Source organism: Varanus komodoensis, unplaced genomic scaffold (genome assembly GCF_004798865.1).
Source record: "Varanus komodoensis strain SLA01 unplaced genomic scaffold, ASM479886v1 scaffold71, whole genome shotgun sequence".
Lineage (NCBI taxonomy): Eukaryota > Metazoa > Chordata > Lepidosauria > Squamata > Varanidae > Varanus > Varanus komodoensis.
Window position 1 is genome coordinate 1948075 of NW_025336360.1, and position 62943 is coordinate 2011017.

The following is a 62943-nucleotide window of genomic DNA, read 5'->3' on the forward strand; positions in this document are numbered from 1 at the left end:
AATAACAACAGCACCAGGCGGACCTCTCTGGGGAGTGCATTCCATAGATGGGGCACCACCGTAGAGAAAGCCCTCCTCCGGGTACTTACCCTCCTAATATCATTCACAGAGGGTTCCCAGAGAAGGGCATCTGTTGCTGATCTCAAGGGGCGGGAGGGCATATATGGGTGCAAGCGTTCCTTTAGATATCCAGGTCCCAAGCCGTTTAGGGCTTTATAGGTGATAACCAACACCTTGAATTGGGCCCGGACTTCAATCGGGAGCCAGTGGAGCTGAGGGAGAACTGGGGTTATATGAGAATGACGCCCAGTCCCCGTCAGCATCCTGGCAGCTCTATTCTGCACCAACTGAAGTATCTGGACCGTCTTCAAGGGTAGCCCCACGTAGAGCACATTACAGAAATCTAATCGGGAAGTTACCAGCGCATGTGTCACTGTCGCCAGGCAGTCGTTCTCCAGGAAGGGACGCAACTGATGTATCAGCCGAAGCTGAAAGAAGGCGCTCCTTGCCTCCGCCGTCACCTGAGCTTCTAGAGACAGCTCAGGGTCGAGGAGCACTCCTAAGCTGCAAACCCTGTCCCTCAGAGGGAGTGCAACCCCATTTAGGACAAGGCCCAAGTCCCCCACCAACAGGACCTCCATCTTGTCTGGATTGCGTTTCAGTTTATTGGCCCTCATCCAGCCCATTACCTCGGCCAGGCACCAGTTCAGTACAGCCACTGCCTCACCTGGATTGGTGGAGAACGAGAGGTAGAGCTGGGTATCATCAGCGTACTGATGATTCTGCAGCCCACTCCTCCGGCTGACCTCTCCCAGTGGTTTCATGTAGACGTTAAACAGCAAAGGGGACAAAACGGACCCTTGCGGTACTCCATGGCATAACTGCCATGGCGCAGAGCCATAGTCCCCCAGCACCTCCTTCTGAAATCGGCCGTTGAGATAGGAGCGGAACCACCGCCACGCGGTGCCTCCAACTCCCAATCCCGCTAGCCTATTCAGAAGGACACCATGGTCGATGGTATCAAAAGCTGCTGAGAGATCCAGGAGAACTAACAGGGACGCACTCCCCCTGTCTCTCTCCCTGCACAGGTCATCGTACAGGGCGACCAAGGCAGATTCAGTGCCATACCCGGGTCTGAAGCCGGACTGAAATGGGTTCAGATAATCAGTTTCATCTAAGAGTGCTTGGAGTTGTCCCTCCACCACCCGCTCTAGCACCTTGCCCAGGAACGGTATGTTGGTCACCGGTCTATAATTGGTGGCCTCCTCTGGATCCAGGGATGCCTTCTTTAGGACTGGCCGGACTACCGCCTCCTTTAAAGGGGCAGGTACCCGGCCGTCTCTTAAAGAGGCGTTGACCACCTCCAGGATCCAGATCACAATCCCGTCCTTGGCTTTCTTAAGTAGCCAAGATGGGCATGGGTCTAGTAAGCAAGTGGCAGGACGTACTTGTCCAAGCACCTTGTCCACATCATCAGGCCGCAACAACTGAAATTCATCCATTAATTGTGGACTCGACAGCGTCGATGGCGTCTCCCCAGTAGAATCTGATTCAATAGAAGAGTCAAGCTCGTGGAGAATCTGAGCGATTTTCTCCCTGAAATGCTTGGCAAAGTCGTCACAGCGGGCCTTCGAGGGTGGCACAAGATCTTTCTTGTTAACACTATCAGTGGGGAAATACCTGTGTTCCCATCAGCTGCAGAGAGCTGAGACAAAGGGGGCCATTCATTTGTTTCTGAATGGACCCATTTAAGCATCTAGCTCAACAGAGGCAAGTGCCTGCCCAGCGTAGTTGTCAAACAGTTTCCCTGAATGGTTCCTCAATCAGACACCTTTGCATGTTTAAGAAGGCACAGAGGCTGATCCAAACGGCAAGGAATCTACTGAATTGACAGGTCAATAAAGCAATCAGTAATATTTTCTATACTATTGTTACCAGTATTTCTGATCAGTTTAGAACATTATGTCATGCCGAAAGACGTCAAGATGCCATGGTAATGACATTATCTGGAAACCTAATACTCTGAGCATGATTAGAAGGTTATAAAATGTCCGTACACAAGCTGTGATTTTGCAGTTGGCAGTGAGAACCACGACCCGGGCGCATGTTGGCTTAAGGAGCTGCAGGGGGCCTGAGTGATCTTTCAATAAACTGCTGAGGCTCATGGCGAAAGGGTCTTTCCTGACTGATCCAGGTTATGCTGCCTCGCGGCTGCTATTAAGGCACCCCGACACGGGCAAACGCTGTCGTGACACATAAAGAGAGACTTGGTCAGAACCCCATCCAGCCCCCCAAACAGCCGCTCCCCCTTTCCCACAACCGCCAGTTCTTGCTGGCTTCCCGGCTTTTGTGCAGCCCCTGGCAGTGGGAGCTTTAAGCTAAAATGACAGAGTGTCTCTGCAGTTTATTTTTTGCCTTTGCCTCTGGCTGTGCCCAGTGCTGGAATGCGGCCTCCGAGTGCTTCTCCAAGATGGGATTCGGCCCTATATAGTGCCCTTGTTGTAAAGCCAGCTATTCATATGGAATAAGGCTTGGGGGGCTGACTGAAGGTGTGGCAGAAATTCTGGATCTGGAGGAAAGGGAAGGGAAGGGAAGGGAAGGGACGGGACGGGACGGGACGGGACGGGACGGAAATCTAGTGCAGAATGAAAAGAAAATCTATTGTGCTTCTTGGTCTTGTCCAGACAGCCCACAGAGCTCAGGGAGACAAATCATCCAGACAGTGTGTTAAGAACTCTACCCAGACATGTGTGACGGCACATTTCTGCAATGAATGCAGCACACGGTGTGTGAACACGGCCAGGTTCCCTGACCGCTCCATAGAGCAGCGGTCCCTGTACTCGCCCCCTGCGGCTGAGTGGGACATTTCGATGGAGGCTCTGGGGCTGTGGCGTGGCGTGGCGCGGAAGCTCTTTCAGCCATTGTTCTCCTGACCTGCTCCGACAGGGAAGCGACGGGGCCTCTGCTTTCTTCCCTCTGGGAAGGGGCCGGGTGACTCAAGGTCTGGAATGCGCGACAGTTCGGCTCAGTCCTTGTGAGGCCCTCCAGGCCTTCCTGGTCCGGCCGGCATTTGCAGGGGAACGGTGCCCCATCCGGTCACCAGGAGCCATTCTGCTTCCTGAGGCAGCTTTCCTCACCTGCCTCACGCCACTTTCCCACTTCCCACAGGTGCTGCCAGCGACACGACTGCTGCTACGGCCAGCTGGACGACCAGGGCTGTGAAACCAAAATCGAGGAATATACCTATACGTACCGCTCTGGGAAAGTCACCTGCTGTAAGTCCGCTGGTGGCGCTGGGTTCGCCTGGCCCGGTCCTCCCCAGGGCAGGCCAGCAGAGGGGCTTCGGCCGATCCCTGCCCTGGAGCCCCTGGGCAGCCCAACCAGCATGGCGGCCGTGTCCCAGACATGGAGTGCAGAGGCCCTGCCAGTGGGACGCCGTGGGTCAGGGTGCCGGTGTCCCGGAACCCCTCCCTGAGCAAAATGGACAGGCGCTTAGACGGAGCTGCCCAGCCCATGGGACCTCCATGACCTGAGATGCTCACCAGGCACGGCAGATGGACAGAGAGGTCCCCTCGACCGTGCTGGAGGCTCCCAAGTCCAGGGCTGGGCTTGGGGGCCAGGCAGATACTGGGAGAGGGCACTGGGGGGCGAAAGTGATGCGTGTGCCAGGCAGCCTGCCTTCTGTCCCCAGAGAGAGCCTTTGGGGACCCTCGGGGACACTGTGATGGCACCGATGAACATTTCGGCTCCCAGTTTGCTTGGCTGTGGAGCACAGAATGGGGCACCATCTTGCACACTCCCCGTCCAACTCCACCCCCCCCCCCCCCCATCTCCTCCATTGCTCTTCTGTTGTTTTGGTGGCAGGCGATTCACCGTCGCAGTGGGAATCGATGATGAAAACTGGAGCCTGGTGTCAGCGGCAGACCTGTGAATGTGACAAGAAATTTGTGCAGTGCCTGAAGAAGCACTTAAAGACCTACCAACATGCATACAACTTCTATTTAAAAGATTCCTGTTCTGGCTTAAACCCTCAGTGCCAGTCCTGAGCCCAAATAGGAACACAGAAACATAGAAACAGAGCGAGTTAGAAGGGGTCTCCCGGGCCATCTAGTCTGACCCCCAGCTCCAGCCAGCTTCGCTCATGACATGCCCACCATGTGCACATCCAGCCTATCTTTGAACACCCTCACCGATGGGGCCTCAACCACCTCCCGTGAAGGCCCATTCCACACCCTCAGAGTCCTAACTGTCAGGAAGTACTTCCTGGCATCCAAATTGAACCTTGGCTCCCTGAGCTTGGCTCCAATGGAACGTGTCCTACCCTCTTCCTCAGGGGAAAACAGGTCTGTACCCATGGAGAGGGGAAGGCAGAGACATTATGCAAAACCCCTCTCTTTTGTGTGGGGTGTACACGCAGGAAAAGAACCGCTTGCCTCTTTTTAAAATAGCAACAGTCTGTTTAAAGGAAGTGGCACTGCAGAAGGATAGGAACCCTTCCCCACACCAGCAGGAATTTTGCATGGAAGGGGTGGGACATACATCTCAAGGTGGGCATTGGCTCCTTGAAGGCAACAATGGCCTGGACAGCGGTTTTCCCAAAGATGGGTGTCCACAGTACCCCAAAAGTAGCCACCGCTTTGATTTTTGCCAAAGCACCCCAGAGTCAATGAGGCAGAGTATCTGTGCCACGTTGCAGTCTGAGCTTTTAAAGGGTGGCCCACGCACAGAGCCTCCTTTGGAGCCAGGATTCAGCACCACCGAGAGCTTCTTGAAAGGTCAGACTCTCACCCGGAGTGGATACACACCCCACTGCCATTGGAGAGGGCAGTCTGAGCCAGGCTTAAGGACCAGCCATCGCAACCCGCAACCCTTTTTATTCTCTCTCCCTCTGCTTCCCACCCCTCTGCGAGGCACAAAAGGAATCCGGTCTGCTGTGGAGCAGGAATGGCATTTGGAGTGCCAACGGTCCCTATTTCCCTGGGGCTTCCCTGCTTACCTGGGATGCATCACCAGTTCACCCATATTTTGTCGCCATTTTGCTTTTCGGAGTGAGGAGACGCTGCCCCGTAACACCATCGCTTCTCCCAATTGCTGCATCACCGTTCGCTGGGCTTCATTATGCCTATTTGAACAAACATTGAGTTGAGATCCAACAAGGCCTATCTTTATCCCAAATGTTTTTATAAGAACTGCATAACTTTAAGACAAGTGCCTGAATATGCTTGTTTTCATTTACCCTCCTCCATCCCGTTTCCTTTTCTTCAGACTGTAGGCCCAGGAACAAGGGCTCCTTTCTGTATTTCTTAATCTCTTCCCTGTTTGGAGAGCCTTTGTGGCTGAAACATGGAAATGTTCAGACCGACAAATAAATAGAGGAACAAACCGCTGTCTCTAGCACACAACCATAAAGGTGCGAGCACAAGATACTGGGCAGTATGAACAGACAAAGTGGATCGCGATTTTAGGTGTGTAGACTTATTTGCGAGTGAGTCTCACGAACGGGAATGAGGCTAGTGAGGAACGTAAGCTGAGCTCACCAGCTGGAAGCCCCTTGGGTTGGGCTCAGCTCACTGCGACCACCTACATCAGCCTTCCTCAGTATGAAACCCTTTAAATGCAACGGGATACGTCTCCCAGTGTGGGTGGGTGGGTGGGAGGTTGGGTGGGGATGCTGGGAACTGCAGTCCAGTACTTCCAGAGAACATCGGGTTAGGAAATAGCTGGATTCCCCTGCATAGATATTCCCCAAATCCTGGGTGGCATCAGGGTGGGCTCCCAGGGTCCATGACGACGCGTTGCCCCAGTCTCTGCTCCAGCCACAGGGAGACTTAACACCAGAGCACAGCTTCTTGCTCTAGTATCGCTGGAAGACAAACCCAGCCAGAGTGCAAGTTCGCCCCATTTTACTGTGAGTTTCAAACTCAAAACTAAAACTGAACCCCGAATAAACAAACAAGCAAAACAAGAAAGAAGGAATTCCATTTTTTCTGAAATGTAATCTGAGTGAACCTATTCCAGTGAATACATACGTATTATGTACCCCTATATAGTTTAGCTATTGCAAAATATACTTCAAGATATTTATGCACAAACATAGAAACAGAGTGAGTCAGAAGGGGCCTCCCGAGCCATCTAGTCTGACCCCCGGCTCCAGCCGGCTCCGCTCACAACATGCCCACCATGTGCATGTCCAGCTGTTGTGTGCACCGACTCGGAGGAGTCTTTGGCGCATGTAGGAGAGAAGGAGGCCTCCCGTGGGAACCAGGATTTGGTGCAGGAAGATGTGTGCCTGGTGCCAATTGTACAAACACCCCCCCCAACCACACTCCCTGACGAAGTGTTTCAAAGAGACGACGCAGGGGAGAGCAGGACTCAAGCAGAAGTTGATAGTGAAGCGTGGGGGGAGGGCGGCCGGGCGGTTGCCAGGGAAATGGCTGGGCCGCTTGCAGATGACGACCATGGGTACGCTAGAAGTGGCGTTGTCCCAGGACAGAGGGGGATTGAAGATGCCCGCTCTCGCAGACACACGCGCAGGCTCGGGCGATCGCAGCGAGGGGATTAGAAAGGAGAAGGGAGAGCAGTTTGTCAGATCTGCCCAAGGAGGGACGGCCCAGGCGAGTCAGAAGCATTTTGTAATCTGAGCCCTCTCCGAAAGAGAGGACAACTTCCCCATTATCATCATCATTAAAATAATCTCCGTCATTTCTTGTCAATGCATCTGCAACGTTTCGCAGAATAAAGGACTCTAGCTTCAACGGTTTGCTTTGTTGGCTTCAGTGGGAAGGAGCACCTCAGCCTCACCACACGAGCCTATCTTTGACCACCCTCACTGAGGGAGCCTCAACCACGACTCCGGTAACTCCAGTCAAGGCAGCCCAGAGCTCCTTGTTATTGTTCTTTTGCAAATTGTGTCCTGGAGAAGAGCCTAATGCTGGGAACAACTGACGGCAAGAGAAGGAGGGGACGGCAGAGGATGAGGTGGCTGGATGGGGTCACTGGGGCAGTCGGCGTGAGCTTAGCTGGACTCCGGGGGATGGAGGAGGACAGGAAGGCCTGGAGGAGAGTTGTCCATGGGGACAAGATGGGTCAGACGCAACTTCACGTCTAACAAGAACAAATGGTGTCCAAAAATCACACACTCCAAAAAGCTTTACCAAGTCCTCCAGCCAAGATGCGATTCCAGGTGGCGGTTTGCCTTCCGGTGTTGTAGTAATTAGGGCTTTCGCTGTTGAAAGGGGATCCATTCAACCCCCAAGACTCAGGTAGATCATTAAGAAGAATGCTGGTATCTGTAAATAGTAAGCAACTTTCCATCACAACGTTTTGACACAGTGGTCAGCTCTGAGGAAGAGCCCCATCCCTTCACCCCACCCTGAAAGGGAGACCAAAAATGCAGGTGTTGATCTCTATCAACAAAACGCCTTTAGCCCTTTACCAGGAGAAGGTCTCCTGTACAGCTCCTGGCGCTTGCTGCCCGTTCCAGCATGCTCCGCTTTACGATAAGGACAGTTCCCTGTTGCTGAGAAAATGTTGCTGTGGGGATTGCATTTCAGGGGGAACGGAGACATCCAAGGGGGTTGACAGGGCCTGTCAGCATCCCTGCTTATCAAAAATCCCAGTGTGGTGTCCCTGCGGATCCCGGTTCCCCTACACCATGGCACTAGGCAGAAAGTTTCTGCGTGGAGTCAGAAGCATGAGTACTTGCGACACTGGAGCCTTCTGGGAGAAGGAGCTCCTACGGCCCCAGAGATGAAGGGCAGGTTCCTCATTCGATGGGGAAAGAACTGCCTGGGGAGTTTTTGACATGGCAGACCAGCTGAGGAGAAAACTCGCTATTCCAGATGGTTAGAGGAACAGGAAACGGGGCTCCCCCTTCCTCTCTATAAAACTTTCCAGGCAGCTTTAGGTAGCTGTGGTCACATCCTGAAGTGTGGAGAGGAGAGCTGTAAAGTGCCCGGACTGTCTGTCAAAAGGACGGTTGTACTTTCAACTTCGAAGAAGATTTATGAGCCTGAAAGAAGTAAGTGCTACCCCAAGAAAGAGGGAGCGTGCGCGAGAAAAGGATTCCCTGTTTATCGTTAAGTCAAAAAGCCTTTTTGTTTGGTTGCAAGAGGCTACTTACATCAAAATGAGTTTTTAAAATCAAGCAGTGGAATTCTTTAGCCTGTACAGCAATGCAAGGTATTTTATTTCTTCTTCCTCCTCCTCCTCCTCCTCCTCCTCCGCCTCCTCCTCTTGAAGAAAGACAGAAAAAAGGAACCTCTTAGAGTGCATGTTTTTCCTAAGCTTCCCATGGGTTTGTACCTGGAACTGATGTACCTGTGTGAGAGAAGGAAAATTACTGTCACTAAGCAGAAGAACGATGGATTGCTAAAGACCAGAGGAAAAGACCCTTATAAGGCCAAAGGCCAGAGTAAGGAGCCGTATAAAGAGATTTGTAAATAGGAAGTAGAAGAAAATAGGCAGGTTTAAATTGGGTACTGATGTAAACAAACAAAGGTGGGCGAATAGCATATGGTGTGGCTGAGTTTGAACACAAGAGAAATGGCAGAATAGTGCTTCTCTCGTACATCGAAGTCCTGAAGAGCACAAGAGAGGCGAGGCTGGGGGCATTGGCTGAACGATGACATTTGCAGAAGACGGTGGGTAATCGGTTGCCTTGAACAGCTGGCCAGCCTGTATAAGGGAGAAGGAGATAATGAGCTTGGAAGAAGGGTTGGTCTTCCTATCACATCCTCCCAGAAGTTTTAGGAGATAAGTGGTCACCAGGCAAGACTGTTACAAGGGCAAGACGACCTATTGAACTCTTAGGAAGTAGTGCGCACGCTTAATAGGTTCATGACTAATAACTGACACGCCCCTCATAGGCAATGGGCTCATTAGCATGAACACGGGATGCGTGAGCGGGAGGGGGAACATACCGAGGAGCAGCATGATGGAGGCGGACGGGGAAGATTGCGACCCCCAGTAACCCAGCCGGTGGGAGAAGAGAGGCAGGGTCTGTGAGCCGGGAAAAGGGAGGACAGGGCAAGGCCTTTTGTGGACACGGCGCGCTGCCTGTGTGGTGGGCACCCGCTCTTGCAAGAACGTATGAAACTATTGCTGCTTGTCACTTTGCCTCCCGTATCGTCTCTGCTTGGGATTTAATTTCATCCCTAACACCTGCAAATCTTTCAATTTCCATTGCATTCAGTTTCTCATTTTTTCAGCTTAAGTTTAATTCAGCCACTTCTCCACCCATGTACACATTTTGTTTGTTAACTTCTTCGTAGAAGATCACGTGCCTTTTCATGCACAATTCTTCTAGCAAATGCCGTTTGTGTGGCTGCTTCCTTTTGGCTAATGCACAGTTTTTGCAAGCCGGCTCCGCATGATAATGCGCTTCCTTGCATCATGTTCATTCCTGTGAGTGTTTTGCTGGTCATTTTTCTGTAGCGTATGGATTTTTCCGTTCCCTCCATGCATGCACTTTCGTCTGCATTATTTTAAATGGTGTGCTGCAGCGCAGGGACTCAGGCGATCTGGGTTCTAGTCCCCGCTCAGCCATGGAGCCCACTGGGTGACTTTGGGCCAGTCACAGACTCTCAGCCCAACCTACTTCACAGGGTTGTTGTTGTGAGGATACGACTGAGCAGAGGAGAATTAGGTAAGCTGCCTTGAGTTCCTTGGTGGGATATAAATTGAAGGAATGGATGAATGAATAATTGACTTTAAAAGGAGGTGTGCTTCATGCCTTTGTTTAAATTTGTCCTTTCCCGGAATCACTTGTGCCAATTATTCTTATATTGCATTTATATCCCAACTTCTTTCCTCTCGCAAGGAGCCCAGAGAGGCACACACAGCCCTGCCCCACTCCATTTTATCCTCACAACAACCCTGTGAGGTGGGTTTGGATGAGAATGACTGGCTGGCCAAAAGCTTTCCGCTGAGTCTCATGGCTGAGTGGGGACTAGAACCTGGATCTCCCAAGTCTTCGATCCAATACCATCCTGGCCTCCGGAACGCCAACAAGGAGAAGAATGAACAGTGTTATCTCCAACGTGCGACCGGAATAACAGCAGGCATCCCCTGGCGTGCCGCAGAGGGTCACTGGATGCTGCTCAGTGCGGTAGATTGCCTTGCAGGAAGAGGTGAGGGGGCTCAGACTCCTCCACCCCGTTTCCAGGGGACCCTCCAGCAGCCTTCTTTGCTGCCTTTTCCTGGGTTCAAAGGCATGGTCGGCATGGGGCAAGACACTTGCTCCCACCAGCTCCACTGTTCGGAGCTCTAACTGGGCACCACCTGCTGTGTCCTGCCGACAGTTCTCTGCACTGGAATGTTTTGCCACTGAAAGGAATCAGTGCGTCATCACAAATGAAGGAACGGGGTTGAAATCCCCAGATAATTCACAATGCCTTCTCACTGTCCTCTTCTTTCACTCCACTTCCCCCATTCTTCGCTAGGTAGGGGCCAGGAGGAGAAAGGTGCTCACAACGGGTGGCCTCTCCCCAGTCTGCCTCTTCTCCTCCTTTTAAGAGCGAGCCAGCAAGCCAGCTGTGTTTCTCTTAGCCGAACCTGCACAGGTAAGCAACTGCGCTCTTTTCCTTTTGAAATAACTTCATATGCTTGGCTCGTCCTGGGTTCACACCATTCCCTCACACCCGCATTATCCAATTGACAATGAATTTTCAACATGCTCTTCACGTCGGAGTCCCGGGAAATTAACATATTTCAGCAGCAGAAATATTTCCTCCAGGAGACCAGAAACCTAAAGTCGCCATGTGCCCAGCCTAGTCTTTCCCACCCTCCTGCATTCCTGATGTGCTGGATTCCAGGTCCCACATCCCAGTTGGCTGGGGATGAATGGACTCCCAGGCACCATGTTGCCAATCCCTGCATATCCTTTCCTCTGTGTGGACCTTTTGCATTTCCCATGCCTGATCATGAGAGCTTTTTCACGTGATCCAGTCCACTGGGCAGCCCAATGGCCAGAATTTAGTCCAAACAGAAAGTTTGCCCAGGTGGAAAGTTTGCCCGAGATTTGACTTCCTGCACAAAGGCAGGGCTTGCAGAGCCAGGTTCTTCCATCGCAATGCCTGCATTCTTCCGGGTATTAGAGCTAAAGCTTGTTTTCTCCATATCCACATTTGCAACAATTCTTTTTCCTCCTCTGGAGCGTCATAAAAAGTACCCGTGTCCCCCTGTTCATGCTCCCCAGAAGCAATTTCTGGATGCTGTGACAGCATTGAAACCCACAGCATCCGGGATTCTCCCCGTCTGGAATGGCTGCATCTTTAATGCCACGGTACTCATAGGTTCTGGGATTCTACCCTGGTCTGCTTGCCTACCGTGCATTAAGTGCATTTCTGACATTTTGCCCATCTGACTCCTTCATGCCAGATCGGCTAGGGCTAGCAGGCCAAGAGTACATTTGCCGAAAATTATCCCGTTTGCATTTGGATCCAAATGCATGGCATTCGGCAGTTTTGAACTACCCTGTTTCCCCAAAAATAAGACCTAACCGGAAAATATAAGCCCTGGCATGATTTTTCAGGATGCTGGTAATATAAGCCCTGCCCCCAAAATAAGCCCCAGTTCAGATCGTCAGCCAGACAGGTGCATTTAGTCCATCCATTGCAACACAATTCGGGGCTTGGAGTGTCATGACGATGTCCCAGAAGATGAGATGACTGCATTTGAATAAAGGTAGATTTTTGTACGTGAATAAACGAATACAGTGGTACCTTGGCTCATGAACTTAATCCATTCCAGGACTCTGGTCATGACCCAAATTGGTCATGAGCCAAGTTAAATTTCCCCATAAGGTTCAATGTAAATAAAATTAATCCGTTCTGCAGCTATTTTTTTTAACCTGAAAAATGTGAAGCAAAGTGACAAAGAACAACAAAGATCGCGCCATCTCCCCCCCACACCCTACAGCATGACCACGATCGCGCCCGACATCCCAGCGTGCGGGGGGGGGCAGAGATGGGCACGATTGCAGGCGCACCGGGGGCGGGAGAGGGAGACGGGCGCAATCGCGGGCACACTGGGGTGGGGGGGACGGGCACGATCATGCTGGCGGGGGATGGCCAAGCTCGCGCTTGCACTCGTGCAGGAAAGCCGGTTGTGATCTCAGCCCTCCAGCACGATCACGACCATCTCCCCACTTGGAGCTGTGGAGATGGCCACAATCGTGGTCGTCACCCAGTGCGGAGTTTGCAACCGGAGTCAAAATTTTTATGAAATTTTTGTTTGCAACCTGCTTTGGTCGTGACCTGAGGCATTTGTGAGCTGAGGGACCACTGCAAATGTAGATCGTTGTGCATGAAAAAACAAGACAGCCCTTGAAAATGAACCCTAGTGAGTCTTTTGGAGCAAAAACTGACACAAGACCTGGCCTTATTTTCGGGGAAACACAGAAGTATCACACCAGCTACTCGGGGCATGGGAGGGCGGTTGCATCTCCGAGCCCCGTCCAAGCACTTGCCGTATCTCTGAACTTGGAAGGCGGACCTGTTTGCTTACCTTGTTTTCTTGGCAGCTGTTCTCTGGGTGTGCTTTTCAAAAGCCGTAACATCTTCTGCTTTTATTGCGTGGACTTTAACACTTGATTTTGACAACGTGGGACCCAAAGGGGGGGTATCCATCATGGGAGCCACGCATATGTGCTCATTCTCTTCTCCAGGTGCTTAGCAGCGGAAGATGAAGCTCCTTCGTGGCCTGATTGTCCTCCTGGCTTGTGGTGAGTAAAATCAAGAAACACAAGACCCAGCCTGCAGTTGGTCGACAGTTAATTTAGGAATCTCACCCTTGCAAAATGTAGTGATGGCCGCAGGCCTAGGAAGGAATGGACACATTTATGGAAAAGGAAATTACTGTCCATCAGTAATTGCCAGAAAAGAGCCAAGTGGCCAGATAGTCTGCAGGAAACAGTCCTCTACTGGAAGGAACCTTCTATCCAAAGGGCTTCTAGTCAACCCTTAAAGAACCCTAAGAAAGAGAAGGAAGCAGCCCTGAAGTTGCGCTTCAGTGATCATTGTCATTGCTATTAAATGGCATTTAGTCCTGCCGTTTTTCCTCTTGAGAGGGATGAAAGGTGGCTGTTGGGGAGGAAGGAGGGAGTTACTCTTGGTGCTTATTTCAGGCCAGGGAGGCATGGACTTGGCAGATGGGGAGCATGGGCCCCAGGAAACGGGCCCCGCGACGGGAGAGGAGGAGAAGCTTGTCTCAAGGCTGCCCTCTCCAGGTGCTCAGGCAGACCTGGGGAATGGCCAGGTCCTGCAACTCACGGCTGTGGGGCAGGAACGCAGGGGCCAGAAGGGTTTGGGTAATCCTTGAGCCCGAGGCGCATCGGGGGCAGAGGGACAAGCCCACTCGAGGGGCAGCCTGTGGCCAAGGGACCGGTCCACCCCCAGAAGGGCCCTTCCAGAGCAGTTGCTCAAAAAGAGGCTTCTCAGATAGCGCTCTAGCTTGGGTCCAGGGAACTGCTCTGCACATGCTCAGGGGCTCTTTCTTTGCTGGGTATGCTTTACTGGATATAAATCGGAGCATAAAGAGCTTTTGCCAGCTCTGCCATTTTGAAAGTGCAAAGGGAAAGCCCAGCTCCTGACACTGGATCACCTAGTACGCCTCCACTCCATTTATTTGTTTAACGCAGTTATACCCCATCCTATAAATAAAAGCCTCAGAACGGCCCAACAACCAAGGCACAGCATAATATCTATGAAAAAAAACCCCACTAAAATAAAAATTAAGTCTAAAAATAATGGGAAAATTAAAGGGGTTTGGTCTGGTGCCGAAAAGAATAAAGTCTCCTCACGGCAACAACCCTGTGAGGTAGGCTGGGCCGAGCGGGAGGAAAGTCACCCATGGCCAGGTCGAGACCAGAACTCGGCTCTCCCAGGTGCCCGGCTCAGCATTCAACCACCGCACCACGCTGGACGGCGGAGGGAACAGTCATCGGGGGCCCCAGGCTCCTCCCCTTCTGGCCCCCTCCAGGCCCCCTTTACCCCCCTCTCAAGGTCCACTTTCTGGCCTCTGCGAAGTGGCTGCTGTGGGGGACGGAACTGGAGCACAGACCCTCAACTCCAGGCTTGGGGCTCGGTTTCCAGGCTTGTATTTGGGGATCCCAGAGGTGTCTGCAGCCCTTCCACACTTGGGCGAGATTTCGCTTTCTTTTAACAGTAATTATTTCGAACACTATACCTGAGCATATCCAAACCGGATGCAAATCTCCTTCTTCTTTTTTGACAAAGCATCTCCCCCCTTTTTGGGGTAATGGATCAGTACCTTGGCCTTGCTCCAGTTGTGCAAGAATCTGACTTGCTGGAAAGGCTGCAAGGATCTCTTCTCCGTCATCCTGGAGTACAGGACACAGAATAATGGGCTCAAGGTACAACCAAGCCAGATTCCTGCTAGATATCAGGGGAAAATTCCTGACTGTTAGAGCAGTAAAACGATGGAGTCAATGAGCAAGGGAGGCCACGGGCTGTCCCACCCTGGAGCCGTTCAAGATGCGACAGAACAGCCATCTGAGAAGGATGGTTTAACTTGGTGTCCTGCAAAGAGCAGGACTTTGGACCTGATGGTCTTCTTGCTCCTTCCCACTCTATTATCCCTTGATTCTATTGTTCTTTTCTGGGTAAACACTGGCACAGATTTGTTTATTTGAAAGACTCTTATGCAGCTTTTTGTGCCAAAGGTGTTCAAGCAAGATTACATAAAACATCCGGACATATAAATGCAACTCCAGAGATAAAAGACAGACGTGTTATGACAGGCTAAAATAAAATAGCAAAGACACCCAACAACCCTACGTTTGCCTTTAGCCAACACCTGAGAACTAACAAGGTAGGTGCCCCGGAAGAAAGCTGCTCCGCTGCAGCACCATGGAGAGAGTGCCCTAAATTTGCTGGCCTTCACCACCCACTTAACCTCGAAGGTAGAAGAGCGGCAGATTCACATGGAAGGAGACAAGCTTGTAGAGATTTGGGAGAATGACCCTAAGGGTGGACGAGAGACAAGATCATAGCTCCTCTTCCATCAAAGATGTCCAGGCTCTGCTGTCTTGCTCCAGAGTAAACATGCATGCAATTGCTCTGCAAGGGATTCATGCTGTTGAATCTTATGTTTTATGGCTGGTCTATGAACAAACCCAGCTCAGAAGCCATCCAGCCCACTTGGCCTGTGGGAAATGGAGAAAAGCTTCCACGGCACCCATGGTGATGAGGTTCTTCACCCAGAGAGAATGAGGCTGCCCCGGTAGCTTGTTGTTAGTCGCAAAGTCGTGCCCAACCCAACACAACCCCATGGACAACCTTCCTCCAGGCTGTCCTGTCCTCCACCATCCCAAAGAGTCCACCCAAGCCCACACCCACTGCCCCAGTGACCCCATCCAGCCACCTCATCCTCTGCGTCCCCTTCTCCTTTTGCCTTCCATCGTTCCCAGCATCAGGGTCTCCTCCAGCGAGTCCTTCCTGCTGATTTGGTGGCCAAAGTATTTGAGTTTCATCTTCAGCATCTGACCTTCTAAAGAGCAGTCGGGGTTGATTTCCTTTAAGATTGACTGGTTTGATCTCTTTGCAGCCCCGGTATCTAATACGTGGTAATTTTTTCCTAGGTGTTTTGGGAGCACAAGGCAGCCTCCTAGAATTTAGAAAGATGATCAAAAAACTCACCGGCAAAAGTGCCTTCCCACACTACACCATGTATGGGTGCTACTGTGGATTGGGTGGCCACGGACAGCCACGGGACGCCACGGACAGGTAAAGGGCTTTGAACTTCATTGCAGAGCAGTTCCGTTCTGGGAAGGCGCTGGTTTTGTGGGCTCATCTGGTCCAGGGGTGGCATTACCGAGTTGTCGAGTTATGGGTATGTTGAGGATGTCCCAGAATGCCCCCGGTCCTCCTTAGGAACGTCACAGGATGGCTGTGGGGTTTGAGATTGCAAGTTCGGAAGCAGGAAGCCAACGGCTCTCCAAACCAAAGTGAATACGTGCTCCGGGTCATTATTACTGTCGCAAAGGAGTGGATTTCCCCTGCTCCATTCCTTCACTGTGTACAAGCGAGCGAGCGAGCGAGCATGGCTCTGCACACATTTTTAATGCACTAGCGCCGGCATGCAGCCTGACAGGGCAAGTGCCCGTGTCTCTGAGGGCCCACTGTGTGGCAGTATTTTTTAACCACTTGGCGAGGCCCAGAACTGTGCCTGGACGCCCCTCCAAAGCAGCTGCCCTGCGTCCCCACAGGCCCAGAGGCACCGGCGGAAGCGCTGCAGTGGCCTGGCGCAGTGCCTCTCCATTCCGCACGGGGGGAGGAAAACGTGACCGCGGCCCCAGCGGCTGAGCCCCATGCCAGGGACGCTCCGGCATGCAGGTGCCGAACTGCGGGGAGGCTGCTCTTTCCCGCTTTGCACCTGGCCCAGCCCCGCAAGGGAAACATGAGGCCGGTGAGCCCGGAAGTGGCTGACTGCTTTCCTCAAACGTCCCGCTGTGTCATGCGGAGGGACGCTGCCCTTCCAGCAAGGCTCAGGTGGGGCCAGGGAAAAGGGGTGGGGCCAGGGAAAGGGGCGTGGCCATCGGGGAAGGTGCAGGACTGGGCTGGGACCCCACAAAGAGCAGGTGCGGCCCTCGGCGCTGAGGTTCTCTCTAAAAACCCAGCCCACCCAAGCCTGGTACCCTCCAGATAGGCTGGGCTATGATGCTCGTGCTGCCTGGGGATGATGGGAATTACAGTCCAACACACCCGGGGCACACCAGCTCATGAGGAGTAAGCCTGAGAGAGCACCTGAGGAGAGCGGGGACCCACATGGAGTGAAGTTTCTTTAAACGAAATCGCTGCAGGGAACCGTTTGACGCAATTCCCCGAGCTGCAGAGCGAGGCTGTCCTGCGGAACCGCCCCTGGGGTGAGCGCGTGTCTCCGGCTACTGGGAAAGGGCTGTTTGCACCAGCAGCCACCTGCGTTGCTCCGGTATTTGGTCAGACAGCTCTTGGAGCAGCACAGCATCCTGCAGGGCAGGTCGGGTGCCTGGCTGGAGGCAGTCCCGGTTCCAAACAGCCTTTAGGACCTTTAGTGCTGGAGTGGGGCGGGGCAGTCATTCGTGGGGTCAAGATCCTAAATGGGGCTCACCCGTCTCATGCCTCAGAGGACATATTTGCTCTGAGGCACGATCCCCGGCATGGGGCCACGTGCTGAAGCAGAGTTCTCCTGCGCCCCACAGCTGCTGCTTCGCCCACGACTGCTGCTACGAGAAGCTGCGCAAATGCAGAACCAAGACGGACAGGTACAGATTCAGCATCACGGACGGAGTCGTCACGTGCGGTGAGTCCCCCTGGGTGGCCCGAAAGAGCTGGCAGACTCCCGCGGAGGCCGCATTTGGGTGACGTTCGCCCGCGCTAAATGACTCGCGTTTCTATTGCATTGATTCCGAATCTGTCCAATCAAACTGTCCCCTGGTTAAATTACCGTCAGTTAAAAAACTGAAATTCCTTAGAATGGTTGTAGATATGAAATGCAACCAAAATGCAGTATAATGCCTGGGAGCAAAACCATAGAAACACAGAAGCAGAGCGCGTCAGGCGGGGTCTCCCAGGTCATCTAGTCTGACCCCGGACTCCAGCCGGCTCTGCTCACGACATGCCCTCCACATGTCTGTCTAGCAGGTCTTTGCCTGGTGCCAAGGAGTTAACCATGTACGTGCCAAGTGAAATGTGTGTGTGCGGGGGGGGGGGAGGGTTATTCCACAAGTGGGGTGCCAGGAAGGCCTTGTCCCAGCCGCCCTAGCAGCCTTCAGCAGGGGCACCCAGAGCAGCGTGCCTGAGGATGGTCTAAGGTCCCAGCAGGGACATGCGGCAGGAGGAAGGCCTGTAGATGAAGACAGAAGCAAACGGACACGCGATGCCATACGGTGCCACAGCAGGGAAGCCGGAGGCCAGCTGAGGGGCGTGTGCCTCAGTCCCGGCCTTGCTGCCCCAGGTGGGCTCCCAGCAGCTTCCGGTCCCCCATTCTGATGTCTCTTGTTATGCTCCTGTGTCCTTATGCCAGACTTGGATCGGATAGCCCTTTCAATAGAGGACCGTCCTCAGTAAAGTAGGGCACATGGCCACCCTAGACGCTGCCTGGGAGACCAGAGTTTGACTCAAAGGTCAGCCCAGCCTACCTGGCAAGGTGGTGGCGAAGAGGCGGGGAAGAACCGCAGGTGCCTTTGAGGAAGGGCGGGGAAAGTGTGATCCGCTTCCCTCTTCTTTCCGCAGGCGGAGGGACCTGGTGCGAGCAGCAGATCTGCGCCTGTGACAAGGCAGCGGCGGCCTGTCTCCGAGGCAGCCTGAGCTCCTACAATGCCAAGTACCGCTTTTACTCCGACAAACTATGCGCAGAACCATCGCGGAAGTGCTGAGCCGAGCGCCGGCGTGTCCAAGGGGGCAGGAAGACTCCTGCTCCAGAATGAAATAAAGCCCCCTTTTCCTTTCCTTTCCACTGAAATGCACTAAATTCGCCATTATGTTTATGTTATGATAGAGAAGAAAAACTGACGATCCACACGGTCATCGAAGAGGAAAGTTAGAAGGGGACAAGGAGGCCATCCAGCCCAGCCCCTGCTTGGTGCAGGATCCAGAATGCACGTGACATAAACACAGGCTCATATTTTGCCTTCGACCTCATATTCATTGCAACTGCCCAATAATTTCTTTGATAACCATCCAGTCAACTTTATTCTCCTCAGCTGCACCTTTGAGTGACCCACTGATTAGTTTCAGCTGATCTCTGTTCCCATCACTTTCCCCCATAAACCATGGCATCCTGTTTCCACCTTAATCTGCTCAAGTGGTCTCATGAAATACATATTTTGATGCATTTTGGTTAAAATACTCATTTCTAGGAAAAATAATTTGACAGAGTATGCAGTGATGACAAAATTAACTAATTATGTAAACAGAAGACCGATGGAAGAATTTAATGACAAATGGAAATTCTATTATACCCAGTAAAATTAATATGATTTTTTAAAGCTCTTTTAAAAGTTGTTGATTTATAATTGATTTGAAGTGAATGGAAAATTTGTTGGCATACAGAACAATAATCCCCCCTTTTCTAAGCTTCCATGGAGTATTGAATGACAGAAAGATAGACATTTCTGGTCTCTTTGAAATTTGTAGGCTTGAATGTATTGGTTATAGTTGTTCAAAATTCCTTAGCAATTTTATTTTCCTTTTTTTCCTGTATTCTATTTATGTTAAAAACAATATATATATTAAAAATACTCATTTCTAAATACGTTGTGATCCATATATTTTGGAGGTGAGAAGTATGTTGGAACATTATGGAATCCATGTTGCAAACTGCCTGTCAGTTTCTGAAGTGTGGATCAGATCCATTTGGACCAGACTCCACAAAGAAAAAACTTTGCACATGCTCAGAAGAACCCTCACTGAGTCATCAAAGGATCGGGCAGGGCTTTTGCTGTTCTCACTGTTACCCTTGGATGGGGGTGGAGAAAGAGCAGCAACAGCAGAAAGTGGGAAACGGAGTTTTGACAGATCCCATCAACATTCTGGTTCCCTTTCAAGGGAGGGTTTGACAGGGCGTAGCCACCACTTTCTTGAGAGATGCTAAGCTCAGGTGTGGCTCTGGCTGCAGCCCTCCTGTTCCTTCATGGTGGGAAGTTCCAGGTTGCCCATCAAAGGAGGGCTGCAAGCCAGATATTCTTCTCTTGTGTCCTGGCCTCAAGCTTTTTTCGCTCCTCCTTCCCACCCTTCTTCCCCACCTGCCTTCCCCCAGCTACCTCCCAGAACTTCACAGCCTCCTCTGGAGGAAACCCAATTGCCGCTGCAGAGGATTCACTCCCCCCCCCACACCCCCCACCCCAGCGGTGCCAGACTCGACCCAGCGAGTCCCGGCAGCCTGTGACAACTACAGAGCAAAATAATTCATTTCAGATCTCATGCCAGCATAAACAGCCCAATTATTCCAGGGAAGTGAATGGCAATCAAGAAACCGGCTGACTTCGAAGGGAAGGACAGCTTGTCCTAGACCCTATGGGAGAGCGTGGGACTGGGACTCAGGTGATCTAGGATCCAAGTCCCCGCTCGACCACGGAGCCAGCTGGGTGGCTTTGGGCCAGTCACAGACTCTCAGCCCAGCCGGCCTCGCAGGGTGGTTGTTGTCAGATAAGACTGAGAACAGGAGGAGGAAAATGATATAAGCCATTTTGAGTTTGGCAGAAAAAAGCAGGATATAAATTTAATAAATACATGCATGCATTTCAAGAAGAAGAGATGCCTCCAGCACTGGCCACCCTGTCCATGCAAGACGCTGTGTTCTTCCAAAGGAGGGAGGGGGGCACAGGCAGCTCTTTGCCTGAACCCAAACAGAAATGGGAAGTCCCTTCTGCTGCCGGGAAAAGCTCCATTTGGGATCCAGACAGTCAGTACAATGAGCTGAGGGGCCAAGCGACACCGCGGCCGGGTTCAGAGCGCACAACAAGCTGTGGTGCGGTTTTTCACCATGGTTGGTCTTGCATGGTCTTTGAATCCACTTGTGGTATTTTGCCATGGCAGGTTTGGTCTTCTGAAGCCACAGTAAGAGACCCGGGTTGCTCTGTGGCTTCTTTGTGCTGCCATGGCTTGTTGCGTTTTCTGAACCCAGGATCATGGTTCCCGAGGCCCGGTATGCAACTGCGCAATGGCAGGAAGCATCCGCATGCAGAACGGTGAGCAAGGAGCAGGCGAAGGAGGCAGGAGAGACACACCCCAAGGCTGCATTTCAGGTGGGGCTGCTGCTGCGACGCACGCCGACGGGGGGCTTGCAGGTGTCCCAGCCACCAGGACGCTGGAGAGTCTCTGAGTCCCAAGTTCCAGTGTAAACCGGTCGCCCTTTTCCCAAACCGTGAGTTCGACATGACTTGAAGGCCTGGCCACTTTTTGCAAATAGAAAAGAAGGGACAGGGCGATGCGGCAGAGTCCCGCTCTGCAGGAAGAAGGTCCCGAGCCAGTTCCTGGCACCCCCGGGTGGCATGAGGGGGGAACCCGGGAGACCCCTTGCTGCCAGCCCGTGTTCTCAGTGCTGGGCTGGAAGGACCAAGGAAAAGCTGCTCATGTTCCCAAGGATGCTTGAAAGTTGCCTCTTTGAGCCCCTCCAGTCTTCACGCTGGAATCTCATCTCTTCCCACCACCAAGCAGCCACCCCCACCCCCAGGTCTTTCAGTGCCTATGGACGCCAGTGCAAAGGGTCATTCCTTCTCCAACCATATACAGTTAAGCCTGAAAGAAAAGCTTCCGCTAATGCCAGTGGAAGCCACTTCTGCCCAACAGAAAGGCCAGGCAGGCAGCGCTGGAGCGTGAACTGCAGTGCCGGCTCAGCGAAGGAGGAGGACCCTCCCGTGGCGCCGGAGGTGCACAAAATGCTGCCTGGTCCGGGGAAGGCGGGCTGTTCTCGCCCTCACCCATCAGACCAGCACCCAGAGTGGTCACCCCGTGAAGCGGCCGCAGGAGGTCCAGGACGGGCCAAAGGAAGGCCGTCTTCTTCACACAGCTCAGAGTCCAACTCTGGACGCTGCTTCCACACGGTGCTGCGAAGGCCGCCACCTTGGGGGACTTAAAAGAGGTCTGCCAGATCCTTGGAGGAGGCGGCTACCTGTGGCTATAAGCCCTGGTGATCCCACACTTGCCCCGGGGTGCCTGCGTGCCCCTGTTGCTGGGGAACATGGGTGGGAGGGTGGCTTGTGGGTGCCCTGTGGGCAGCTGGTCAGCACAGCGAGGACAGAATGCTGGGCCACTTGGTCCCTGGGTCCCATCCAGCAGGACGCTCTCTCTGTTCTTATGTTCTTTTAAGCTGCATTGCAAAATTGGGAGCAATTTTCCTCCAGGAGTGAGGAGAAAGGGAAGGTGGGGAAGGAACAGTGAGATCACCTTTCCTTCTGCGAATTTCAGATGAATCCCAGTAATTATTTCTCAGTGCGCTCAGATGGAAGTATAGGAGCATTTCCAGCCGTTATGCAGGTTTGGGGCCCAGGTCGTGTGAGTGCCTAGCGATGCACCTGGACGGGTGGGTGGGGCAGGAATGCAGGGGGCACCATGCATTCCCTCCGGCTCAGACCTGCATCTGAGCAGAAGACGGCCTGCCATGGGCGTTGAGGTTGCTCTTCTCCTTGAGCATTCTCAAATTAGAGAGCTGCCACTGCAGCCCCCACTGGCATGAGCTCCGGGGCGGCATATGACGGGCTGTAAACGCCTACAGCTATAAATCCACCCGGACGGACCTTCAGGACTTGGAAGCAGCCTCTGCCTGAAAGGTTTCAGCTCCGGGAGCTCTGCCAACCTTAACAAGGTTTTCTCAGGGCTTTCCTCTTCTCTCCCGCTGGGATCCACACTCACGCCTGTGTCGGTCAGCTCACGCAAGCACCCTCATGCCGGTCACGGATTTATTCTTCATGTGCCATGATAAGAAGCCCTCTTGAGATGCCACCGTGTCCCTTCTGTGCCTGTAGAGTTGGTTCTTGATCCTCTGGCCTGCTCCGGACAAACAGAATCTGCTGAAAAGATTGAGCTGAAATGGCCACATTTTGAGCTGAAATGGCCACGTGGCTTGTGTGCTGGGGATCATGACCCCCTTTGAACTGTTCTTTAGTCCTGCAAGGCGCGCTCTGACACCGACTGGGGTGCTGGGGAGCTGCAAGGAATTTTCCTTCTAATCTAGACTCATTTCCAAAAAAATACATTGGAAGAATGAACCAATGTCAGCTGAAAGATATGACAAAACCTCTGGAACATACTTAGTGCATTTCTATCCCATCTCTGCTTCAGGGAAGCCAAGGAGTACGGCTCTGCCCCTCCCACTGAATCTTAACAACAATCCTGCGAGGTAGGTTGGGCTGAGATAGTGACTGGTCCATGGTTGCCACCACGTGAGTTTCATTTTTATTGAAACTTGGGTTCCTGCAGTTCTCGTTCTTCTGTGTGATGTCCTCCAGATGCTTGAACTACAATTCCTATCAATCCCAGACAGCATGATCAATGGACATATGGGAAGGCTACTCCAAACTTTACACAACATTGGCTGGTTAGATATCAAATGTTTGTGCTAAGTATCAAATATTCACCAAAGACCCTCTGAAGAGCTGAAGAATATTTGGCATCAAAGTTTAGAGAAGAGGATTTTGAGGAGAATTGTGTGGGTCAGAGCTGTGTTATTGATAAAATATGATACACCTTTAATTAAACTTTTCCTCTTCTGACTTGGATGATAGATTCTGCAGGGAATGGAATCACAAAATGGCAGCCCCGCGTCCGGTTCTTCTCTACCTGCAACATGCAGTGCAGCGCAGCACAATGTCCTGTGGCTTCTCCTTGAGAAAAACTGTGGCTCAGTGGTGAGACCCACGCCTCACGCGCATAAGGTCACGGGTTCCTTCCAAGCCCCCGCCAATCCATGGCTGGAAAGATGTCTGCCGAAGGAAAGATGACTCCGGAGCTGGCCACCCCCAGAACCGGCTGCCTGCGCCGTCTCCTCACTCAGCCTCATCAAGGGCCAGCCCTGCCACCTGAGAAGCCCTGCCTAGCCATTCCGTCAATGATCACACCTCGTGGCTGCAGCTGGAGGCCGAAGTGTGCAATCCGCCAGCTGGTCCAGTCTCCCCGGCATAAAGGAACCGTGCCAGGCGTCCTCACCCTTGGACCAGGAGGTCACTGAGGGCTCTGGGGGGATCTTTGAGGGTGCCTGGAATGAAGAACCTCCTCCCACTGCCAACGCTGCTCACCTCGTGTAGGGTCAGCGACCTTCCCCCTTTTCTGTGGAGCTGGATTGAAATGATGCCATGCAGTCCAAACTGGGGAAGAATAAGCCCCTAGAGATCTTCCTGTGTGCCGTGTGCATTCAGGAGAGGAACCTGGGCAGCTCACATACCCAGCAGCAACATCTCAGGTCTCTGGAGGAGAAACAATGGTGCGCTTGAGAGGTAACGCCGGGGACAGCAGCTCTGGGCATTTTTCAGAGCAGCCGGGCAGCTGCCATCTGCAGGAGCTCCAGACCCCTGGCTGCAGCCTCTTTGCTCCAGCCAGTAAGGAAGCAGGAACAAGGCTTCCAAGTGTAACTTATCTTTGTGCCATTTTAGCACAGGCCAGCCTTTCCCAGCCTGGAGACTACCGGATGTGTTGGATTACAGCTCCCAGAATCCCTGACCATTGATCACACTGGCTGGGGTTGAGAGGAGAAGTAGTTGGAACATCTGGAGGACAGCCCATTTAATGAGGTTAGACGGGGAGAAAATCCTGTGTGTTTTAGCCCAACACATCTGGAGAGCAAAAGATTGGAGGAGGCTGACATAGAGGAAGTCAGAAATCAAGGGGGAAAAAGAAGCTAGATATTTCTGTCCTTTTCCTCAAGGGAGGGCTTCGAACTTCACACTAGCATCTTAAACTTGAACTCTTCTCTGCAAAATGTCTTGCATTATGAGTCCAAATCTTCCCGGTGGATTTCAGCTGGCAGATCTCTGGGGAAGGCACAATGCGCTTTGAAAATCAAATTCGACGGAACTTCCTCTTGGGTAGCAGTGCCCGGAGTCGGCCGTGCTGAGCTTCATAAACTGGGCAGGGGTGCTTTATCTACCGCTGTTCATGGGGGTTTGGGTGAAGAACAGGAGAACTTCCGAAGAGCCTCTGGATCAGGCCAACGTCTACCTCAGCCAGCCAACCGCTCAAGGAAAACCCACAAGGAGGATACGAGTGCAGCACCATGCACCTCCCCATGTTCCCCAGCATGTACCAGCTCTGCTGAAGGACCCGGAGCAGCGGGAGGCCTTCTCCACCAAGAATTTGTGCAGTCCCTTTAAAGCCACCCGAGCTGGGGGGCGTCCGCCATGCAAACCAAGATTAAGCCCTTCCTCCTTTCTTATCCTGAATCTCCCACGGATCAAAATCACGGGATGACCCCAGGTTCAAGTGATACAGGAAAGGGAGAACAATAGCTCCTTCCCCCCTTTTTCTACACCATGTTTTATTTGGACCCCTCTGTGATTCCTCCTCCATTCCCACCTTTGTTCCAAGCGAAACCTCCCCAGCTGTTGCAGCTTCTCCTCACAAGGGAGGTGCTGCAGCCTGCCCCTGGACCATTTCGGCTGTCCTCAGCACCTCTTCCCACTCAGCAACGTCCTGTGTCAGGTGCAGTGACAAGAACTGCCCACAATATTCTCCGCGTAGAGAGAAGAGCAAGAGATATTCTTGCAAGGAAAGAAAACCAAAGAAAGCTTCAGTATTCAAAGACAGCTACAGGAAGGTACAATGCCAGAGTTTCTTTGTGCTCCACTTGTAGATTCCCACAGACACACCTGGTGGGCAACTGGGAGGGACGCGCTGGCTGGATTCAGGAGGCACCTTAACTGGCAGTCATGGCCTGAGTACAGATTAAGGGTGGATTGTTGCTAAACCATGGGTTGGTGTTGAACCATGGATTACTGCATAATGTCTGAACCCAGCTGAGATAACCACAAACAACCCATGAAGGGAACCCATGGTTTGTTGTTGGGTTGTACACTGTGGGTTGTTCACTATTTATTTAAAGTTTTTATATGTCATCCAATACCACAGTCTCTGGATGGCTTACAAAAAAAACAAAACAAAACAGAAAAACAGAAAAACAACAACATACCAAACAAACACACTGCATCCAACCTTTAATGAGAAAATCAAAGGTAAAACTAATTAAATATTAAAATGAGATAAAACTATGGTTTATCTCAGCTGGGGTCACACAGCACAATAACCCATGGGTCAGAGCCAAGCCAGGCTCAGTCATCTTTGAGTGTGAGCTACAGTGTTGGCTGAACTGAGCCATCTTCTGGTTATTTTAGGACTGTCTTCATCTCTCACCCTCTGGAGAAATTTCCAACCAAGATGCACTCCAGTAAGCATGTTCTCCCTCTATGTCTTCTAGATGTTTCTGCTGCTCATGGGAAGGAAGAGGACCGTGGAAGGATGGTTATGGATATGGCTAAAATAAACGCAAGCCAGTTTTGGTCCTGTGGTTGCTATTGTGGAGTAGAGGAGATCGAGAACGGAGAACCCAAGGATTATATTGATGTGCAAGCTGGTCATTTCTTGCTTTTTAGTTCGATGCTCTGAATCAGACGTGTGTGTGAAATTATGGAGAACATTTCCATGCTGCCATGAGCGAAAGCTCTCAGGGTCAGCATCCAGGCAGCTGACTAACAGACAGGGGCACCAGGATCCAGGCAACTGGGGTGGGACACAAGGGTCAGTCCAAAGCACAGCCAAACAGTCCAAGGTCTGAGCAGGGAGTTGAAGCGCAAGGCAGAGACTTTTCAAGAGGCAGGTGTGTTCCAACAAGCTGGGAGTCAGGAGACCGAAGAGACAAGCAGAGGGGGGCAGGTACCTTGAGGGCTGGAGCAGGAGAAGGAGCAAGCCAGGGCCAGGAGGCCAGGCAGGAGCAGGAGCAGGGTCATGGGCAGAGTTCCAGGAGCAAAGGCCAAGAGTCCACTAACCACGAGCGCTTCAGCAACCTGGAAGACCTCCACTGCCAAGGCAGCTTCTGCGGGGAAGAGCCAGTTCTTTCTGCAGGGTTCCCAGGTGGAGCTCATGAGAGCCCTGGCAGCTGCAGTAGATTGGGGTAGTGATCCTGCAACTACCAGGGCTGCCATGCTGGTCCTTGGCCAGCAGAGGGAGCCCCAAGCTGCCTGGGGTCTTGACATCAGCTGGTTTACAAGGCATAGCTTCCAACCCCAAAATGCGACAACAGCGTAACACTCAGTCGACACCATGGGTTTAAAACAAAGCCATGACCAAGGGAAAAACCCACAGCAGTGCTGAGCTCTAGCACAATTTTTAAAACGGGAGGGCTAAAATGCCTGGGAAGTAAAAAGGGTGTCTGCCGGTGCCCGAAGGACCACAAGGTAGAGCCACGAGGGCCTCTCTAGGAAGGGCATTCCGTGCCTGGGGTCCAGCATGGAAAGGCCTTCTCCAGAGGCCCACCTGCCCTCGTCTAGGGGGTGCCCCAGAGGCGGATCTCTGGGTCTGGACAGGTATATAGCCAAGGAGGCACCACTCCGGGAAACCAGGTTCCAAGCTATTTAGTGAGGTTAATTCCAGCACTCAGAATTTGGCCTGGAAATGGCCTGGAAGTCCCAGAAGGCCATCAAGCGTTGGAGTAACACGATCATATTGGCCAGTCCTGACTGATAATCTCACTGCCTTATTTTGGGCCAACGGAAGCCCCTGGACCACTTTCAAGGTAGTCCCGAATATCATGTGTTGCAGTGATCCAGAAGAGAGGATACTTGGGCGTGAGCAACCGCAGCTGAACAATCATTGTCCACACAGAAAGAGTGATAGGTAGATTGAGCTGTTGCAAAGAGGACCAGGAGCGCAGGATTCCCCCCCCCCCCCGCCACACACACACACACACACACACACACACACCAGCATCCCTAGATCTCAGAAGGCAGGGAGGCAAGGTTTAAGCCAGTGGCAGGGGAGGATGGGAGCTGTGGTGCCAGATGGAGCATCGGTCCCAATGTGAACTTACCCCTATTCTATAATCATCACCTGACATTCTTTTCAAAGTGCCTCCTCTAAGAAAAACTCGGAGAAGTCCAAGGAGAGGGCCTTCACGGTGGTGGCCCCCGGCTGTAGAACTCTGTCCCAATTAGGACCCTCCTGACGCCAAGAATGTCAACTTTCAGCATCAACCCTAAGGCTCGGTATCATGCCGGCACTTTTCCATCTCCAATGGCTATTTCCAGGAGCAATTCAAAGTGTTGCCATCAGACTTGGGACAAGGTTACATGAAGGACCATCTTCCATCTATAGGTGGGATCTTAAGTAGGGCTTCAGCAGTCTTTCCCCAAGAGCTCACCAAATGGAACTGGGGGGAGGGGGGGCTTCCAAGAAGAGGGCTTTTTCTGCGGTGGCATCGCAGCTGAGGAATGAGTTCCCAAGGGAGCCTCTTCCTGGTGCCATGTGAACATCTTGCCTTCACGGGCATTGTAGTCCTCAGTTTCTGCTGTTCTGAATCTGTTTGGTGCAACCCCATGGCCTCCTGGCATGGTCTGGGGGGGAGGGTGAACAGGTTCCTTCACAGCCCCAGCATGGGACTGCAGCCGGCATGGACGAAAGTGCACCAGCTACCTCTCCGAGGTCGTAAACCAACCTTGGGAATTGTCAGAATCCCGGAACCTCAATTTGAGAAGAGGGAATAAAACTCAGGTTCGTGGGAAAGACCAAGCGTCCAGACCATCTGAGGCTTTACTGTTTTACCCCAAGGTTCCCACGGTACTCACGATAATGCATTACCGGACAGGCAGAGGTGAATTCTGCTGCAAAGCTTCAGTGCCATTACAGGGCATTTATAGGTACACAGGTACAGGGCAATTGGTGACAGGATGCAGAGATAACAATAAGATTCTGAGGTCATCACATACAGAACAGATAAAGAAATGTCAGTCAATCATACAGAGACAATAAGATTACAATATTTCTAATTGTCTGTATTGACACTTTAGTTGAGTAACTTGAACCAGCTCAGACCCTTATCTCAACTGTAAACATTCTGCATGATCAGGGCACATGAAGCCCTCTGGGCTATCAAAAGATTATTGTAAACTGAATTCCAACAATGACTATTTACAATGGATATTTGGGCTAAAATGGCCTGTCTACTGTAGCCCACAGCTAAAGGTGAGAGGAAGGAGCGGGGGAATGCCATTTTAAACAGTGCCAGCTTGGTTTTGAGAAGGAAGACAGGATTTGATCCCACAATTCAAAAGCACACAAAAGTAATGCTTTTCAGACAGTATTTACCCAAATTTTTCCAATAGGAGCAAGAAAAGGGCCAGGCCGGGCCAGGCCTCCTCCTCTCCACTTCCACTGCGTTTCCTCCAGACGGCCCAAGGCGGCTGCCGAGACCAAATCCATGGTGCCAGGCGGAGTAGAGAAGGCCACTGCGGGACCACGCTCTCCGAGCACGTCAGCTTCTTTGGAAGCATCCACTCTTTGAACTGCAGCCTTACTGTATTTTAAATCTTGCATCATGCTTTTTTGTTTTCTCTTTTCATTTCACACTTTTTTTCAGTTTTGATAATATATTTATCCTTGGATATTTTATGGTTTTAGGGATTCTGGTCTGCTCAGGGAGGGCTCAGCCATGGAGCAGTACTGAAATTTAATAAAACCATGATGGTTTCACCGCTCACCCTGAGCCAACAAAACACTAACATTAGTTACATGTGGGACCATTTCCCGCCCCAGGCAAAAGTGCCCTGGGCAGAGAAAATGCAGCACTGGAGAGGAATTTGCTCTGGCTGAGGCCTTTCCCCAGCAGGTTTCTGTCAACCTAAGAATAGCTTTCAGCTCTCAGCAAGTACATGTAATTTAAGGTTTAATCCTTTCTGAGGCTGTGCAAAACAAGAAAATCTGCATGACAATGTTTGTCCCATTGATCTTTTCTCTGCATAACAATAGTTTAGCCTATTTACTTTTAAAAAATCGGAGCTTTCTTTCAATGGATTGTATTTCTGTTTGCTGGAAGTTTTAGCTGAGAGTCCTTTGTAGCGACCTATTATTTGAGGTATGAAAGTACTCCATAGAATGATTCCTATGGCGATTCTGGATTACCCCATAATGTAGAAACATAGAAACACAGAAACAGCGTGAGTCAGAAGGGGCCTCCCGGACCATCTAGTCTGACCCCAGCTCCGGCCAGCTCCACTCATGACATGCCCACCATGTGCATGTCCATGTAGACTGCATGTTTACACAGAATAAAGTCGTACAGCACTGCATGCTATCTGAAGCATGCTGGTAGCTGCAGAATTTGTATTTGCCCAAATATGCATAGGATTGCACCCTAAAGCACTATATTTTATATGTAACTCGTATTATGTTTTCTTACTGTATTGCAGGCTTTTAATCTTTGGCGAGTGTTTTAGTATAGTGTGTGTGAAATAATGTACATAATATTTTATTACAGTACAGAAATGTAAGGAAAGGATAGCTGTAGTCTTCAAAAAAACCCAGATCATCCTTTTCTTACCTGTTGTTGGGAGTCGCAAAGTCATGTCCAACCCATCACGACCCCGTGGACAACACTCCTCCAGGCCTCCCTGTCCTCCACCATCCCCCGGAGTCCACCCAACCCCACACCCACCGCCCCAGTGCCCCATCCAGCCACCTCATCCTCTGCCGTCCCCTCCTTCTTTTGCCGTCTATTGTTCCCAGCATCAGGCTCTTCTCCAGGGAGTCCTTCCTTCTCATTAGGTGGCCAAAGTATTTGAGTTTCATCTTCACTGTCTGCCCTTCTAAAGAGCAGTTTTACTTACCTGGTCAAGGTGCAAAAGGACCCCCTTTCCTTGTCTTCCTTCTTCCGATAGCTGCTGCCAGATTCTGAACTGCTGCTATGAGTCTCTAAAGAATTCCAGGTGCGACACCAAAACAAGCAGTTACACCTACACCTACGACGGCCAAATCGTTGAATGCCGTGAGTCTGCACCTTCTTCAACTAAAGCATTTCTTTAAAAGTCTGGTTGCATCTTCTGCCCTGTAAAATACATGGGCATCCCTATATGACGCCATTCCGCTTATCCTGGTTCAGGCTCAGAAACTTGCTCTGCCACATTTCCATGGGGGAGACGGGGCTACGGCAGGGACCCGTCGGCTAGCGCCAGTCCCGTCCGTGCCCTTTCCCTCCACAGTCCTTGGCATGCACGTCTGCAGTAGATTTTATAGTGAGCGTTGTGGATTTTCCCCAGCAAGGTAACCTATGAATGAGCACGTGCCATGTTTTTAAAGCACTTGAAATTTTAAAAAGGTGTATAAATAGGAAGGTGATCCAAGTAAGGCTACTGTTAGAAGGCTGAGAGGTGAGAATTTACCGTTTAGACACCAGACCACTTCCACAAGCTGAATCAGAATGCCTGGTGCGAAGGAGAAAACTGAAAGCGAGGAGGCCATTGAATAGACGAGCAGTACCCAAACTGGGATCAACTTGCTCCTAGATTTCAGACACCGGGCGGGGGGTGGGGCTACTCTGTTCTCCAGAGAGTAGTCAGTGCCGATGAAGACAATGAGTTTTATTTTCCCTGGCAGTTTATCTGGCCTTTAAAAAAAAGAAAAGAGGTTGCCTCCCACCTAGCTGTAGACCATGGCTGGGTTCAGACAATGCAATAACCCACAGTGGGGGTTGAGTGTGCGTTGTCATTAAACCATGGGTTGTTGTTGAAACATGGGTTGTCATATTGCTTGAGCCTAACTGCACTAACAAACCATGGTTTGTCAGCTGGGAACAGCCCATGAAAAGAACCCGTGGTTTGTTATTGGCTTGTGAACCGAGGGTTGTTTGTTCTTAATAAATCATACTTTGTAAACATGACTGGGTTCAGACAGAACAATAACCCATGTTTCAACAAGAACAATTGTGTGGTCACTTTTGCTAATCCACTGATAGTGAGAAATCTCTGCTAACTGCCCCAAAATTTATCACGAAATTCCACATTACCATCTGCCTACTTAGGGGTAAAGTAACCCACATAGACCTGTACATCACAGGCACCGGGTGGAAACCCCATTACATGCAGTGATGTAGCCTTCCCAATTCCCCGTCCTGGCTGGGAATGACGGGAATTACAGTCCAATGCATCTGGAGAGCTCCAAGTTGGGGTAGGCCTCCTTTGGGGGGAGGGTTCTTGTCCTGGTGCGTGGCCCCTTCACCTTTGGGAAGAGAAGTGCACCAAGATGTGTTCTTTTTAATGACAGTGTCTTAATCTGTCCTAACTCCTCCCTTTCTCTTCCTGGGCTCTCCCTCTCTCTCAACAGATACAGTGAACAGTGCCTTGTGGTGTGAATCTAATATATGCATCTGTGAGAGATTTTATTCCATTTGCCTCATGGATTCCCATGGTTTATTTGATAAAGATTTTATTCCCTCTGGGGAGAGGGACTGCCCAGGAATTGCCCCCAATAAATGCTCCATCAGCTAAGAGTTCTCCTGCCTTGCCTGGACCAGACGTCTTGAGAGCTTTGCCCTCGCAAGTGTGCTAGACCCCGGAATGCATAAAGGACCGGGATGGGAAGACCCTCCATCTGTCCTCACGGGGCAGATGGGACAACGGTTCCCAGAGTGCAGCATCTGTCCTCAAAAGAGCAAAGTCCTCACTGACTTCTCTGCTCCATTTTGCTACTTGTTGCCACCTTGAACTTTAAAGACAATACCCCTAAATGACTCTTTAAAAGTTAAAGATGGGTTTTGCTTACAACACTCTGCGTCTGTGTGAACTTAATGCTCTTTTACAATGAAATACAGGAACTACTTGGAATTTCTTAAAAAGAAACAAGCACTTTCTTCCTCAGTGTTCATGCCAGGAATATTGTAACTTTATGGATCACTGGTGACGCTAGCCATATGCCAAGCTGGTGGGGTGCGTCACCTCTGCTAGGCTGGAGAAGCCAGACCTGAGGCCAGATGGGTGACCACGTGTGGCAGCGGAGCAGGGGCTGGTCTCAATGGCCTCACGGGCCCCGACCCTTCCCATTCTATTCTATGCCGACTCCAGGTGTTTTTATTCTGAAGAGGCTATGCTGGAAAGAGACCTAATACGATGCCATGCCTGGAACGCTGGGCAGGGGCTGGGGCACTCCAGGTTCGGTCCCCCACGCAACCATGAAGCTACTATGTATTTCGGGCCTTCTACCCACCTTCAGACTAGCCAAACCTCACAGGGTTGTTGTGAGGATAAAATGAAGAGGACGACGACTGGGAAAGCGGCTTCGGGTTCCTTGCAGGACGCCAGGGTAGTGGATGGACTGATTCACAGGCTTTCCATCCAGCGCAGCAGCCTGGTTATTTTAGGGTGCCCTTCCGTGGCCCACACCCTCAACGCACACGAGCTGCTGAACGCGGAGCTTTACGAGCATCCCGTGCCCAGAACAAGGTGCGGCAGCTGGGGGTTTTTTTTAAAACCCAACTGTGTTTTTCCTCCTGCTCTGCCGCCCCTTTCCTGTCGTGACACGCCTTTCAGATTCTCTAGGTATGGTCAGTGTGCCTTACTTCTTATCTGCAAGCCACTGTGAGAACTCTTTGGCTGAAGGTGAAAAACTGCTATAACAAATACTTAACAATGGCAGGTTCCAAACAGAACTGACTTCTTTTACTGCCAGAGCTGCTGGGGAAGGAAGGTACAGCCAATGTGTACACAACAGGTGTCCGCAGGGTCACTGAAGAAACAGACTTTGGTTGGTTAACTGGTCAGCAGCCTCAATGAGGATAAGTTTATTGAGACGACCACAGATACAGATTTGCTCCCTCCTCCCTCAGCCCATCCATATAGCCCCCAACAGCTTTATACCTGATCTCTGTTACATCCCTTTTTATCGGAATTATGACTACCCGTGACCGTTTGCATTTGGCTTTAAAGCGGGGGAAAAGGTTGACCGAGTTGCTGAACAGCAAGCCAGATTCCTGCTGACGTGAAAACATCAGAGAAGACCCAAACCAAGGGGAGGGCATGTGCCGCACCAATCCAGAAGGAAGGCAACACCCGACACCCCTTCCTCTAACCGCTTCCACCGCACTTGCGCGCAGTGCGAAAGCACTCCTGGCCCCAGAGGCCAAACAGAACCTTCCTCTCTCCAAGGATTTTTTTTAAAGTAAGAGTCCAGTAAATCCACCATTTGGCTAACAGATACCCGTAGTGACAAAATCCTATTCCCAAACCAGTTGGAGAGGGCTACGTTTTCTCACCCTGGCTGCACTGGAATGAGAAATGTTGCATTTTCCAAAACTGTCGCTTCTAACCAACCAGTGAAGGCACGCAAGATTCATTCCGTATGGCAGCTTACAGTACACGCGACTCATGCTATTAAAAAAACCACAACTCATTTCCATTCATTCAGATCCAACAACTGCTGCAATTAATTTCTCTTAACAAAATGAATAAAACGCTCTCTGCAGGAAAATGTGTTTTCAGGGAGCAAAACAAGGAAATAGTGCAAGTATGACTTTTACCAATATAACTGAGTCTATAAAGTGAACTCGAAGATTCCAGAGGTGTTTGAGTTTCTCACATCTTTGGATAAAGGCCTGTAATGCTCAGAAATACAAGGCACTCCGGATACTCAAACATGAAAAAGTACTTTGGAAGCCTTGTTTGTATGATGTTCCACTGACCTCACAGTGCCGGGGGAGCATGTGTGTTTCCTCCTGGTGGTGCTTTAGAAGCCGACTTCAACACCCCTCCACGCCGAACCCCTGCACATTTTTAAGGGATACGTTTGCCACACGCGAGAAGGGCAGAAGGCAAGGTCTTACAAGAGCGGGTCCCGCCCAAGCTCTGCTCATGAACGAAGGCTACCAAACGGCGCCAAACTTCGGTTGTCATCCCTGAAGCCCTCTTGCTCCCCTTCATTACAGGCGAGGTTAGATTGACCTGGCAGAGGAGTTCACGAGAGGCAGGCCTCCCCGGTACTTGCACTGAGGGTACAGAGGCTCAATGTCCACCCCCACACCCCATGGGCCTAGATTATAAGCTGTTTGTGGTAAATTAAAATTCCTGTTTGTAGAGAATGTGCGGCTTCACCCACAAGCCAGCCCTGCTCCCACAAGCTGAAGCAGAAAGGCCGACTGCTGCTGAGAAGGCCGCTTCAGTCCAGGTTTTGGCACGCTGAACTTCACTTTGGGATGGGCCTCGGGAAGATTTGCCATTTGGTTTGCAAAAGAGATGGGCTGATTCCTGAGGAAAGAAACTGCAGGATGGCTGTGGAGCATCAATGTAAGTGAAAAATCCTGCAGGCAGATCTGCAAGACGCGGAAGCAAGTTGCAGGAGACCGACAGTGTCAGGGGATTCTGCCTCGGCTGCTCTTGCTTCAGCGCTGCTGCAGCTGCTCCTCCTGCGCAGACCAGGAGTCACATGCGGGGCCAACCATCCATCAGCCCGGTGGGCCGGCCGGCCCCCTGCCTTCAGAGACGGGCGAGGCGTTTGGCTCGACAAGGGCGGCCTGGCCTTGCAAAGTAAAGGGCCCACACGTCCCTCTTCTCCCACGCGCGTAAACCTGAAAGGCGTAGCCATCGAGTCAGATATTCAGTGCTGCGAAGGTCTTCACCAGCGTGACCTGCATTTCAGAGTCTACCGCGTTCCTGTCATTGTCCGAGGTGCTGCTCCTGCTGGCCAGGACCTTCTGCCGGTGCCTGTCCTCCTGCCGTCGCTTCTTCTCTAACCGCTGCTGCTCCTTCTTCTGCTTGTTGGATACCTGCCAGCGGAGGAAGAGGAGGGAGGTGAACCAGAGGGAGCCTTCTGGGGGCGGAGTGTCCAACGTGGGTGCTGAGGTGGGGCAGAACCATGGGCAGTCGGGGGCACAAGCAGTGGGGAAAGCGGGAAAGGGGTGGGCCTTCCCCCTTCCGATGGAGGACTTTAGCAGTTCCTTGAAAGACAAGAAAGGCAAGGAACGTGTCCCTGGGCAGCACAGTGGAGACGGGGGTCTGCCAGATGGACTGAACCATGACTCCATTCTGCAGCCTGCAGGACACACCAACGTCCCCAGTGGAGCCAAAACCACCGCAAACCAAATCGGCCATGGGAAAAGAATGGGCGACCGCAGGACACAGAATTCTGCTGAAGGTCGATATTTATGAAGCCAAAGCAGAGCTGGGACACAGAGCTCAGCACCTCCGACAACGGGCAGCCACTTTCCACAGCCGCAGGAGGTTCATTGCGCCACACCTGGGCACTGCCAGTCAGCTGGTGCGAAGGCACCACACCCTCCTGTGAAGCAGCCTGCCTTCCTTCCTTCCTTCCGGGCCCTCCTCATGCGAGTCTCCACTTCCCTGCACACCTCTTCCCATCAGGATGTTTTGACTATTATCACACAGTGCTGAAGGACTTGGGGGAGAACAAGAACAGCCAAAACACACGCAGCGGGGCAAGCATCAGCTTTTGTTCTAGAGCCAGGTATGCGTGTCTGTGTAAGACTGGAGGCACGAGAGGCACAACTGAAACCCCTGCACCCAATTCCTCTTGGCACGTATTTCGGCAAAGAGCTGGAAAGGCCTGAGATTTGAAAAAAACACTGTCGAAGGGGCAGAGCCAGGACCAGGGACAGAGAAGCAAACTGGATGCAACGGGTGAAGGGGAGTCAAGAGATGGAAATGTGTGGGAGAATTGTTCTGGCTGCAGGGAATGGGACACGGGGAATGACGGGGGCACAGGCGAGGAGCGGAGCCGAAGGCAGGCAGCCGGAGAGAAAGCAGGGCACTGGCGAGGCGTTACTGGGAGGGCAGGAGGCGGCGCTTGGAGGAGCAATGAACACAACTGCCGGGGGCACGAGCATGACCAGCGTCTGTGTAGCGACTGTGCGCACGGATGATGCGCGCCACCAAGCCGTGGAGAGCGAGCCCGGGAAGGCGTCGTCTGCATTCACGACCCGAGAGCGCTCTGCGGCGGCCACCCCCAACCGGGCGAGGAGTCACAGAGCCAGCAGGCGCGGCACTGGGCAAGGCTGCCCTGGAGCCCTTTGGAGAGGGGGCACTCCTCCCTGCCGGCCCTCCGCAGCCGCCCCACGGGCGCCACACCAGCTCCCTCGCCATACCTTTGGCGGCGGCTGCTGCTTGCGGGCTGGCCGGCTCCCCATCTGGTTCGCCTGGGGCTTGTTGTTTTCAGGCTCTAGGCTTCCAACGATCCCGCTGCCACTTCCGTTCTCTCCCCGCAGGGCTGGAGCGGGATGCAGCTTCTGCCGGTTTGCTGATCCATCCTCGGCTTCCTCAGCACCTACAAGAGAAGGGCAACTCCTCAGCAACGCAGCACGTTCCGTCCTCTGGCCTTCTTGTCCTGGTCCCGCACCCAGGAGGAAACATGGCAGCCAGAAAGGTGTCACCTGATGGCCCTCAGGGCAGAGGAGAAGAGGCGGAGGCCCGCATTATTAATGCGGGAGGAAGGGAAGAAAGAGAGGCTGGAAGACGCTTCACTCGCTCGTCTCCCACCCACCACTTCTCTGCTGCAAGTCCTCTCCCCTAAGCAGTCACTCCCCAGAGGGAGGCACCGCTGGTGCTGGCAGAAAGGTAGCTTTCCAGACGAAACTGTCACGTGGGCAGAATATTAAGCACCTCCCTCACACCACCCACCTTTCTCCTGCAGACACCCCCGCTTTTTAGCAAAAATAAAAGTTTTCCCACAAGTTGGCTTACAATTACATGCAAATTTTCACACGTTTGCAATATAAAAGGCATTAACACTAGAAATACAGACCCACAGGAACTGACCCAACAAGAGCCAACCACCACGAGAAAATGTTACAACAGCCTGGTGAAAGCGGGACCCATCTAATGAAACACCACAGCAAAATAAAGTAACCCAGGAATAAAAGCCGCCCAGCTGAAATCCTTCACATTATGGGAAGACGGTGGTGAACCAGTTGGGAATTCACTGCTCATTTACAACACGAGGCTACGGACGAAGCCCCAGTGCGTCTAATCAGCTCAGTCCCCCTTAAGCATGTTCAGGGCTCAGGGCCAAACCTAAAATGGGGGAACCTGCAGTGGTCTCCATGCCCTGAACTTACTTACTTACTTACTTAAAGTTTCTATATGCCGTCCCCTAGCTATATAGCCGCAGGACGGCTCACAGAAATAAATAAATACAATATAAATAACAATAACAATTAAAACCTGGAAACACCCTGGCTGCACAATTAAAACCTATAAGCATTAAACAATGTTAAAATATTGTTTAAATAAGTAGGTCTTGGCCTGGCACCGAAAAACAAATAGCGACGGCCCCAGGCGGACCTCTCTGGGGAGCGCATTCCACAGATGGGGTGCCCCCAGAGAGAAATCCCTCCTCCGGGTACTTTGCTCACGGAAGGCTCCCAGAGGAGCGCCCCTGCTGCCGGTCTCAAGGGCCGGGAGGGCAAAACTCAGGCGCCCTCCTCCTCGTCTTTCCTCCTCCTAAGTTCACAGGCAGGAACCCTCGTTTCTGATCTCGAAAGCTACCCTGGAAACGCTTTTGTCGGAAGAATGGCATTCAGAAAGGCTCTTTCACTGTTCTGCGTACCCCGGAAGCATAATGGTGCGACTTATTTTATATTGTAAATTCGTTTTATATTTTTAATGTATTATATTTTAATGTTTTGTGAGCCGCCCGGAGGCTTCGGCGAATGGGGCGGCATAGAAATTTTCTAAATAAGTAAGTAAGTAAGTAAGTAAGTAACCCTGGCCCGAAGAACGTTCCAGGAGCCCTGCCCTCGCTTTTTTCCTCCTAACACTGCACACTTCCATTGCGACAGTCCTAATTCTGCAGCCGACCCCTGGGACACAGACGCGTGTGCGGCACATAAAACACTAGGCCAAGAGGCCTGGCATTGCAGCAGCGAGTTCCCAGAACGCTCCCCTGATTTCCCCCTGGACTCATTCAGCAGTAAGTGGTGGAAGAGGCAGCCTCCTTTTCTAAACAAGGCGGGCGGCAGCGCCATGTGAAACGCACGCGTGTGAAGAAGTGCCTTTCCCTAACTCTTGAGGTCCATAATGTGTACCGTGTGCGGTTTCTGTCAGGGCACAGTGTCACTGGCAGGCCCAAGGCCTTGCTTTGCTTCTTCCAAGTTCTTGTTTTGCTTTCCTAATTGTTGCATTATGTTCTGAAGGAGGGGGGCAATAGCTGGCGCCCCCCAAGCAGAGCAATGCAATCTGACACTGCTTTGCTTCGTGCTGCACCCGATCGCGCTGCACAGGAGCCCGCAAGAGGAGCAGAGTAACGGACGTTTCCATACTCACAGAGCCTTTTCAGCTCGTTCATTTGAAGAACAGCAAATATGGCCGATTCGATGTTGTAGTCCTCCGTTTCAAGGATCTGGACAATTAAATCAGCATCCTGCAAAGAAAAAGAGACACGCTAGGTCAGTGTGGACACCTCCTGGCCTGCTGCTCAGGGTGCAATTCTGCTCAAGTTTCAGCAGGAAAAAGGTCGATGACAGGTGGGAGCTGTTGGGCACTGTAGGCCGTTTCCCCCGTCTAAATCTGCACTGGATTGCACCTTTGGACATCTTTACAACCCCCTGGGAGGTGCTGTTGTTTCGTGCTGCCAAGGCACCCTCGACTTGCAGCAACCCCATGCATGTACGCCCTGCAAAACGTCCTGCCCACGACAGCCCCGCTCAGCAGCTGCACGTTCAAGGCCGAGGCTCCCTTGGCGGAGCCTGCCCATCTCGCCTTCGGCCTTCCTTTTCTTCTTCTGAAGCAAGAGCGGTGGCACAGCGAAGCCCCGTTCACCAACTGCCTGGGACCAGGCACCATTCAGCTCCCACAACGGCCTCCCGGTAATCACTTCCCCACCAGTCGGTGCGCAACTTCATTACGTAAACAGCATCCAAGTACTGAAACCAGGCCCCGCCCGTCCCTCCTCGTTCCTTTCACATAGGATCATGCAGATCAGGGTGCAAGATCAAACTGCGAGGTTGCAAGACCTTCTTTGTGTGCTTTTAACAGGAACTCTGCGATCCATCAGCCACAACAACATGCAAAACAATAGCTGAGGCATGTCGATTCAGAATCAAGCAGCAGGGTGCCTCTGCCCATACCAAGAACACGACTGTGACTAGAACCAAGTTCACGGTAAGTCCTTCGACACAAACATGCACTCAGCTTTTTATCTCGACTTCCCATAATATCCTGATCAGAAAACAAGCTAAAAACAGGGCTGGATGGAACAATGGTTAGGTGGATCCACAGGTGGCTGCAGAGCGAGACTCAAAGAGTGCTCATCCATGGCACAAGGGGGGGTTCAGTGCTAACCAGGCAGCCGGTCGCGTTCCGAACTTTCTGGACCGCGTCCTCTATTTCATTTTGTGTCCCTTCTGAAGATTCCTCCTCCTTCCTGAGCTGGATTTTCTCCTTTTTATTCGACTCATTTTTGCACAGCATCTAGAAGGACCCAAAAAGCAAGCGGGTGAACTCAGCAAGCACTTGACAAGCGGGATATGCAATACCAGTCAGGATGGTGCTGGGAGAATCAGTATCCCCACACCAGCTCCCCCTTCCCTCCCGGGAACATTTAGGAAGGGAAATGGCTAGCGGGACATCCTTGTGCTGTGCTGAGCTCTCAGCCTCCCCAGCACCTCCTGGAGCAACCAGAAATAATACCCTTCAAACAACTTTTCCAGGGCAGCTTAGCCATCCCCCTTTGGACAATTAAATTCCACTCTAGCCTTAACCCAGTAAGCTTGATTTAACATGTTAAATGGAAGGCTTCGATTTCCATCCACGCATTTCTGCACAGGTAGAAATCAGCTACCCAGCAAGTTGCTCCAGCTCAGCCTCGGCAACATCCTCGGAGTGCATCTCGCCACATGTCAAGAGCACCAACCTCTGTCTGTAGTCGGGCGGGGGCCTCCGAGTTGTCGTCAATCTTCCGGACACTGTCGTAATGCTCTCCATACCGATACGCAATGTGCAGCTCCTGGGCGTTGCTTTTGTCTGTTCCGCGGATCTGAGGAAGGTGGAGGGACGCTTTATGAGGGGGTGAACGCGCTGGGCTGCCAGTCTAAGCACTTTCGAGAACACGAGCCCTTCACTCAGCCAGACATTTTCCATTTCCTGCCTGGATTCACGGGCCCCCGTGCCCTCCCATCTGAGTTTCTGCACAAGAATTTCTCCCCCTCCCCGCCGTCCCACCCAGTACACGAGGGGGAAAGGGAGAGAAAGTTAATCCCACTAAATTCAGTGAGGTTTATATCTGAACACGGATGCACAGGATCTCATTCTTTTAACATTTTGTATGTTTAAGGTCTCATATGTCTATTCCTTGTGGTTTTGGATTGTAATTTTTGTGAATGGAGCTCTGGCTACTGGATAGTATAGGAGTAAAATAAATTAATAAAATAACAAACGAAAAGTAAAAACCTACGCTGCATGCAAGCACCTTCCCTACAAGTATCCCTCAACTGAGGCACACATGCCAAAGAGCAACCATTTTCCACAGTCTCGCATGCCTGAGTCACAGTGACTGCGTTCAGACAACATGAAAACCTGAACTCAGGTTGAGTGCCTTGCCACTGAACTGTGAGTTTCCGAACCCAGGCACACTAACAAGCCATGGTTTGTTATGCATGAGCAACCCATATACAGAACTCATGGTTTGTCGCTGGGTTACGAACTGTGGGTTGTTTGACATAATTTATCTTGGCTGGGCTCAGACAACACAGTAACGCATGTTCCAACAATAGCCCATGCTGAACCCACTCTAAACTCCTGAGCGAGGGCTACTGTGTTGTCTGAATCCACTTATTCAGGGGTTCAGGATTCCAGTTTGCATTACACAGAACTATGCCCCAAGTGCTTCTGGCTCTGGGAATCACCTGAAATTCAAGAACTGGTGACACACAAGAGCTTCCCAAAATTTTACCATCAACCATATGGGAACGTGAGGAAAAGTCTGCACAGGTGCTGCAGACCCGAGTCGGTAGATGATCGGCGATTTGGTTTGGGGTTTACCTGCCACAGAGGAGCATTGACCTGGTGAATAACAACATTCACTTGATTGTTTCTTGCAAAGGCTACGATCGCATCATTGCCAGCGAAAGTTCCAGGTTGGGCTAGATTGGCAACTGGAAGAAATGGGGCGAGAGGAAATGTATGCTAAAGAACGAGCAAAACTAAAGAACGAGGAAAAATGCTGCACAAACCAAGCAACCATCTTATTTCTTGATTCTGTAAGTTGCTCTAGGAGTCTTTTGCCAGAGGGGCAGGATAAAATTGCTATAAACAGAGACCACACAGAACATTCAGCTCACTGACCAGACAGAATGAAACTCATAAAGGGGGAAAGGTTCTTGCAGTACTGGCAGACAAGCAACTATTTCAAGATCCAGCCCATTTCCTGGGAACAACAGGGAGCTCTTTCATCAGTCCACCTGCCTGACTCACCTACCAGTTTTGCTCCCAAGCAAAATCAGAAACCAGCTTGCGGCACTGCGATCAACCAGGCTAGACAGCCACCCCTAAAACTCAACAGAAATTGGCATGTGGCCAAAATAGTTCTCCCCAGACAACACCATGATCAGGAGTAGGCATATGTGGAATCCCATTCTGCAACATCTGAACTGTACTATACACAATCTTTTCCTGGAACAAGGCCTCATGGCAGTTTTAAAAGAATGCCCAGAAACACAAAAAGCAATGCAGGTAAGACAGCCAGTGAGGTGCAGTGGCTAAAAATGCTGGACTAGGACTTAGGTGATCTGGGTTCTAGTCCCCAGTCAGTCATGGAGGCAAGTGGGTGACTTTGGGTCAGTCAGACTCGCAGCCCAGCCTATCTCACAGGGTTGTTGTTGTGGGGATAAGACTGAGAGGAGGAGAATGTGAGCCACTAAGAGTTCTTTAAAAAGAAAAAGGATATAAAAGGATACAAATCTAATAAATAAATAAATAAAATAAGCAGACACCCCCAGACACAAGCAAAAGGCCACTAAAGAAAGCAAGAAAGGCACTAAATCGCCAGCTAGCCTGAGAGCAGGCTCTTCCGCACCTGTCTGGGAGTTACACCTGCTCTTCTGTGCTACTGCTTCCCAGGTGGTGTACAGAGTATGGAAACAACAAAAATAATAAAATGAAGCCATGAAGCAGCATAAAATGGACACATATTAACACAACAGCAGAATAATACTATATTAACCAAGGTTTTAAGAGCTGTGGGAAAATGCAAAGATCTGTCTTGCACCAAGGAGGCAAGAGAGGGCAAGTCAGGTCACCCACGGGGGGTGGAAGGCATTCCAAAGGGAGGACTAAATAACAGAGAAGACTCTCCTCAGCCCATTGAGACTCAACAACTTTACGCAGAAGTAACACCATCGTATGGACCTGATGCTCAACCACAAAGGCCTTTACAAACAAGCACGAACTTTGATTTGAGCTTGGAAATGGACCAGCCTCCAGGAGAGGCGAGTTTCAGATCCAGCGCGAGACTGGCCAGTCCCAGCTGACGAGGGACCCACAGCGACCTCTGAGCCTTTCTCAAAGGCGACACTGCAGGCAGTGCCTCGACGCCGGCTAAGCCCCCACACGGTGCACCCACCATGCCTCTCAAAAGGGACATCATCTTCCACAAAAGGCTCAAAATCTTCCCGCTGCTTTATCATGTAGTCCACCGTCTCCTGCCGATGCTTGAGGTGGCCTCGAGAGTGTCCTTCCAGCTGGTCGCCCAGGGCCCGGAACAAGCAGTTCCTGTGGGAAGAAGAACTCCAGATGAATTTGGGTGAGATTTGTCAACAAGAGGGGGGAAAGCACTGGATTGAGTTCACAGTTAATGACACACGGGGCAAGCTGATCACCAAATTAACTTGTCTGGCCCTTCCTGCTGCAAAAGAGTGAAACGTATCCTCCAGTACAATCAAGACTATTTCCTTCTGGCTAAGTAAATGTATTCCCAACCACTGGATTTATCTGTGCCAGAGTTGTAAACATTTATCCTTCTCATACCTAGTTTTCCCACTATTTTTTCTTCTGGAAAGGATGCCCAAAACTTCAAGGCCAGTTAGAGAGATACAGCATGACTAAGGTGGACTAGTTTAACCAGCCTAACATATCTAACAAACTTTGCCACAGGTTGCGTAAAACAACATCTTGTTTTCTATGTGCCATGGTTACAAAACAAAAGCAGGGATGGAAAACACGTGGGCCTATGTCTTGGCCTACAAATCCCACCATCCCTTACTGTCTCAGGAGCTGCAGACTAAAACATCCAAAGGGCCACAATTTGCCCACCCCCTGGTAGAGGAACCACTTTGCAACAGAGGCAGAGTACAGAGACAAGACAAGAAAGGGGCCTCTTTCGCAGTGTCCCCGATGGAGTGTTATCACTAAAGTGCATTGGACTGAAGAAATGAAAACGTTAAGATACTCTCTCACTCTTCATTCCTCTGCTGTGCCTTCCTTCCTTGGCACCACAACGTTTAGCTGAGTCCTCCTCTGAAGATTCAGCTCCTGTCCCATGGGAAGAAACCTGTCTTCTGCCAGAACTCTGCCGCTGCTATGCTTCTCTTTCCATTTCCTGCAAGGAGTCTGAGATGGGCATGGGGGCTGTCTGGATGATGGGGCTTGCAATGGCCCACACTGGCTGGAGGTGATGTGGCTTGCAGTCCCACCTGGCCCATGCTGGCTAGCGGTCATGGGGGATGGAATGCCACCTGGCACAAGCTTGCTGGGGCTGATGGGCTTGCAGTCCCACCTGGCCCATGCGGGCTGAGGGTGACGGGGGCTGCGGGTCACCGAAGGCTCCGCTGAGCCTTGCAAGCGGGGCTTATTCCGAAGGAACGCGGGCGTGGGCGGGGCCTGTCGCGAGTGGGCGGGGCTCCCTCCCCAGGCCGAGGAGGCGGGGCTTGGCTCACCCGTCGCCCGGCACCTCCCTGAGACGCAGCCCGAGCGCCCGCAGCTGCCCGGCCAGGCCTCCCTCGCCGTCCGCCGCGGGCCGGTTCCGCCTCTCGCGGGCCAGCGCCCTCCGCGCCGCCCGCTCGTCCCGCTTCCGCTCCGTCTCCGCCTTCCCGGGCCGGGCCTTCGCCGCTTGCTTGCGAGACATGGTCGTGACCCGTCCCGGCTCCGGCAGCCGGTCTCGCTCCTGCGCCTGCGCGCGGACGCCCCGCCTTGTCACATGACGGGCGGAACCAGGAAATGCGACCGTAGCGAGGGCGGGGGAATCCGGAGCAGCCATAGAGAGGAGGCCCAGAGCGGCTAGCACCGCTCCTCACCGGGGCCGCCGGGAGGCCTTGTGTCTAACATAAGCAGGAAAATGCTGTCTGGGAGGGATGTTCCTCTTGCGTCTCACCCTTGAAAGGATCAAGGTAGTGCCCGAAGCACCCCCGCATTGCATCCTCAGAACAACCTTGCGAGGTGGGCCAGGCAGAGAGTAGACACGCTCTCCAACCATGTCGGAGTTAGTTGCTCTAGGTTGCTCTAAGTCCGTGTGCTTAGAGTGTCGGGCTAGAACTGGGGAGACCTGGGACCTGATCCTCACCCAGCCAGGTAATTTCCTGGCTGACTTTGGGCCAGTCCCTGATTTACCCTAGCCTACCTCACAGGGTTGTTGTGAAGTGAGAAAGGGAGGCTCGTGCATGCTGCCCTGGATCCTTAGAGGGAAAGGTGGGATATAAATGTAATAAAGTTGCTAGGGAAATGGTTGGTTGCTAGGAAAATGCCACCAGCTAAGCTAGTGCGGCGTAATGAGGAGAATGCTGGACTAGGACTTGGAAGATCCAGGTTCAAGTTTCCCTGGGTGAATTTGGGCCAGTCCCTGACTCAGCCTACCTCACAAGGTTGTTGTGGGGGTAAAATTGAGAGAAAGAGGATGATGCTAAGCCACCTGAGTTTCCTCACAAGAGGGAAAGGGTGGAATAGACATATAATAAATGAATATCTGAGGAGTTCTTTCTGATGTTGAATTGAAATGCCTGTTCTTCATATTTGAACTGGTTTGGGCTCTACCATCTAGAGAAACAGAAAACAAATTTCCTCCATCATCCACATAGACCTGAAGACAGCTGTCACCTTGTTTCTCAAGCATCTTTTTTCTCTTCATTGGAGGAATTGGGTGCCCTTTGCCTCTGGGGGTTAGAAGACAGACATCGAAGACCACACACTTTATACTCTAGCTTTCTTCCTACATTTTTGGAAGAGTGTTATTGGGCACTGCTGGAGCTTCTCTGTTGTGATGCACCCAAGGGTGCTTCTCCCTTCCCTGCAGGACTCTGTCTAAAGCCCTCCTGATGAACTTCTTCACGCTGTGGCCAAACACCTCCTTTCCAAGGTTCAACCCATCCCTTGCCAGCAGTCCCTCTTCCAGCCCATGGTCCCAGAATCCAAATACCTCACGTCAGCACCACCTTTTCATTCACCTGGGGTATTTTTCTTTCCCTGCCTATTCCTCCTCAAAGAACTGGAAGGATCCAGAGGAAAACAATCTGGGCCCTGGAGTTCTCGACTTTCCTCCCTAAAGCTTCAAATGTGAGCTCTTCAAGCTTCAGCTGGCAGTGCCATGATTTCCCACATGCACAAGAAGGAAGGGATACATGCCAGTGGACTGCAGGAGCCCTGGCAATCTTTCAGGTGTGCCACTAATCTGTTCTCCAGGGAGACAGCATGACGAGTCGAGCCCACAGGTCCTCCTGGCTTACATACGCTTCCATCCCACACGGGAGGGAGTCTTCCACAACCAGCACGCTTCTCGTCTTGGCCTTGCCAAGCCTTGGAATCATTCCCACTCTTCGGTTGACCTTTGGCTTCTGGTTCAGTGCCGCACGGGATGGCTTGCAGCCTCTTCACAGCGTGCTGCCCTCCAGCCTCATCCTGAGTAGTGGGTCAAGAGCCCCACCGCTTCCACTGGTGCAGGGTGCCCTCAAGTTCTTCTGCACCTCCCTGTCACCCCTTCCAAGGAGCTTCCTCCTCATTTCCCCTTCCCTCAGAGTTTTCTTCTTACACCTCAGCTTGCTGTGGCACTTCCAGCTCCTGCACACCCTGAGCTGTTGCTCCTGCACTGCTCATCCTCTTCTCGCCTCTCCTCCTAACAGGGCCGCTAGACGGCTCTTCTTGCACAGGTGGACCTCAGGCGAGAAAACAAACGCCATGGACGTTGTAGGTCACCGCCACTGCGGAGTCTTCTTGGTCCATTCTTTCCACTACCTTTTTGATTCTGGCTTGCTGGGCCTGTTGGGGAAACCGGTGCTTTCCCGTCTTCACTAAAGGCCAACAACACAGTCCTTGCAGTAAATGGGAGGGTGTTACAAGGAAGGAAACAAACGGGGGAACTGAGGAGGAAGAAAGAAGTGTTAGCGACCTCCCCTTGATCTCCCTGGCTGAACTCCACCACCAAACTCCTGTGGGCTCTCCCTGGCCGCTCGTTCCCTGGGGGCTTGGCTGCTTGCATCCCAGTGCTTAGACCGGCTGGGGCAGCGTCCTCTGATCTGCTCGGCTAGGAGTCAGAAACCAGCATCCTCAGGATGTTAGAGGCACAGGGGACCTTGAATCCCTCTCCACTCTCTTGCCCTTCCAGAAGAGTCTCCAGTGAAGAAGACACCACTGCCCGAGGCAGCCTGCTTCTCTGTGAAGCAGCTCATGCCGGAGGGATTGTCCTCCTCATTGTTGGCTTTCCTGCAATTCCCACCCACTGGGTTTGCCGTCTGGAACCAGGAAACACTGTTCTCCATCCTCTTTGGGCAACAGCCCCTCAAACCAGCATGTGGCTAGCCTGTGTCCCCTGAGCCATCTCTCCTCCAGAGCAAGCACGCCAAGCACTTTCCGCTTTTGGGTGGACCGCATGCCAAGCCCACATGTAGACATGGTGTGATTAAATTATCATGCGATCGATCCACTGGCACATAGTTGAACTCTGGCAACCCACATGATCAGCCTTGAGGCGCTGTGGCCTTTTGGATCGGTGTTCCTGCCATCTGCCTGCCCTCTTCCACCCCAGCATAAAACCCAACCCACCCAGTGCTGTTTTCCAAGCAATAACTCACGTCTCTTTTAGTTATTGCCTTGGCCTCTGTACTTTATTTATTGCTTTGTTTTTTAATCAGGTCCCCGATGACGTTAATCGAATCTGCCAAGTTTCAGGTCCTCTTCATTTGGTTTTTCCCAGTTAATTTTTAGTTTGCTGCATCTGGAAATTTGACTGGGGGTGGGGAGGGGAGTCGCACGAACGAAAAGGGCAGAATTAAATGAGTTCCAGAACAAGATTTGGTTTTATTGATGGCAGCTGCAGAATGCTTTTCAGCCCAAGGGCTGAACTGCAAGTCAGGTAAACTTTCCTGAGCTGCTTTCCAGCACTGAGCAGGACTCAAAGCAGGGGACAGAGCCTAAAATATTGTCTTGGTTTAGCTTAAAGCTTTTACTTCAAGTGCATAGTTAAGCCTTGGAAAAGAGCCATTCAGGAGAACCCTTTAAAATGGGGAGAAAAAGCTTCAGAAAACCAGGGAAAACAGCAAATGGTCAGTGTCTGGGGGAGGAAGTGTGGTCTCCTGGGGATCCCCAGAGAGCTGCATTTGAATCCCTCAAAAATTGATCTGCTCCCTCCAGCTTGAGGTTCTGTGTCCCTGTTTTATGAGCTGCAAAACTGGCATTGGCGTCTGTCAGGAAGGCTCAGCGGCAGCCGCGAGGCAGGATAACAGGGCTCAGCCAGGAAAGACCCTTTCGCCTCGAACCTCCGCAGCTTTATCGAAAGATCACCCAGGACCCCTGCAGCTCCTTACGCCAGCAGGCTACTTAGTGGTCTCCACCGCCAACTCCAAGTCTTTAGAACATATACAGAGTGTTTTATAGATTCTGAGTCATATGGGCCCAGCGACTGGGCAGTTGATGACAAAATAAGGGGAACACGGGTGGAAGAAGGTGAGAGCTCTGCAGAGGGGCTCAATGCCATGGCATCTGATGGCAGGAGAGTAACAGGAGGATCCCTGCGGCACGGGGATTTCTGCGGGTCTTGGCATGCAAATAAGGGCGATTGCAATGCTGTTAACCTGGCAGCATTATCAGTTCTTCCTGATCAGCAAAACAAGAGCCCTGGCGGTCTCTCGGCAAGCTGTCCTTCCCACTTCTTAAAGTAACAGCAAATGCTAAACAGTAACGTGGCTTGGAGATTGGGTGCTTTCTGAGAAAGGGGTGCGGGTTTGATTTTATAACACAAAGGCACCTATAAGCAACCCCATCCTGCCAGGAATTACCTGAATTGCCCCAACACTTCCCACTTTAAGATTTAGGGTGTCCTTCACCCTCATTCAAACCATCCTCTAAGACTTGGCCACATCTGAATGAAATTCCTTTACTCATAAAATATAAAATATTTTATAATTCATATAAATTTATAATATATTTATACATCTATTAATTTTAAATTATATATAAATTTATATCTAAATTAGAAAAAATAAATTATATATATAAAATTATTAAAAATTCTAAGTGCTTTATACATGTGCACTACCTTTGCAGATTCCTCAGAGACTAGGGAGAAGGACAGAGGGAAGGTGGCCTTGTTGAGCCCCTTGGACTCTTGCGGCTTTCATTGCCTAGACCACAGCATCCTTCTGGGAAGGCAGTCTGGGCGGGAAGCTGGGGAGGCAATGGTTCTGCTCCTGTGCAGATGGCTGGTCCCAGAAGGTGCTGCTGTGGGATTTCTGCTCTGTGCCATGGCAGCCATGCCGTGGGGTTCCCCTGGACCTGCTCTGTTCCCTTTATGGTTCAATGAAGGCACTGGGGGAAACGCTCTCGTGGTTTGGGCCAAGAGGCCATCGATTTGCGGACGACACCATCGCTGCCTCTGCTCTTCATCCGGCCCAGGTGAGGCTGCGGCTGTTTGCACCTGCTGCCCGAGCACAGGAATTGGCCGGACGAGGGCTGCTGAACCGAGGCTCAGCAAGAAGGAGTCCAAACAAGGAGACGACACTCTTACCGGGTGGGTCGTCTGCCCAGCAAAACGCTCGGCCTGTTTTACAGAGGGTGCCTTCTCTCCAAAGGATCTGGTTTGTGGCTTGGGAGCACTCTTCCATCAGCATGGTCATTAAGGCAGAGATACACTCGGTGGCACCAGGCAGCCCTTATCAGCTCAGATATATGAACCTGCCCTTATCTGGGCAGACAAACCAGTTACGGTTAATCATGCTCAAGTAACCTCTTTTCTGGATTACTGCAACGCTTTGTACATGAGGCTCTCTTGGAAACGGTCCAGAAACTGGCTAGTACACACCAGGGCAGCGAGGCTGCTAATGGCCACCGTATCAGGCCGGCCATTTCCATCTGCAGTGGTCCCAGCCCACTTCTGGACTTGCTTCAAAGTGCCGCTCTGAACAGCCACAGCGCTGAACAGGTCTGGGCCAGACTGCCTGACGGACCCCCTCTTCCCGTGCATGGCATCCTGGACCCTATGGCCAGGGACCCTTCCCTGGGAGCCTCCTCCACAGAAAGCAAGCTGGGTGGCTTCTAAGAAGAGATCATTTCCTATTTTTCTGCCCCAACATGCCTGGGAGGTGGCAGCCGAAGATGCAGGATGGATGCTTCCTGTGCAGACCTCTGCGATGTGGCGTAAGCACGGAGGCCGCCATCTTGGGGTCCCCAGGAAATGAGAGAGCCTCAGATGCTAAAGGACACCCTGGGCTGCAGCATGCCTGCCGTGGGACAATCCTTGCTCCTTTTATGGCTCTTTTGCTGAATCGCCCTCTTGGATCAGGCGGGGATCCTCTGGACGAGAGCAGAGCTGTTTCGAGGATACCTTCTTGTCATCCGTGGAATGTTAGGAGAGCCCGGACGAAGCAGCAGCACAACAGCTTCCAGCAGGTTTACAAGCACAGGTTAATAGCTTAGGGCTAACGGGTTGAGAAAACATCTAATGAATGAATAAATAAAATATTAGAGGTTTAGCCTCCACTTTGGAGAGGTTTTTAACACAATAAGGGAGCCAGTGTGAAATCCAGAAAAGCAAAATTTTAAATTGCTTAAACTGGGGGGTGGAGGCAGGATTCAAAGTACTCTGGAAAGCAAAAAATAAACTCAAGAGAAGTTCAGAACAAAGCAAATTTTATTTGTTATGTGTTTATTTAATGTATTTATTTAAAATAAATGTAAAAGTACATTTTTACGTCTGGATATAGCTGTCCCCAACAGGAAGTCTCTGGGTGTTTCGCAAACTGATACGCTGTTCAAATATCAGTTAGAACCAAAACACACTTCAAATGTGGATTTTAGCCCAGGTCTAAAGACAGAAACGACTTCAAAGGAATGGATGGTGAAGGTCGGCTGGCGCCAAAGGGACTGTACAGATGGTGCTAGACGCCTCTCTGGGAAAGCTGCTCTGAACCTGGGAGCCACCACCAAAAACGCTATGTCCCCATGTCCGGAGCAGGCCCTCCGAAGAGCTTACAGTGCAGACAGCTGCCAAAGGAAAGGTGGCTTTTTAAAGTATTCATTCCAAGCCAGCCAAGCCTTTTAAGGTTGAAAAAACAGATTTTTTTCCTATATTGGGCCATTCTATGGTTTGCACAAGTAGAATTTTGCTTGGTTAATCATTTGCCTCCTACTGGATGAATCAATTATTTTTAAATATATCTGCATGTTACTGTACCCTCTATATCAGAACAAACTTACTGTGGAGTAAAGAAAAGCTGTCAGCAGGGGGGAAATTCCTGTTATAGCCCCACAGATTAAGCTCAGACTACAACCACTTTAGGAGAGGAAGGTGCCATAGTTTAAAATCCACAAATTAAACCTTTATTCCTTCATTTCTATATTTGATGCATTTTTACCTTGCCCTTCAAGTAAAACAAAAACAGTGGTTTGCAAAGATCAGTAACAGCAGCCCTTGGTCTTCATGGCTACAATCGAAAGACACAGATCAAAAGGAAATAGGATTGGAGCGAGGAGGCTGAGGAAACAAAGTCAGGCACTCCTTCGAAGTGATGACAACGTTGTTATAACAACCCGCCGGAATGAAAAACAGTGAAAGGGACAGAGGAGCCCAAAGGCTGTAATAAAATAAATGGTAATAAAGGCTGCACACTTTGGTGCAGGGAGAGATTTCACTAACCTTTGTGCAGCCAATTTCCTACTTACTTACTTACTTATTTAAAACTTTTATATCCGTCCTATAAATAGAAGTTTCAGGAGCAGACTTTCATCTGGACGGCATCAGGGAGAGATTTCCCAGTTTTGTCAGACAGCTAAATAGCTGGATGGGTCATGCAACCGAAAGAAATCAATGGATTTTTTAAAGTTGGTAAACTGAAGCTGGGGAAAGTTTGCCAAGGTGTCTTCTCCAAACCCCATGGTTCCTGAATCCCATGGAAGAAGCCATGGGAAGTAATCTGGCCTACAGCTGTGTTTATCTCCATTAGGTAACACAAATGTAATGCCAATTTTTACAAAGGAATCCAGGTAGATCCAGGAAATTACAGGCCAGTTAGCTTAACATCAGTTCTGGGTATACTGCTTGAATTAAAGATAGAATCAGTACATACAAAGAGGGACAAGACCTGCTTTAAAAAAACCCAGCATGGCTTCAGCAAGAACTCTTGTCTCACTAATATATTAGAGTTATTTGAGAATGTCAGTAAGCACATAGGCAGGAGTGATCCTGCAGAAATTGTTTCCTTGCACAGCCAAAGGGCTTTTGACCAAGTCCCTCACCGAAGCCTCCTGAGCAAACCAAGCAGCCATGGAAGGAAAGCAGGGCAGGTCCTCCTAGGAATCACCGACGGGTTAAAGAATGGAAGACAGAGGTGGGAATGAATGGCAACTTACCTCAGTGGTTGCCAGGCCCTGCATTAGGGCCTATGCTTCCCAACCTATTCATAAATGATCCAGAATTAGGAGTAAAAGTGAAGTGGGCAAGTTTGCTGCTGACACTCACCTGTTTGGAGTGATTAAAACCAAAAGGGACTGTGAGGAGCTCCAGAGGAATCTCTCCAAGCTGGGAGGAGGGCACCGAACTAGCAAATGCAACTCACTATACGCAAGTGCGGAGTCATGCCATGTTAGGGCAAAAAAACCAATTTCAAGTATATGCTGAAGGGATCTGAACTAGCAGTGACTGACCAAGGAAGGAGCTGGTGGCGGACAGCTTGGTGAAAATGCCAGCCCGGGGTGCGCTGCTGTGAAGAACGCAAACTCCACATTTGGCACCATTAGGAATGGAACAGAAAACAGAACATCAGAATCTTGCTTCCTTTAAACAAATCTCACCGGGAATATTGTGTTCAGTTCTGGTTGCCTTACCTGAAAAACTGAAAAATGGAGAAACTGTTGAGTTGGAAAAGGTGCAGTGAAGGAGAACTAAAACGGTCAGTGAGCTGGACCAGTGGCTGCAACTGGGACTGTTCAAGCTTAGGAAAAAGGACTTCCGTGTGCCTGTCCTGAATGCTCCACTGTTCAGCTTCCTGGGGTGACGCCACTGGGTTCCAGTCTCATGAAGGAGGGAGAAAAATGCCTCCTTCCCCATCTTCTGCAGTCCAGACTTCCCTGGCCACACCTCGGCCATGCCTCCCCTTGCTCACCTTTCTTCAGTGCAGATGAGTGCACAGCCTCGCACTTGGGGCACAGGAGTGGGCGTCACAAGTGCAGCTCAGGGGACAAGTGGCTGGAGAGCAGCGCTTGTGGAAGGGACCTCGGGGTGCTAGTCGACTGCAGGCTAAACACGAGCCAGCAGTGTGATGCGGTGGCCAAGAGGGCGAACGCCACCCTTGGTTGCATAGCCAGAAGCGTGGCTTCTAGATCGAGAGAGCTGTTGCTACCGCTCTGTGCGACTCTGGTGTGCCTGCAACTGGAGTATTGTGTTCAGTTCTGGGCCCCTCATTACAAGAGGGAAATAGCAAGGTTGGAATCGGTGCAGCGAAGGGCCACTAGGACAGTGGCCGGTTTGCAGGGGAAGCCAGTTGAGGAGAGACGGAGGGAGCTGGGTCTCTTCAGCCTGGAGAAGAGGAGATTCCAAGGGGATCTGTTGGCGACATCTAGGTATGTGAGGGGATGTGCACTAGGCCAGCGCTTTCATGGTGCTGTGAAACCCTGGATCCCCTTTGTAGTGAGTGAACCCAAGCACCACTCTTGGCGGGCTTCCTAGAGTCTTCCTGAGAAATATTCTGAAGATGAAGACCTTGAAAACTTGGAGAGGGAGCTCTGGGAATGCAGCAGGACACCTTTGCATCTGCCCCCAGGGTCCCAGGCTGGCCAGGAGAGCAGGAAAGTTTTGGAGGGGGAGGAGGGAGGGCGGCTTCCTTGCTGGTCCCTGACCCATGACGAGGCATCAGCAGGGACCTGCGGGAGCCATCCTGAGCCCACGAAGGGAAGGGTCCTGGAGAAGTCCCCAGCTGGGGTTCAACACTCTTGACATGAGTAGAGGCTAATCTTCCAGCTCACTCTCTCTTAGAGTTGCTTTGCCTTGTAGCTGCAGAGTGCCAGGAAAGGCCCGCATTGCAAAGAGGCTGCCCCGGGTCCTGGAGCCCGAAGGGGAGGGCTGAGCTCACGATGCCGCACTCGAACGGTCGCTCCCCCTATCCCAGCTCTTCCAAAGAAAGGTAAAGCTGCCTTTGTGAAGTAATACTTGGATCTTGGTGCCCTTCCATCTGTTCAGTCATGGAAAGGGAGGGGTACACTGCGCCCCACTAAAGCCAGAGCCCCGAATCTCTGGAAGGCCTCTGTCCCGCCAGGCTGCCGTCCATGGACACTTTCAGACAGAAAGTTCCATGCGCCCCGAGAATCCCTGTTGCTTTGGCCCACATGGGCTTCCCCTCTTTCCTCCTCCCCTTTGAATCTTTCTGCCTGAGGCTTTTCCTTTCTGAAATCAGATCTTCTCTTCTCCTCCGTCCCTCCATCCCTTTTACACATAGGCTGTGCTGAGGAGACACACAGAGACTTTGCAGTGCTTGTGAATACGTATCGGCATTTCATTTCATCCTGTGGACCTGACCCTGGATCTTTTCAGTGCCTAGCCCCACGCTGAGACACACCTGCGTTTGAGGGTGGACTCCCAATTTATTTTTTAAACCCTATACTGGCCAAATTGCAGAAGGGCTTTGCAAATACCCCAGACTGGAAGAAGGACAAGAACGTGGGCCCCAGACCAAATCAAGCCGAGGCTTCCCTGAAAAGCAGAACTGAGGGTGTTGTACTTTGGGCACTTCATGAGAAGGCCAGGCGCTCTGGGGAAGACCATGATGCCAGGAAAAGTCGAAGGCAGAAGGAGGAAAGGAGGACCAACACGGAGATGCACCGACACGCATTTGGGAAGCTGCAGCTGTGGGCTGACTGGAGCTGAGAAGGCCCCCACCACGTCAGAACATTTGGGGGAGATACCGTAAGTCAGAGGTGACTTGGCGGCGTGTAGCCACACAACAGACAAACACACTGACCGAGCAGTTGTGCTGCTGCTGACCTCGGCATTTCCTGGCAGCTCCTCAACGGCTCTGCATTCATATTGTCATTGGAATTGTTTTTCGATTGTATTTTCGAAGTGATTTTAATAATACCAATTTACAATGGTTTCAGTAGGCAGGGATTTTATTATCCTTAGCCGTATAAACACTACAAATAAATAAATAAATACAGCAGGGGAGGGAACAGAAATGGCTCTTCGTGCGGCCAGGCGCAACGTTGGCTCTGGGACGACGCTGGAGTGCGCTCGAGATGTGCAGTGTACCCCCCCCCCTTCTAGACGCGTCTCGTCCTGCCTCTTTCTCATCCATCAGTCATTCCATTTCTGTGCCAGGCCAGCAAAGCAAGTCTTCAGACCATGACCCCCAAGTTCAAAACCGCTACGCGGAGATGGAGGGTGCCACCCGCTGTAACATCGCAGGGAGAGAGAGCAGGTCCTTGTCGGACTCCCAGCAAGATGCAACCTCGCCCAAGTCTAAAGCGCGGGCGGGGAGCCTTCTAGACGGGCGGCAGGACATGTCCGGCCGTCTTTGGCCCAGGCGAGCACCAAACGCCGGTGCAGCCGCACTGCCACTTCGGGCTCCAGCACAGCACCAAGGCCATGGCCGCTCCCCAGCCCACGACGATGCACAGCGCCCACTTCAGCAGCCCTGTGTACAGGAACGGGAGCGCCAGGATGACCAGGGACACCAGGAGCAGCACAAGGAAGAGCAGCCTCCTGGCCGCCACCCTGTTGTTGCTGCCGCCGCCGCTTTCATCATCTTGGCGGATGTAGAAGATTCCGTGGGCCGGGAGCGCTGCGGTCAGATGGTCTGGGAAGAAGGTCGCCTCCCCACCCAGGCCAGGGCTTGCCGGGAGGTGCCAGAAGGCCTCCTCCGGGGTGGGAAGGGTGCTGACGAGGCCTCCGAAGACGGTGGTGTCCTTTCGGCAGATGGGGCAGCTGATGCGCCACGCTTGGTCTTCGTTGTGCAGGAGAAGCTTCAGGCAGACGGCACAGAAGACGTGCTGGCAAGACAGAACTTTGGGCAGCCTGCTAAGGCTGTAGTGGTTAACACAGATGAGACAGTCCTCGTCTGCAGTCCAGCTTTCCGAGGGACCCGGGGAGCCTGCTTGCTGCGCCGGAACGACAGAGCCGTCTGGAGCAACGGATGCCGACAACGGTGGTGCTGAGCAGCTCGGAGAGTTGGTGTCTGAAGCCGATTTGGGTGGGACGCCTGGACACGGCTGCTCCACAGGAGATGCTGAACACGACAAGTCCACAACAGGAGCACCGCATTCGACCTCGCCTGTGTTTTCCACGCATTTGTCCTGTGCCTCCACATTTTCCATCCCCGCAGCTGTTTCTTCAACAGGTTCACACTTGTCCATTTCTTTCCGTGGCAATTCCAGAAGAAACACCTTCTTTTACTAGCAAGCTCCAGCAGGGAGAGAGAGAGACTTTGGAGCAATCACACCGGGCTCCACAGTAGCAAACACGGCTTCCGTGGCTCCGCGTTTTTATTGCAGCGCTGTCCGATTATCAGCGAGTTGGCTTTAAGCCACTTCAGCATCAGGAAAACAGCTACCAGAAGTGCATTAATCATTAACTCCCTCACTACATGCTCCCAACCCTTGGCAAGAATACAAACTCGTTCTGCCTGCAATTCTCTCCATGATCAAAATGTGCAATGGTCCTATCAGTAACATGGTACTAGATTTTATAAAAGTGCAAATGCCTGACAGCACGTATCTGTTTCAGCCTCTGGATAAAACAGGATTAAACTGGGTAGCTGGAGCCTTCCCGCCAACTTTCACAGCCAGGAACACGATAGCAGGTCCCTGTGTCCCTCCTTTCAAGCTTTCAGCCCACCTGTTTATTGTTCTTTGTCTACAGCATGTGTTCTTCCATGGCCGATGGAACGGGGAGTTGTTTTCTTTTGGGCCACGGACTAGCTGGGTAATTCCCTTAATGATCTGACAAGGGTCCCTTTAGAAAGCTGGATGTGCAATTTCAGTAGCGAGGCCCACAACTAACATCGCTCCCACAATCCGTGCTTTAGACCTGCTTCTTTACCCTGATTCATTACAGCAGCAAAGAAAAGTTGCTTGCTACCCCTTGATAAAGAGCAAAGAGAATCAGCCCGAACATGCAAAATTTTGCCATTTAGTTCACTGAAATTCACCAGTGCAAGGATAAAATCCACCAGTATAAGATATCAACATGTAGGATATCACTGAAGCATGGGCTATTGTGTTGTCTGAACCCAGCTATATCCACAAGCCAGGGCTTACTAATCATAGACCACCCATGAAAAGAGTCCATGGTCGTTGGGTCCTGGTGCCGCATTTTGCAGCAGGGGTCGGTGGGTTTATTAGACAACCCAATAGCTCAGGATTCAAGAGCAACCCACGGTTCAGGAGAAACCCATACTCCACCCTTGAGTGGGGGCACTGTGGTGTCCGACCCCAATCATTCAGTACTCTGTGACTAGGATGCCTTTTACCAGCTCTGGCTGGTACGCCAGCGATGCCCGGTACACATCCCAGTACCGTGGATTTCTTCTGCCCACAGCGAGCTCTCCTTTGCCAACCTCCTGCCAGGAGGGCTCACAGTATTCCATGTGGGACCTCCCTTGAGACTAGCCCAGAAAGAGCAGCTGGGCAAAATTCAGAAGCCAAGTTGCTGAACACGGCAGTCAGCATGTTACACCTTTGCTCGGAGAATTGTGTGGGTTGCTGATATGTCTGGGCAAAAGTTCCATGGTGATCCTTTGCCCTAAGCACCGTCTCCCTATCAATGCTCCTGTTTGCTGAGAGCTGCAAGGCCTCCTGTAGCCTTTACGTGCATATCCAAGGGAGCCAGATGGAGGGACTTTTCCATGGTGGCACCCCATCTTAGAACCTCGCCCACCCCATGCGGTTCCAAACCCAACGTTCCAGCCCGGCTTCCCAAACCAAGTGCTCCCGCAGGCCCGTCATCCCAGCTGGTTGGCCACAAGGGCAGGCCTGGCGGGCGCTGGGGCCTGAAACGGCCAGAAGGCACAGAACTGGGGACGGCTGCCACCCCAGTGCTCAACGCGTGGAGGGAGCAGGGTGCTATTATCCACACCTGACCGAAGGCCAGTCTCACTCTGCTCAATATCTGACCCCCAGCACATGCCGACTTTGGAATTAGATTCAAGGCACGCTCGATTCTCGCATTCAGGAAAAGAGGCCTTTTGCAAAGGAGGAGGAAAGGCAAAAGCCCCCCTTCGATGCAATTTCCCATTCTGATGGCACTTCCTTATTTAGAGATCTCTTTCCTAGTAATTAAAAACGTGATTTTGCAGGAAATGTTGCACGGGGGGGGGGGGAGCTTCGGGGATGCAGAGCAGCTGTGGGCCTCCTCGTGGCGTGCGGCACGGAGAGCCCACTGCCTCCGCGGCCGGCTGAACCGGTCCTACTCTGACAGCCCATGGTTGCTTTAAAGCCCTCCTCCCTGGCGGGAAGGGCCGGCCAACAAGGCGCTTCGGCAAGGAGGCATCCGGGCAAGGCCAGTCAAGCAGCAGTGCTCCTTCCAAACGGAGCAAAGAACCCGAGCAGCCAGCCATTCCCCCAGCCCGTGGGGTCCACTTTTCCAGGCCAAAGAACCAAGCCAAGGAAAGCAGCTGTGGAGGTGGCAGATCGGCGGGGCTGTGCGGCCCGACCGTGCATCCATCGCACGGTGTCCCATTTGCACTTCTGGACAGAAGTCGTGGAACTATTTATTTCATTTTGCTATTTCACCGCTATATTAGCTCACACCTGGGTTCTCTGAGCAGCTTGCAAAATGTTTGAAACGGCATAACATCTACAACAGCAGAATAAGAACAAGAACATCCAAATTGTAAAGGAACAGAATCCAACAAGTTAAAATTAAAATCATTACACTGAAAACTTTAAAATAAAGATTTAAAATCAAGATAAAACTATAAGCCAGGAATAGGGTCCAGTTAAGATCAAAATTTACCAGTCAAATCAACTTTTAAAATAGCTGGAGAAAAGATACCTTCTCCTGGAACCAAAACTGTAACAGTGGGTGCAGCAAGGCGTCAGGCCTGGCGCGACAAGGTGAGGTGGCAGAGGCATGCGCAGCAGGGGTGGCGGGCGTGGGACCAGCCTCCCCCAGCCTGGCCGACCCGGGCTTGCATAGTCAAAAGGTGGGCCGGATAAATGGGCATGGCGGGCCATAGTGAGGACCACGCTCAACAGGAAAACAGCAATGGATAAGGAGCTCCACAGAGGTACCAGCCTCTGGTGCCAACACCCGTCCCTCCTCTATCTTCGGATGGCAGCAGGATCGGGGCCGCTCTTTCCCCCCACACTGCAGCACCATCCAGGAGGGCCACGGGATCTTGTCCCAGGCTGAAGGAACTAAAAGAAAGTGAGCCATGCCCTAAGGAAGCCCCTCAACATGTTGGCGAGAAGCCCACCAGTGGCTGGATGACGCAGAATCCAGACCCACGGAACTCTGTGATGTGCAAACACAGTCTCCGGTGGAGAAAAAACAAGACGTTACAGGAGCATAACAGAAAATGAACTTAAAGACGGTTACGTGCACCTCCTATCTTATGTCTGGGCTTTCAGCCAACATGTCTTGCTGAGCAGGGCAGGAAATAGTTGAACCGTGCCTTTTTATAGCAAGATTTATACAAGGACTCCCCACAAAGAATAACTAAAACTATTGTGAGCTGCTCCGAGGCTTTGGCAAATGGGGTGCCATAGAAGCCTTCTAAATAAATAAATTTTGGAATAAAAGGTTGTTTTCTCTAGGTGGGTCATGTCTAAGGGCAGAGAACTGTGTGCATTTAGGCAGAAAAAGGCCCCAGAATGCAGCTCGGTCAGGTGGGCTGTAGGATTCTTTTCCATGTGCCCATGCATGGGGTATTCCCCCAATTTTCTTAAACACGCCCCCCTGCTTTAAACTGAGAAAAGACTTGCAACGGCGTGGAAATTGCGTTGTCTGCTGTCCCAGATGCCCTCAGTCCAAATTGGACCTCACTGAAGAACAGTCACGGAAGACGCCACGGGCCAAAGGTTATGTCGGTCAAGCGCAGGGGAGAGATTGGATCGTGCCCCAAGACGTTCACTGGAAGGTGTTCAACGATGCAACTCAGCTTTAACAGGTTTTAAAAGGACAACTTCCATCACGTTGGATCAGACCGTCTGTTCTGTAGAATCACAACCGGGTGCACACGCTGGCGCTTCCTTTCTGCGTCGATTGATGCACAGGAGGGCCTCCTGCAGCGCTTTTCTGAAGGGGCAGCAGACTGGCTCCCTCGCATGGCCTCGTGGAAGAGGGACACCACGAAAGGCACAGGGCGAGGGGAAGCAACCAGCAGCTGCCCGTGTTTCAGGCTACCGGCTCATCTATTATTATTATTATTATTATTATTATTATTATTATTATTATTATTATTACATTTCTATGCCACCCCTTGCCGAAGCCTCTACCCAAAGGCTTTTAGCCCTCTCCTTTTCCGAGACTTCCAGATGCTTTGCAGGATGAAAATCTGCTGCCATTCCCAGGTTGCGGAGGGCTGCTGGGCAAGCCAGCCTCCGCCGGGCCCTCCCTCAGCGCCGCGGGCAGCAGCTGCTCTTTTATTTATTTATTTATCGATTTATATCCTGCCTTTTTCCTACAAAGGGCTCAAGGCAGCTTACATCGTTCTTCTCCTCCATCTTTCCCCACAACAACAACCCTGTGAGGTAGGCTGGGCTGAGTCTGTGACTGGCCCAAAGTCACCCAGTGGGCTCCATGGCTGAGCGGGGACTCGAACCCAGATCGTCTGAGTCCCAGTCCCACGCTCTTAACCACTACGCCACACTGGCTCATCCTCTTCCCCATCATGGTTCCCAGGGGTTTGCTGGACAGGCAGAGGGCCTGGGAACCAGGGGCCGGGCATCGGCTGCCCCTGCTCCTCTCCACCACTGTTGCCTGGCCCAAAATGAGAGGGGGAGAGAGGAAGAGGAGGAGCAAGGCCAGCGGCACCTGCCAGGTGCGTGCAATCCCACAGCTGCCTGGCCGTGCTGACCCGTGGTGCCCAGCAAGTGCTCCAGAACTGCATTTGGCCCTTCAAACTGAGTCTGAAAGAGTTTCCCACAGAACCTCGCAGGGGAAGAAAATAAGAAACTTGTGGCGTGGGGGGAAAGGAGGGCAGGAAAGCAGCAGGGCGGGTGTGAGGAACCCCGACAGGGAGTTCTCGTATCACAGCCGTAGAACTTGCCACAAAGGTGGAGCAGGCGTGTGGCCACACACCACACCTGGAGACGGCATCCCCGTGGCTTGCCAAGGTTCGGGCCTGCGGGTTTTCCCTCGTGGCTCTTCTGCCACCCAGTGGCCACTCTGAGGATGCCGCGGCAGGGCCTGAAAGGACATTGCGCGCCAGAACGGAAACGGAACCGATTTTGCCTCTCTGCCCGACTTCCAGGGAACTCGGGATGAGGCGTTTGCTTCCTTCTAAAAGGGGATTTCCTGTGTTCTTATGCACGGATTTCTAAGATTGGGTTGCTTACGTTAAATGGGCTAAAGCCGCATCCTCAACAGCTATTAGATTGCAAGTCCAAGCATCACTCAGCAACAGCAGCAAGAAAAATGGCAGTAGCCAAGAAATGGAGGGATAGAAACATAGAAACATAGAAAACAGAGTGAGTCAGAATGGGCCACCTGGGCCATCTAGTCTGACCTCTGGCACCAGCCGGCTCCGCTCACAACATGCCCACCATGTGCACGTCCAGCCTATCCTTGAACACCCGCACTGGTGGGGCCTCAACCACCTCCTGTGGACGCCCATTCCACACCCTCGGGGTCCTGACTGTCAGGAAGTGCTTCCTGGCACCTTGGTTCCCTGAGCTTTGCTCCGTTGGAGCGCATCCTGCCTTCCTCTGCAGGGGAGAACAGGTCTCTACCCACCTCCGTGTGACACCCCCTCACATACCTGTATGTCACCAACAGGTCCCCTCTGAGTCTCCTCTTCTCCAGGCTGAAGAGACCCAGTTCCCTCAGTCTCGCCTCATTTGGCTTCCCCTGCAAACCGGCCACCAACTTTGTGGCCCTACGCTGCACTGACTCCAACCTGGCTATATCCTTCCTGTAACGAGGTGCCCAAAACTGAATACAGGACTCCAGTTGTGGGCGCACTAGAGTCATACAGAGTGGTAGTAATACCTCTCTTGATCTAGAAGCCACACTTCTGGCTATGCAACCAAGGGTGGCGTTCGCCCTCTTGGCCACCACATCACACTGCTGACGCATGTTTAGCCTGCGGTCAACCAGCACCCCAAGGTCCCTTTCACAAGTGCTGCTCTCCAGCCACTTGTCCCCTCACCTGTCCTTATGACACCCATTCCTATGCCCCAAGTGCAAGACCTTGCACTTATCCACATTGAACACCATCCTGTTGTCTCCTGCCCTCTTCCATAGTCTGTCCAGATCCTTTTGGATCTAGAGTACCTGCTCCTCAGTTGTGGCAACTGCTCCAGTTTTAGTGTCGTCTGCGAATTTGATCAGCAGATTGTTCACCCCTTCTTCCATGTCGTTAATGAAAAGATTAAACAGGATTGGCCCCAGGACAGAACCCTGGGGGACCCCACTTGTCACTGGCCGCCATCCCGATGATTCCCCGTTAATGGTTACCCTCTGCTTTCAGTCAGTCAACTGTGCCCTAATCCACCAGACAGTGCTTTGGTGTATCCCAAAACTCCTCAGTTTCTCCACCAGGATATCATGGGGCACTTTGTCAAAGGCCTTGCTGAAATCCAGGTATACCACATCCACTGCATCCCCTCCATCTAGCCATCTCGAAACCTTGTCATAGAATCCCACAAGGTTCGTCTGGCAGGACCTGCTTTTGCGGAAGCCGTGTTGAGTGGCTGTCAGCCTCCCTTCCCTATCTAGCATCGCTAGATCTCTCTCTATTATGAGCCTTTCCATTGTTTTTCCTACAATGGACATAAGGCTAACCGGTCTGTAATTCCCCATGGCCCTTCTACTACCCTTTTTGAAAATTGGGACCACTGATGCCACCCTCCAGTCCTCTGGAACTTCACCCGTTCTCCATGAGGTCTCAAAAATGGAGGCCAGTGGG

General features: G+C 51.7%; 4 protein-coding genes across 8 annotated transcripts in view; 2 read left to right on the top strand and 2 right to left on the bottom strand.

The window, feature by feature from the left end:
• Positions 1 to 4046, top strand: part of LOC123034721 (basic phospholipase A2 sphenotoxin subunit B-like) — a 7047-nt gene extending 3001 nt beyond the window's left edge. The window contains exons 3-4 of the mRNA XM_044452309.1: positions 3169 to 3275; positions 3865 to 4046. Coding sequence (XP_044308244.1) covers positions 3169 to 3275; positions 3865 to 4046 — 289 coding nt within the window. The remainder of the gene's footprint in view (positions 1 to 3168; positions 3276 to 3864) is intronic.
• A 4850-nt stretch (positions 4047 to 8896) lies between these two features.
• Positions 8897 to 18891, top strand: LOC123034725 (phospholipase A2 crotoxin basic chain CBa2-like). 5 transcript variants are annotated; one of them, XM_044452318.1, is made up of 7 exons: positions 8897 to 9088; positions 10443 to 10562; positions 12668 to 12724; positions 14238 to 14374; positions 15602 to 15746; positions 17201 to 17301; positions 18234 to 18891. In XM_044452318.1, exons 5-7 carry the CDS (start codon positions 15643 to 15645, stop codon positions 18374 to 18376), a joined length of 348 nt encoding a protein of 115 aa, XP_044308253.1. In that variant the 5' UTR covers positions 8897 to 9088; positions 10443 to 10562; positions 12668 to 12724; positions 14238 to 14374; positions 15602 to 15642; the 3' UTR covers positions 18377 to 18891. The 5 variants fall into 5 exon arrangements, with proteins under 5 accessions (XP_044308253.1, XP_044308249.1, XP_044308251.1 ...); XM_044452314.1 differs by lacking the exon at positions 14238 to 14374 and having other exon boundaries at positions 8899 to 9088; XM_044452316.1 differs by lacking the exon at positions 14238 to 14374 and having other exon boundaries at positions 8899 to 8998.
• Positions 18892 to 33213: 14322 nt separating this feature from the next.
• On the bottom strand, positions 33214 to 44564 carry OTUD3 (OTU deubiquitinase 3). The gene is made up of 8 exons (XM_044452367.1): positions 44344 to 44564; positions 43032 to 43180; positions 41453 to 41565; positions 40326 to 40448; positions 39755 to 39883; positions 38738 to 38834; positions 36562 to 36740; positions 33214 to 35226 (listed from the first exon to the last, which is right to left on the bottom strand). Exons 1-8 carry the CDS (start codon positions 44529 to 44531, stop codon positions 35050 to 35052), a joined length of 1155 nt encoding a protein of 384 aa, XP_044308302.1. The 5' UTR covers positions 44532 to 44564; the 3' UTR covers positions 33214 to 35049.
• A 10793-nt stretch (positions 44565 to 55357) lies between these two features.
• LOC123034722 (E3 ubiquitin-protein ligase RNF186-like) lies at positions 55358 to 56227 on the bottom strand. Its single transcript, XM_044452311.1, has one exon. It carries the CDS (start codon positions 56225 to 56227, stop codon positions 55358 to 55360), a length of 870 nt encoding a protein of 289 aa, XP_044308246.1.
• Positions 56228 to 62943: the final 6716 nt, after the last annotated feature.

What these genes read in the sequence shown, in the direction of transcription:
- LOC123034722 (XM_044452311.1), bottom strand. Translation starts at nt 56,227, where the DNA reads ATGGACAAGTGTGAACCTGTTGAAGAAACAGCTGCGGGGATGGAAAAT.
- LOC123034725 (XM_044452314.1), top strand. Translation starts at nt 12,685, where the DNA reads ATGAAGCTCCTTCGTGGCCTGATTGTCCTCCTGGCTTGTG. An exon ending in GATTGTCCTCCTGGCTTGTG is followed by an intron (nt 12,725 to 15,601) that starts GTGAGTAAAATC and finishes ATTTTTTCCTAG; the next exon opens with GTGTTTTGGGAGCACAAGGC. An exon ending in CCACGGGACGCCACGGACAG is followed by an intron (nt 15,747 to 17,200) that starts GTAAAGGGCTTT and finishes TGCGCCCCACAG; the next exon opens with CTGCTGCTTCGCCCACGACT.
- OTUD3 (XM_044452367.1), bottom strand. Translation starts at nt 44,531, where the DNA reads ATGTCTCGCAAGCAAGCGGCGAAGGCCCGGCCCGGGAAGGCGGAGACG. An exon ending in GGAACGCGACCGGCTGCCTG is followed by an intron (nt 38,835 to 39,754) that starts GTTAGCACTGAA and finishes TTTTCTTTGCAG; the next exon opens with GATGCTGATTTAATTGTCCA. An exon ending in GAACGAGCTGAAAAGGCTCT is followed by an intron (nt 36,741 to 38,737) that starts GTGAGTATGGAA and finishes CTTCTCTTGTAG; the next exon opens with GTGCTGAGGAAGCCGAGGAT.